This window comes from Jatropha curcas, chromosome 2 (genome assembly GCF_041381405.1).
Source record: "Jatropha curcas cultivar XTBG-Jc1 chromosome 2, XTBG_Jcur_1.0, whole genome shotgun sequence".
Taxonomy (NCBI): Eukaryota; Viridiplantae; Streptophyta; class Magnoliopsida; order Malpighiales; family Euphorbiaceae; genus Jatropha; species Jatropha curcas.
The window spans coordinates 25,913,058-25,980,606 of record NC_143152.1 but is presented as its reverse complement, the minus strand read 5'-3'; the positions used below and the strand labels follow the sequence as shown (position 1 = coordinate 25,980,606).

Genomic DNA, 67,549 nt, shown 5'->3' with positions numbered 1-67,549 from the left:
CACTTGACCAAATCTAAGCACAAGGGTGTTAATTTAGGTATAAGAGATCGACAACAACTAAGGACTAAGGTATTGACATTATTGACATTATATGGTTAACCTGAATCGATATAGGAAAACATATAAATTGATAAAACAAAAATGGATATTTGATAGACTTTGCAAAAAAAAAAAAAAAAAAAGAATCATTAATTAATCTTTTCTATAATTAAATTCATTTGAAATAAAAAAGACGACTTGTATTAATTTTAATCTACATAAAACAATTACATAATATTTAAATTTATTAAGATATACTAATATAAAAATATGTACACAATATCTACATGTGCTAAAAAAGATTAACTAATAGAAAAAAGAGTTTAAGTAAAGAAAATTGCAATAGGGAGAAACTGAAATAAAGTAAACAAGAAGGGGGCCCTCAATATTTGAGCGTATATACGATCCATGGCAAGCTAAAAATTTAAACTATGGATGCAAATAAAAAGGTGTCCAAATCCAATATGTGGTCCGTACAAAATTCTATGGGCTGTCATTAGTTCAGAATTTGATTTGGGCCAAAACCCAAAAAGCAAATGCAAATAATAAATTGTCTGCGCAATCTTAGGGGAAGCCTATGGTCCACGCAAATGCTCTTAGGGTTCTACATTCGTGGGTTGGGCTAACTGTTTATGAAATTTGTATTAACCAATTTATTAATTTATTAATTTTGTATATATCGTTTATTGATCAATTTAATATTTACCAAATTTATTATTTATCGATTGAATTTTATCATTTATTAACTAATTTACCACATATGGATTGGTTTTTCTTAAAAAAATAAAAAATAAAAGAATGTCATTTTGAATAAACCGATAAATTGAAAACCTCGAAATGAGTACTTTACCCGTTTATCTATCAATCTATCGAATCATTTTCACCGAAAAACCTTAGTACCGCTTGATAAATCATATATCATTGAAATTTATCCACACTTAAATACTCTCTGGTCCCACTTACTTTCACGTAGATTAAAATAATATAATTAATATAATCAAATAATTATTTTTCAGTTCCATAATAACAAAATAGGTCTATTTTTCTTTTTACACAAATTAAGAGGATATAGTTAATACAGTTGAATCATTATTTTTCATTAAAATTGACGTAATTTCAATTTTTGATTGTTCCATTTTATGGTTACTTCTCAGAATAAAAAATATATGAATTATCTTTTTCTAATTTTATTCTTTTATCTCTTTGCATCTCCATTAAATAAGCATTAAACTATTTAAAGAATTTATTTCTGGATAGACTAAATAGATATTAATTTTTTTAAAATTGATAAAGTATAATTTAGTCAAATTTCAGTTTTTTTTTTTTTTAGAATTGAGATAGTTTAATAATTTTTTTAATTCTTATGCAATTTAAAATTATATCAATTTTAATAGATAGAAAGAAGTGTTTAGTTTTTCTAATATATCTTTATATTAAATAAGAAAGAATTCCAAAATTATAAAATTGGCTAATATAGGTGACAATAATAATTATTTTGTTCATTTTTTTTAGAAATACTTTATTTGTTTTAAAAATTGAATAATGATAATAATAGTATATTGCTTGATAGATAACATCTTAAATAGAGATAGAAACAGAAAATTATAAAGATTACTCTATGTTAAAAAGAGAAATAAGACAATAACTTGGGATAAGTAAAAAAGAAAAATGAACCTATTTTTATGGAACGAGGGAATACTTTCCCTTTTTTTTTTTTTTTTTTTGGAATGAAAATACTTTATATTTTCTTAAGATATTATAATATTAAATATTATGGATCGATCCATATTTAAAGTTATGTAATTGGCTATATATAGGTGCAAAAATAATTATTTAATTTATTTTAAAATTTGATTATTGCTTATAATATTATATTTCTTAGTAGAGAAGCATATTAAACAGGATAGAATAAAACCTCATAAAAGTTACTGAAACAACCCGAATTTTTATTTTCAAAATATTTTCCAATTAAATTTAATGAACCGACAGCCTGTAAATTTATTTAAATATTTTAATGCGAATACTGTGAGAAACCGATTGAAAAAGCCGAAAACCAATTGAAAACCAAAGATTTGGGCCGAATTGAACCGGTTCGACCCAAACCATCTAGAAAAATCTCTTGTTTTTTTTATTCTCCAACGCAAACCTCACCCCCTCACACCCTCACCAGCGCTGCACCTCCACTCCACCGACACAGCCACCGCGCCACCTCCTCCTCTCTTCTTCTTCTTCTTCTTCTTCTCTTTTCTTCTTCTTTTCTTTCTTTTCCCTTCACTGCGTCTGCGTCCTTGGCGAGACAGGGCAGCAGAGTTGCGCCCACCTCCAGCCCGATCGGACCTCCTCGCGCGCCACCTCGCTGCAGCTCGACGCCGCAGTCTCTCCGCCAGCTCCTCTGTCAGATCGCGCCGCTACACTGGTTCTCTTCTGCCTTCGATCGAGCAAGGGCAGCACCACCACGAGCTCCACCTCCATCGCGCCTCCTCTCTCGCTCTCTCTGCCACCGCCAGTCGCCGCCGCTTCACGCAGCTCCTGCGCGCGACTCCGGTTAGTGCTGCTACCAGTTTTGGTCGATCCAGTGAATGCTCTTTCATTTCGTTCCATTGAGATTGGTTGAAGCCCAGTCGATTTGGTTTCGTCACCGATCAAGCAAACTCCGGCAATAATATTTTGTTTGGGTATGAATTTATTTTATTAATTGTGGTTAATTAATTTAATTTTAGTAATCTTGGTTAGTTAATTTAATTTTAGTAATATTAGTTAATTAAATTAATTTTATTATTTGAAGTTAATTAATTTAGTTAATTTAATTTATTAATTGTGAGTAGTTAATTGATTTATAATATTAGTATTGATTTAATTAAGGAACCTTGATAATGATATATTAATAGAATTTAAGTGTGGATTAAGGTAGTTTAGATATAATGTTATTGTAAATTATAATTTTGATTGTGCGGTGATGCTGAGATTGAAGGAGGGTGAGAAATTTGATTTGATTGATTGCCCGATGGATGGGCTGTGTGGTTTGATAAATTGTTGATATTTTAACAGGTGGATAGTCCAATTGTTAGGGGAGATGCTGCCGAAATTTCGGTAGAAATTAGATTATTTTTAGGACTTTAATAGATAGTACGAATAAAATTATTATCGTTAGTAAGATTATATTATCAATCATATTATTCTTATTAATAATATTATTATTATTAATATTAGTATTCTTATTAGTATTATTATAAAATATTACTTAACCTTTTATTTAAAGTTGATAAATTAGAATAAATATATAAATTAGAAAACCATATATATATAACTGGAAACCAAAACTAATAAACGAATGTGAAATATAATTTTTTTTGAATTAGAATTCTTACTTAGAATTTTCTTGTTTATTTTAGAGGATTATAAAAATTCAAAAATGCGAGGACAAAGGCTGGAAGCATGTGGCTAGAAAGGCAGTCCTTTTAGAGGACAATAAAGAACTGTGAGTAGTGTTAGATAACTAGTATCATCCGCCTGCATTCATGCATTCACGGCTAAATGTTATCATGCATTATTTTGTTGAATTGCCATATCGTGCTGCACTATTTGTTGATATTAAAAATTGCTTGATTATCTGTGATGTGATATTGTTGTGCCTTGTTTGTGTGGAATTGGGATGAAGTGGGTCACCATGGGTTTGTGAGACTGTTACTGTTATATGGATCCTGATTCTGATTTCTGTTAGCCGGGTAAATGGGAGATCGGCGCCCCCGTGTGCACCTACTGTTCTGATCTGTATGATATGGAAAACCACAGGTTGGCTTCTTTATTGGGCGCACCTGATAATCTAGATTTGATCGCAGCCCGCAGGGTGGCCTCCTGTTGTGAGCGCCTGATGATCTAGATTTGATGGAGACGACCGGGTTGCCTCCTGTTGATAAAAAAAAAAAAAAAAAAAAAAAAAAAAAAGAGAGAGACTGGAAAAATAATGAGAGGACTGGTTGTGTGAGGATTAAACCGGTCGGCCAGAATGGGGGATTGGCTCCCTGGTGCACATGTGAGAGGATGGGCCATGTGGGAGGACGGCTCATCGGGTTTCGGTGACTCCACTGACTAATTTCCACGTGATGTGATTATATGAAGGTGATAATATTTGTGATTGCTGTTGTATTGCCATTTGTGTGCCAAACTGCATGATCACATAATTTAACGGGTGACCACATAAAATTATTTTAGCATTTTTATGATTGTGTGGGGTGAGAGAGTTATCTAATTCTACTCACTGAGTTTAATACTCACCCCCCTCCAACCCTCCCCAGGTAATAGATGGAAAGAAGAATCGTGGAGTCTAATTGAATGAACGAGATATGGATCGATAAGAGTAATAATCATTGTATTAAATATGTAAATGCAAAGAATAGTGAATTATGGAGTAGAGTTCCGCAATTGTATTCCAACTGAGTTGTAAATGAATAAATAAAGTATAGACATTTATTATTTGGATATATTTGTGAAATAAATTATTGGTCCTGAATCCACAATTACGAATAGCATATGAGTTTTAAATAATTTAGGCTTACTACGGGCTTCGGGGGCCTTAAGCCCATCCAGGTCCTAGTGCCGGTCCGGCCCACGAAAATGGGTCGTGACAAAGTTGGTATCAGAGCATTAAGTTGGGCCTTAGGAATCAATTGCGGAACATAGGAAATTGAATATAAAACTCCTACGTTGGGATCGGCCGTAACCAACAAAGGAGAGACACTAAATAGGAGACGGTCTTAATGCAGGTGGACGCACTGTGCACTAAGACAGTTACAGAATCATAAATAAAATAAATAATAAGAATAAATAAATAAATGAATAAATAAATGGGGAAGGATAATTATATCTATAAATAATGATATTTTAGAAGTTAGTTAAAGCTTTGAGACACAGAAGAAATTAGAAGGAAGTGCGGTGGCCTGATCAACCAGTGTACTCTTTCTAATGGAAATTGTGTCCTTAGCTTAAAAATTTAAATTTTCTCCTATGGAATAACATTTAGATAAGAGGATAAGTGATATGTGTTTAATAGGTTGAAGTAAATAATAAAAGCATACTAGTGTTATTTATTGTATGTTGACTGTGGAGTACATGCTTGAAATTGCATAGATTTGTATATATGTGTATGTACAGCAGGGGTATATTGAGAATGGGTTGCTAGTCTTAATTGATAAAAGAGTTAAATGATTCGGAGTCAAGGACATTAGGATCTATTTAATGAGGGTATTGATTTTGGCATATTTGTTTGATGAAGTTTACATGATATGGTTGGTGGAATTTATTAGAACTATGGAGATAAATCATTTTTCTGGATGGGATATATATTTTGATCAGTACATTTACATGAATGATATTTATAAGGTTTAAATGATAAATGATTTGGTGTGATTTGCAATAATAATTGATGATGAGTGTTTTTCGTAAGAAATAATGTTGGTGGAATTATATCAAGTGCTTGTTAATTACGAGAAATAATTACTGTTTATTGGAGTAAAGAGTATTGTGGTAATAATCAACTATTTCTTTCAAGTGTATGACTATGGGGAATGATATAAATTATTGTGGTTATAAGAAAGGTAAATTGTGATTCTTAGTAAGAAATGAATTGCTTTAATCTTTATGTACCTAGTAACGGATATTGTGTGGATTGTGGCACCTTATGGGTTAATAGGACATGATTATGAATTAAATTCAACGAGATTTAGTCTTTTGATATTTAAAATAATGGTTGCATTCTAGACGTTATGTAAGTTATAAATAAGGACTATTGTTTAATGAGAGATTCTATGATCCGAGAAGAAGTAAATGACTCATAAAAAGAAATTAAGATGATTATGTTATATAAATAGTGGGCCATGACAGTTATGTGCATTGATGAATGATATAGGACATTAAAGGATAATCGTCCAACTATGGACTTGATGTTACACCAATGAATTAGATAAATAAGACTGGATCTAGTTCTATTATTGTATGGATATTAAGAAAAGAATTAACTACAAAAATGTGAGGAGTATAGATGAATAGGATTTAAATGAGGATAATTGGTATTTAGAATTTTGACAAATTAGGAATAACTACTATTAAAGTGATAAAAAAAAAAAGTGAAATACTATTAAGGGTAGAATGATGGAACATGTATATTATTGAAGGTAGGAAAATGGCTTTGAGGTTTAAAATAATTATCACTGTCGGTGATAATTCTAATAGAATATTAAACAAATAATTGATAATGTTATGACCAAACTTTTGAGTTGAGTTAATCGGGTCTTGCGAGGTGAGTTTAGAGAATTTAGTGGTTCATAAATAGTAAATTTAGAATCTAAAAAGAGATAATGTAGGAAGCTATTGAATGTTTGGTGATAAACGAATAGATAAATAATTCAAGGATTGTAATTCCGATGACGAAAGAACTTGGTACTTATATTCAGAAAGAAAGATAGACTTTCTACTTGAGAGCAAGAGATAAGAAAATTCTGACTTCTGTAATTTGATAGCATCTAGTTGGAAATAGTTTTATGAGTTATATTAATTGAACCCATATGTTGAGCTCATAGATATATTATGTACAAGTGATAAGTGTTAGAAATAACTGGGAATAAGAGTTGAAAAAGGATATGGGACTTAACTTGAGATGACAACGAATGTGAATAAATTTAATTTCTAGCCGTAAAGCAATTAAAATAAGGAAATTCTATTAATTAGTGCAACTTTTGCAAGTTACTTGTTTTATTGGATAAAGAAGGAAAAATTATATTTTATGTCCTTAGTAGAACGTAAAGGTAATTAGAGTATTTTCATTTATTAGTAAGCTAGCTGGGTTTTAATTTACTATTTGTTTGGGATATTGAAAATTTGTGTAAGAGCAAACAAGTAGATTTGGAATAATTTTAGCAAATTTAGTGAAAAGAATACACGCAAGTATTTAAAGATTGAAAATATAGAGTATAGGATTAGTGGATGTGCTAACAAGACGATCTAAGAGTATATATTAACTATACTTGACGACTAACTTAAGTGTGTTAATCTGGTGATTTATTAATTTAAAATTTGCTCCTGGAATTATTGAGATATCAATTAGGATGAGAGTGATTAATATATGATTTGGAGTCAATGTAAAGCTATTCTGAATTTCTTAGCAATTGGTGGAAATTATGATTGAATGAATAAAATTGTGTTATAAATGGCAATTTGTGATATAACTTGTGGTTTAAAGGAATACTTAATTAGTTAGGTCAATTCGAGGACTGGTACATTCTAACTCAGATGTTGAGGAATTCAATGAGGTATTAACTTTGTTTGGAGTAAGAATATAGAGAGAACATAATTGAGGTTGAGGATATTCCTAGATCGTGTTAGGTATAAATTTTATAGATGATAGACATTAAGATAGACTTGGAGAGAAGGAATAACCCAATGATATTATTGTCTGAATATTCATAGGCATTCATGGGATTAAGAGTAAATATAAAATAAAGGACATAGTCTAGTCAGGAGTTGAATTATGGGTTTAACATTCTTAATCATTTACTTAGCTAGAGCAAAAGACACTACTTGTTTAGGATTCTTGATTTCTAGATAAGTAAATTTCGGTCTAAAAGGTTGATTAAAGACAAAAGAAATAGGTAAATTGGTTTGGAGAATTTTTCATCACGATTCAGCTTGTAAAAAAAATAAAATGTAGGCTGGATTTCTTTATGGAATTGAGTATAATTGAATGGCGTTTGCAAATTTTCGAAAATGAATTAAGAATTATCTGGCATGACAATAGTTAACTTGGCTAGTTGCATAAGTTCTTGTCATAATTAGTTAAGAAATAGTATGGTATGACAAATTGGAAAGAGGAACAGAGAAGTTAAAACTAAATTAGGGACTTGACTATGAGTTTAAATTTTCTCTATATAGTTGATGTACTATTTGTTTTTATGAGGATTCTCATTAGTAGGATTTGAAAGGAGATTATATATCTTTCGTTGGAAAATGGTTAAGGTGATAAATATGTGATGAGATTGGGATAGAAGTCAGGATCTCCTATCAGTTGATAGCAATTAGCTAGAGAAATGTCATGATTTTGTTTGAAATAAGCTTGTAGTAGTGGTAAGAATTTGTTCTCTTTAATTAGAAATGATCAAATAGTACTTAATGGCAGAATTTGATAATAATCGAAAACCTCCTTGAATTAGCAGCAACCATCTTATCTAATTTTAAATTTCTTCCATGATTATTGGAATAATGATATTAATGTTTGGAACCGATGGAAAATGGATGAGTCAGCTTGTAGGTTTTGAATTTTGAAATAAGGATTCTAAATTGGGATAGTAGTAAATTTGAATATGTGGATTCTTGTATCAGAAGATTTAATACTTGGTTTGTGTATTATTGTCTTATTGAGTGATGATCATTGCCTATAATAGCCAGTGAGAGCTAAATGAGGCAATACATCAATGTGGGTTACATGATATATAACTAATGAGATTAATAATTCTTACTTGAGCAGAGGTTATAAGGGACTTAAATTCTTACGTGTAAAGGTGAATATTAATGTCGAATCTGTGCCTTGGGTTATGAATATTTGACTTGAGTTGATGAATTGTGGATATAGTACAACTCAAATTTAAATTAATTTTGGTGATAAGGAAAATATCTAAACTTTGGGGATGAGTTCAGCTCATAATCATCCTACCCTCTCTATAAATTAGATTTTCTTCCCGTGCCTGTTTATTGGGTTGTCTTAATTAATAAATCTAATAAAAATTAGTTTCACCACTCTGACTAATGAACTCAAAATATTTACCTCATCGTCTTGATTCACCCTTCTAGCTGCTCAGACGAACAAGTATCCTCCTAAATGTGAATGCAATAACTTTTAGCAGTTGCAGCATTATGTGAGAAGCACAACTATCATTGTCGTAAACAACTATTGCATCCTAGTTTCTTGTTACTTTCAAAATTCGAGGACGAATTTTTTTTATAAGGGGGGAAGACTGAAACAACCCGAATTTTTATTTTCAAAATATTTTCCAATTAAATTTAATGAACCGACAGCCTGTAAATTTATTTAAATATTTTAATGCGAATACTGTGAGAAACCGATTGAAAAAGCCGAAAACCAATTGAAAACCAAAGATTTGGGCCGAATTGAACCGGTTCGACCCAAACCATCTAGAAAAATCTCTTGTTTTTTTTATTCTCCAACGCAAACCTCACCCCCTCACACCCTCACCAGCGCTGCACCTCCACTCCACCGACACAGCCACCGCGCCACCTCCTCCTCTCTTCTTCTTCTTCTTCTTCTTCTTCTCTTTTCTTCTTCTTTTCTTTCTTTTCCCTTCACTGCGTCTGCGTCCTTGGCGAGACAGGGCAGCAGAGTTGCGCCCACCTCCAGCCCGATCGGACCTCCTCGCGCGCCACCTCGCTGCAGCTCGACGCCGCAGTCTCTCCGCCAGCTCCTCTGTCAGATCGCGCCGCTACACTGGTTCTCTTCTGCCTTCGATCGAGCAAGGGCAGCACCACCACGAGCTCCACCTCCATCGCGCCTCCTCTCTCGCTCTCTCTGCCACCGCCAGTCGCCGCCGCTTCACGCAGCTCCTGCGCGCGACTCCGGTTAGTGCTGCTACCAGTTTTGGTCGATCCAGTGAATGCTCTTTCATTTCGTTCCATTGAGATTGGTTGAAGCCCAGTCGATTTGGTTTCGTCACCGATCAAGCAAACTCCGGCAATAATATTTTGTTTGGGTATGAATTTATTTTATTAATTGTGGTTAATTAATTTAATTTTAGTAATCTTGGTTAGTTAATTTAATTTTAGTAATATTAGTTAATTAAATTAATTTTATTATTTGAAGTTAATTAATTTAGTTAATTTAATTTATTAATTGTGAGTAGTTAATTGATTTATAATATTAGTATTGATTTAATTAAGGAACCTTGATAATGATATATTAATAGAATTTAAGTGTGGATTAAGGTAGTTTAGATATAATGTTATTGTAAATTATAATTTTGATTGTGCGGTGATGCTGAGATTGAAGGAGGGTGAGAAATTTGATTTGATTGATTGCCCGATGGATGGGCTGTGTGGTTTGATAAATTGTTGATATTTTAACAGGTGGATAGTCCAATTGTTAGGGGAGATGCTGCCGAAATTTCGGTAGAAATTAGATTATTTTTAGGACTTTAATAGATAGTACGAATAAAATTATTATCGTTAGTAAGATTATATTATCAATCATATTATTCTTATTAATAATATTATTATTATTAATATTAGTATTCTTATTAGTATTATTATAAAATATTACTTAACCTTTTATTTAAAGTTGATAAATTAGAATAAATATATAAATTAGAAAACCATATATATATAACTGGAAACCAAAACTAATAAACGAATGTGAAATATAATTTTTTTTGAATTAGAATTCTTACTTAGAATTTTCTTGTTTATTTTAGAGGATTATAAAAATTCAAAAATGCGAGGACAAAGGCTGGAAGCATGTGGCTAGAAAGGCAGTCCTTTTAGAGGACAATAAAGAACTGTGAGTAGTGTTAGATAACTAGTATCATCCGCCTGCATTCATGCATTCACGGCTAAATGTTATCATGCATTATTTTGTTGAATTGCCATATCGTGCTGCACTATTTGTTGATATTAAAAATTGCTTGATTATCTGTGATGTGATATTGTTGTGCCTTGTTTGTGTGGAATTGGGATGAAGTGGGTCACCATGGGTTTGTGAGACTGTTACTGTTATATGGATCCTGATTCTGATTTCTGTTAGCCGGGTAAATGGGAGATCGGCGCCCCCGTGTGCACCTACTGTTCTGATCTGTATGATATGGAAAACCACAGGTTGGCTTCTTTATTGGGCGCACCTGATAATCTAGATTTGATCGCAGCCCGCAGGGTGGCCTCCTGTTGTGAGCGCCTGATGATCTAGATTTGATGGAGACGACCGGGTTGCCTCCTGTTGATAAAAAAAAAAAAAAAAAAAAAAAAAAAAAAAAGAGAGAGACTGGAAAAATAATGAGAGGACTGGTTGTGTGAGGATTAAACCGGTCGGCCAGAATGGGGGATTGGCTCCCTGGTGCACATGTGAGAGGATGGGCCATGTGGGAGGACGGCTCATCGGGTTTCGGTGACTCCACTGACTAATTTCCACGTGATGTGATTATATGAAGGTGATAATATTTGTGATTGCTGTTGTATTGCCATTTGTGTGCCAAACTGCATGATCACATAATTTAACGGGTGACCACATAAAATTATTTTAGCATTTTTATGATTGTGTGGGGTGAGAGAGTTATCTAATTCTACTCACTGAGTTTAATACTCACCCCCCTCCAACCCTCCCCAGGTAATAGATGGAAAGAAGAATCGTGGAGTCTAATTGAATGAACGAGATATGGATCGATAAGAGTAATAATCATTGTATTAAATATGTAAATGCAAAGAATAGTGAATTATGGAGTAGAGTTCCGCAATTGTATTCCAACTGAGTTGTAAATGAATAAATAAAGTATAGACATTTATTATTTGGATATATTTGTGAAATAAATTATTGGTCCTGAATCCACAATTACGAATAGCATATGAGTTTTAAATAATTTAGGCTTACTACGGGCTTCGGGGGTCTTAAGCCCATCCAGGTCCTAGTGCCGGTCCGGCCCACGAAAATGGGTCGTGACAGTTACAATTATCTAAAAAGGAAAAATAAAATAAAACTGTAATTCAGGAGAAATAAAAAAGAAAAAAAAGAATGTGAGCTCATCATAATTTATCAGAAGCAATGATTTTTTGCCTTGTATGCACAGGCTTGCTTCCTATACGGAAAATGATAGGATTGTTTTAATATATGCAAGACATCATTATAGTGTCAAATATGCTAATGACAGTAATTATTCATACAAAATGCAGCTTTGACATTCATTTTATTAGATAACACTTCCATTAATCATTATTGAAATTGAAAATTAATTTTGATACTCTCTATAATCTACATAATTGCAACATTATACATTATATACCTTATCTCCGGCAAATACAATCTACATAATTTTTATGAAATTTATTGATTTGTAAAAATTTAGTTTAATACATTTTAACAAAATTAATAAAGTGAAAAAAAAGGGCATATTTGATTTAACTCTAGTAATTGATAGAGATTAACTAATAAATACTGATGTTTGTAAATTTTAGTAATGACTGTAGTTAAAATATAAAATGACTATTGATATAATCGTTTTATATATTACGATTTATAATATATTTTTAAATTTTTATGGTAAACATAGTACTTTTATTGTGATAGAATCCAATAATATCTTCACATTATTTTTTTGGAAAAATTAATATTTATTTTTATTTAGTAATAAAGTGATATTATATTATGCATCATATTAAGTTTATTTCTTCTGTCGGATTACAGACAAAATGCTGTGAATTTATAATTAGATTGATGATGGGTTTAAATTATTTCAATACAACTGCTATCTTAAAAGGCAATTAAGGTTAATAAAGTTTAGACTAGGCAACAAAGTGGCTCATGCTCTTGCTCAACAAGCTCTCTCTATTGATATTGAGGAGCTTATCTAGATAGAGGAAGTACCCTCCTCTATTTCTTCTCTTATTTTGAACCATTTGATCCTCAGTTAATTGAAAGTTATCGGTTTATTAAAAAAAAAAAAAAATTAAATTCATGATAAATATAAATTATTTACATACATATGTGGAAAATATTCTAATCAAATGTATAGTACAACTTATTTTTCATTTGGTTTTATTAATTTTTTTTTCAAATATAACTCATTAATAATAATATGAACAATTACAAATATTCATATAGATCAGACATATAACTTTACTACCAGTAGCTAATAGAATTCGCTGATCTTTTAACGAAACAAAAGAATTTATATCATTTTGAATAATGAAACTAAAACTAAAAAAAAAAAATATAATATTAGATATTTCCGCTTGGAGTTGATCTTAACAAAAGATATAAATATTATTAGCAACAACTAAAAATAATAAGTTCTCGGACCTTCTATACCTTGATTGTTTTTTCAAGAATTTGCAATATATGATGAACACATATGAGTTTCTACCACTATGCATCAATAGCATGAATGGAAGAATATAGCGTATAATCAGATTCCATTGATCGAAGATTCACACGTGCAAATCACAATCTAAATTTTTCAACCAAATAAAGTCAAATATCATATTTTGATTTAGTAATAATCCTGATAAAGAATGGATAACCCTTATAAATAAGTGACAAACAAACTCTAAATATGGAGACAAAGCAACAACAACAAAAACAAATAAAAAAGACAGATCTGTTATAAGAAAAATAGATCTAAGTTCATTAAAGCAAACAGAAGATGAAAAAAAAGAAGGTAACCAAAATAAGAGTAGACAGTGGTAGCCTCAAGCTAAAATTAGGATTAAAAGACTAGAAATAAAATAGAGCAACTAGGTTTTTAGAATCTCCAGTTTTTCACTTGGTTTTAGTAATTAAGTATTGAATAATCTGAAAGAACAATTTTTAAAAATTTAAAACTATTTAACAGTCTATTGACTTATTAGTATAAGATTTTAAGTTAAAATTTTAATTTTATTATTCTAATTAAGTGAAGTTTAACTTAATTGAGATCTTTAAATGATAAATGTATAAATAAGTATTTTAGAATAATTTAAAAACAAATACCTACTAAAATTGTTATCAAATACCACTTTCAATAAGATATTGAATTGGATATAGTGTGAAGTAATCAAAAATACGTTACATTCTCTTATATTGCAATCAAATTTTTACATATAGGAAACACAGAATGATATGGTGAAATTCAAATTTAAAAAATAATGGTTTGAAAATTTACTTCCTACTTTCTATTTACTTCTTTCACGACTTTGGTCACACTACCTTATGATACATATTTCCACAGCATTTATAACCAGCAAGATGGATTCCCTGCCCATGAAGGAGCTTGGAAATTAGCTCTATTAATTTTGCTTGCATGGTTAATGGTTTTCAATTCAAAATCAAATAATTGGAATGGAGCCAATGTAGGGAAAAAGAAGAAAACAAAAAGATAAAAGATGTAGTAAAAAAGAAATAAATATATAGCGTAGCTTTTACTTAGACACACACAGAGCTTGGAGATGAAGTTTGTTCTTCTTCTTCTTTCTTTTCCAATTCCCTCTAATGGGTTTTCAAATTAGCAGTCAACATCAAACCAAACGACTCACTTGGGTGCCGTTGGAAGGATCCTTTCTTTACTCATTACATACAAAGTAAAAACATTGTTTCAGTTGGAGCAACCGACCGGCAAAATTATCAAAACCAGATTTATGTAATGTTTGAAAAAAAGAAAGAAAGAAAAGAATTATAAAAAGACTTGCAAGGAAAGCTAAGATCTAGCAGTAAGGATTGTCTTTGTAATTGTACAGATTGTAAGAAGAGAGAGTGTGTGTTAGTGTTATTATAGAAGATCTCAACTGCAACTCTCTAATGTCGTTTTCACTGTCATTGTTAGTGTTAGTTATAAGAAATGCTTTACTTTGCTTGTTGGATTTATCTTCTTCTGATATGCTTTTGCTAGTCCTTTTCATTATTTTGCTTTCTTTCTTTCTTTCTTTCTTTCTACTTACATGACGAGCCATTTGATTAGCTACTGACCCATCATTATTATTTTTTCAAAGAGCTGATAATTATTAATTGTTTATAAAGAAGATATGTCTTAAAAGGCTTAAACGACCGAACAAGTATCTCGGTTATTAATAACAGATTCTTTGTATAAATGTTATAACATATTTACAAATATGCCCTTAGTACATTTATCAGTCAATCAATAAATGATTCATTTGATCATTAATTTAACTTTGATTTGCTGGATCCCTTCTCCAGAGGCTAGGTGTTTGTTAGAGGCTGATGCTGTGGGTGGCATTTGGCCTCGCATTGTTTCTTAATAGGTTTATCCCCTCCTTCTCATTAAAAAAAAATAATAATAATAAAAAAAATTGTATAATTCTTAATCCTGGAGAGATTAATTCCTGTAAGTTAGAGCTCATCCGTCGGTTGCCGCCAAAGACAAAAAAAGGCCAAGCTGCCTTCTATTATCTCTTTATCAATTCAACTGTGGTAGAAAAGGCCACACCAAGATTTCGTTATGAATGTTAGGACATGTATACACAATATGACAGAAAGAAAGGAGGCCAAGAAGGCTCTATAGCTCTAAAAAAAATTTCTAAATTGGATTAGTGAATTTTTGAGCATTTGCCTTCTAATTTTTAAAAATTTTTTTATCACCTAAATTTGAATTCTAGCTCTACCATGCGAGTGCAAACAAAAAATAATTAAAAATAAAGAAAAAGAAAGTTACAGTTGTTAATTTATGCTTAGAAACCAAAGCATGCATTTTCTCTAAAATAAATACATTTGAATCTCACAAGACATGAAATGAAAGTGTTTGATGCTTGCAATTCACTTTTACTTTATGCAAAGGTAACTTTGCAAACAACGGGAAACATAGTGGAGCGGGAGATTAATAATTTAGGGGGAGACCTGCAACTGCAACTCCTAAACTGTTCCTAGTTTGGGAGAGAAGAATTTGTAAAACATAATCACATTATTAATAAAAGATAATAATAGAGTGAATTACTGTTTATTGTTTTAGTTATAATTAAATACATTTTAGATAATTTTAAGCTTTCTTTTAGTCAGTATATTGGTAAAAATTCATATATATTTCGTGAGGTTTGTCTCTCCTAATTTTATTATTTTTATTTTATTTAATGATATAAATCGATGGAATTGTCATTTTCTTTTTTAAAAAAACAAAAATGGTGCACGAGCATATGATGATAAAAATATAAAATTTAATACAGTTATGGACCAGATCCGTGGCATACACGACTCCCATCGTTTTACTTTACAATATTTTTGAAATAAACCTTAGTTTTTGAACATTTGTTTAAGCAAAACAAAGTAGTGCCAACCCAAGAAAGCCTTTTTTTTTTATTTTTTTTATTTTTTTATGGTCTCTGCTTAAAATTAACTAAAATGGAGATTGGAAAATACAATAGAAGCATCAAAGTAGAGCCTTTAGCTGTCACTTTCATGTCATGTGTTAGAGCAAGTTTCAGTAATCATAACTAAGCTTCACTCTTTCACAATGCATGATATAAAAAATATGGAGTCCCTTCACAAAATAATATCCAAAAAAGAAAGAATTTTTTTGGTTTGTTGCCCCTTTTACCCCACACAAGTAGACATGGTTGAGACCTTATGGATAGAGCTTCCTACCAACAGCAACAACCACTTAGTGAACCAACTCAACAACAAGAACTACCGCAACATTACCGCCTTAAGCTTTGTTTGCCATTAGAGAAACTTAGGATTAAAAACCCCAACTACCTTACCGCATTTTCTCTATTTGGTTTTTGGGTATCAAAATCTCTGCGTAACTTGTACAATAAAGCTCGGTTCTCTAATGGGTCTGGCTTGAAAAGGCTACAGTTTACTGGCATGATAGTGAACAACACTGTTTTCTTTTGTGATTCAATTGAGTTTCTTGACGAAGAAGAAGAAGAAAAGCAGGCAGTAATGGAGGGTTTCAGTGAGAAGAATGATGAAGGTATTAGTGAAATGCATACATTCGGGGATTTGATTGAAGAGAAGGGTAGAGAGAGCAGTTCAAGTTCTGATTTTTTGACATCTGAAACGACAGGGCTTGAAGAGCAGAGCCATAGTAGCTCTGAAGAGGAGGATTCATCTTCTCCTCCTTCAATGGGTTGGCCTGTAAAGAAAGAAGAAGAAGTACCGGATTGTACAAGTACTAACGGTGCTACTGATGAAGCAGAGAAGATAAATTTAGATGATAAGAAGTTAGAGAAACAACGGTCTTCAATTTCAGGTATTAATTATTTCTCTCTTTTGCACTTCTGTTTCCTTCTTCAAGTTGATGCTAATGTGTTCGATGAAATGTCCCTGATTTTGTGGGGTACTAGAGATTGAGATGATGAAGGAAAGGTTTTCAAAGTTGTTGCTTGGAGAGGATATGTCGGGTTGTGGGAATGGAGTTTGCACTGCATTGGCTATTTCAAATGCCATTACTAATCTATGTGGTATGTTCGTTATCAGTTTGCTTTAGTTTTGTTGCTTGATTTGCCAAGGCATCGGTTTTAATTCTGATAGTTTTTGTTTTATGTTATATGTAGCTACAATGTTTGGCCAACTATGGAGGTTAGAGCCTCTACCTCATGAAAAGAAAGCAATGTGGAGAAGAGAGATGGAATGGCTTCTTTGCGTAAGCGATCACATTGTAGAATTGACACCCTCTTGGCAGACATTTCCAGATGGAAGCAAGCTTGAGGTAAAATGGTTTCAAAATTGAAAAAATTTGAAGACAATCCAATATGCAAATAAATTGGTCCTTTGATTTCATTTTCAAAATTTTATTTCCAAATTATTATTGTTGGATCTTGGCCGCTTAAGTGAAAAGGAAGTAAAACATCTCTAGAAAAGGTGAAAATAAGAAAGCATTGAAGTAATCTAAGATTGCTCAATTAATAGCTGTAATAGATCCATTTTCTTTCTCCATTAATAATGGTGAATTTGAAACTTGAAATTGCAATACTGAAAATGGAGCCTGTTCATTTCCACAAATGTTCAAAAAGTAAATATTCCTCATTACACACGAATGAATAGTAATGTCTAAAATATTTCTGGAAGCAAAAGTTAAAGCAAAATTTTCTACACTTTTGGGCTTAAATATATGAATGATTTCTTGAATGTGTTTTTGTTGGCTTTTTTATGTTTTTATCCAGGTCATGACTTCCAGACCACGGTCAGATCTCTACATAAATCTCCCAGCTCTGCGCAAATTAGATAACATGCTTCTTGTAAGTTTTGCCGACACTGCTTAAGTCCAAAAAATGTTAATATTACCATAAAAGCAGTTCTTAAGGCAACAATTTTTTGCAGGAGATATTGGATAGCTTCGATAATACGGAATTCTGGTATGTTGACCAAGGAATCCTAGCCCCAGATGCTGATGGGTCATCATCTTTTAGAAGAACCTTTCAGCGGCAAGAAGAAAAGTGGTGGCTACCAGTGCCTCGGGTCCCTCCTTGTGGCCTCCATGAAAATTCAAGAAAACAATTACAGCATAAACGCGATTGCACAAACCAAATATTAAAAGCTGCAATGGCTATCAACAGCATTGCTTTAGCTGATATGCAAGTCCCTGAATCATTCTTGGATGCACTTCCAAAGGTATGAATCATACCCTTGTCGTGTAAATGTCATTATGATTTAAAAAAGAAAAGGCATTATTGTTAAATTCTTGCTATTTTTTCCCATCTTGGTTTCAGAATGCGAAGGCCAGCTTAGGAGACCTCATTTATCGTTACATTTCATCAGATCAATTTTCTCCCGAATGTCTTCTTGATTGCCTTGATTTATCTTCTGAACACCAAGCCATAGAACTTGCCAACAGAGTGGAGGCCTCAATCTATGTGTGGCGCAGAAGAACTAACTCTAGACCCACAAATAACACGAATCGTTCAAGTTCAAAGTCATCATGGGAATTGGTGAAGGAGCTAATGATTGATGCAGAGAAGAGGGAATTGCTTGCTGATCGAGCAGAGAGCCTTCTGCTTTGCTTGAGGCAGCGGTATCCTGGTCTTCCGCAGACAACTCTAGATATGAGCAAAATCCAGTACAACAAGGTTAGTTCACATATCTTTCTCTTGTCAAAATCTTTTTTCTTGTTATGAATGAATTTGAATTTCATACTCAATCATCAAGTTCTGTCATTTAGGATGTTGGAAAGTCCATTTTGGAGAGCTACTCAAGAGTTTTGGAGAGCTTGGCATTCAATATTGTAGCAAGAATTGATGATCTGCTCTATGTGGATGATTTGACCAAGCATTCAGATCAATTCTCATCGATATCTAAAGTTAGTTTGATTGCTCATAAAAGTGTTTCAATTCCATATTCAGTTCCAGTCCCAAGCACGCCATATAAAACAGCTTATACTACGCCAAGCTATTCTCCAAGTCATCTAGCTAGCCCTGCAAAAGGAGACATATCGCCCTTAATGACTAGCAGCAGAATTCAACAGCAGCACAGGCCGGGCATCAAAAAGGTTTTAACAGATTATCTCAGTATTGATACTAAAGGCAAGGATTTTAGTAATGCAACTGAAGGAACAGATTACACAATTCGAAAAGCATCAACATCGCCAATTGGAATTGAATCTTTCGAGTGTATAAAAGAAGCAGTGAGTTCAATTGCCTTACCATTAGAAGATTTAGTTGAAGAGGAATGAATTCTTAGAGTGTATATTGTGAAAATTATATATGTGGTATGGTCAGTTAGGCTTGCTGGCTGTCTGTTATTGTGTATTGTTTTTAAAATAGGAATTAGGAAGAGGTTTCTGTATGTTCTGATGAGATATGTGCAATGATTATGAGTTGATTGACTCATTGTTCATAGACCTCCGCATCCCCAAGATGTATTAGGCCTTGTTTTTAATATATAATAATATACTACAATTTTTACATTTCATCGCTTCTTACTGTCCAGCAGGGCCTCTTAAATGTATCAACCTTAGTATTTTAAAAAGTTGGGGCATTCCGAGAATTGAACTCGGGACCTCTCGCACCCTAAGCGAGAATCATGCCACTAGACCAAATGCCCGTGTTTGCATTGTTGTTGCCAATATATCATTATGTTACATCTCCGTGACACTGCATGTTGCCATTCCTCGTAGAAAAACCTGTTTCTGCAAGTTTAAAATCTCAATTCAACAAAATCACATTTGGTTTAGAATGCAATTAGCTAGTGTTGTAGTATAGTTAAACACAATCACTGTTTAGTTTTAAATTAAAGTGGAATCGGTCAAAATTGAAGTCAAACATAGTTAACTGCAAATGAAATCATATATTTAAATATTCGATTTTGATTCTTTATTTTCTAAACTTTAAATTCATGGATTCAATTTCAAATTTATAGTTCTGATTTAAAATCTGCAATTTTGGTTTATAACCATAAAGAAATTGTAAAATAAAAAACTACTAAAGAATTTTTTTTCTCACTTTATTTTTTGTTTTGTTTAATTCTTTTAGATAAATTTTAAAAGTTTTACCGTATTCATTTCGTGTTTTCAATCTACGACCAATTGTTTTTTTTACTATTAGTTATACATGCTACAAAATAAAAAAATATAGAAAAATCTGAACAAAAATTGAGAAAATAAAAATAATTTGATTCTAATATTCACCTTGTTTAAAAATAAAATTAGTGTTTTTAAAATCGAAAATGCCAGTCCCAGACCATGGTTAAAGTATTAGAGTATTCCAGCAAATTCTGCCCGTCATACGAGCGGGCGCATCCAATCTTTGGCAAACCTAAAATAGATTTTACATCTGCTTCTTATTATCAAGTCGTAGTATAGTGGTAAGTATTCCCTCCTGTCACGCGGGTGACCCGGGTTCGATCCCCGGCAACGGCGTTGAACTCTTTTTTTTTTCTACAACTAAATCTCTAGGCTCCTATTTTGTTTTTGAAAGCTTCTAGGCTCCTATTGAATCACTACAGGTCTCCCATAAAATGAAAGTTGGTTACACGCGTCCACGCATAAACTGACAGTTTACTGGAAGCAGCCCTGTGTTCACTTAAATGATAACGTGGATTAATTTGGATGATGCTGGTTTTGGAAAGTGAATACACCTATTTCCCATTTTGGAAAGTGAATACACCTATTTCCCAAATCAAATTCTTTAGTATATCTCTCTTTTTATAGTGCTACCTCTACTATTGTTAGTGGGATTTAGTTTAAGGCACCTGAAGAGCTTTTCTTGCAGTATAAAAGCTATCAACAGACAGATGATTTTTGCATCCAAAATTAGCGGAGACGATAGAAATGGAGGCTTCAGTTAAGTTCTTGTGCCTTCTAGGGTTTGTTGTGATTGTGGGTATTGTTGGAGGGGTTAACGGGGCTGGGGAATGTGGATCTTCAGTTGAAAATGAATTAGGTAACTTAAGGAGCTGTGGAGACGCAATTCACGATCAGGATGCTCCTGTTTCTGAGAGTTGCTGCCTTGAGGCTAAGAAAATAGTGCAAGATACAAGCTGTCTTTGTGCTATTGTACTTTCAAACACCGCTAAGGCTGCTGGGATGATCCCTGAAGTTGCCATTACCATTCCCAAGAGATGCAACATTGCTGACCGTCCTGTCGGTCACCAGTGTGGAGGTGAAGTTCGCCAAAAAAAATGCAGTTTACCGGTTCTCCTGATTCAACCATTTTTATTATATTATTATTATTATTACTAATTCAACTATTTTATATTATCATTATTATTACTACGAGAAAATAGTTATTTTATCAGTTTCCAGTTGTATCAGCTAATAAAAGTATTTGGATTTTGCAGATTATACACTTCCATGAAGTTATAACAAGCATTCTGAACATGAAGTACTGGGAAGATAGCAGCCAACCACTTGTTCAATAGCAACTTGGTTGCCCTACGTACTAGTCTTACTCTTCTGAATAAAAAAACTAGCACTTAGCTAGCTCTGGTTGTACGTGTATCCTGAATAATATGTTCAGAATTTCAAATATTTATTTTCTATCTCTTCACAACACTGACACGCTAACAGAAAACTGCCTTGGAATTATTGAAAACCCTGGAATTAATTGAACATGCGTTGGCAAAATTCAAATGGTAGAATATCAGTATCAGATTCTGCATTACTAAAGAATGTGGCTGAAGGGTTTTTGTCCTCAGCTCAGATATCTTCTTTTTTAACGGCCAAACCTGAACCTTTAACGAACGTTTGAAAGGTAAAACCATGGATAAGGACGGCAGAAAATCTGTGGGTCATATTTTCTGATAGAGAATAAGCAAATACATTTCCTTTTTAGACTTCTCAAGATAAGAAATAGACAGGACGGTTGAAAGAGAAAACAGAACGGACACATAGCAAGATTATTGTCAAATTGGTTGGACCACAGCCCAACCAAAGGCTGTTTTGACCAGTGGCTCTAACATTGAGTAGACTTTAAGTAAAGAGGGAAACTTGAGCTTTCAGTTAAATTCAATACAAGGGACCATAATGTTGTTTGACCATTTCTAGAACATCATCGTCTTCATAGCTTCCAGAGACATTTTTGGTCTCTTTACAGCAAAACAAGCCCTGAACACTATGTTAGTTCGTTATTAGATCACCATGACAGAAGAAGTCTCGGACGACTTGAAATACTCGTCGAAGTTAAAAAGGTAATGTAAATACAGGGTTAGAGCAAAACTGATCTCAACCAAGTACATGTTAATATACAAAAAACAAGGTTTACCATCCTTTACAATAAAATAAAACGAGGAAAAAGAGAAGGGGAAGGGAGAGATTATTTGTATATGCTAATTTTAATATAAAAATACATATATTTTTAGCTGGAGGAAACAACATTAACCAGCCATGTCTGCTGCTAACATCTGACTGCTACTTCCCATATGACAAAAGGTAAATTAAAGTGCTGTCCTATGTTGTATGTACCTGCGAATCGCAGATTGTCGATTTTAGCAAACATATATAAAACCAACTAGAAAGAAACAGGCAACAGATTAATCAGTCTATTTACTGCTTACTGATTCAAACAGAAAATTTCAAATACCACTTTTTTATATCAGTTTATAGTCACTAGCAACTGGGTGATTTATTATTAGAATTTAGAACCAGAGAATTACAGCAATGTTTGATTTGTTGCAATGGAAAAAGACGTAATCTCAATATAAAACCCAACTCATTTCAGAAAGTACAAAACTTTTACCTGTAAAAATCTATTAAATATATGATAGATGATCTCAACTTTAAATTATATTATTTCTATAAATAAAATTAAGCCAACCATAGAGGTAAGAGTATAATGATACATAAGAACTGGAGCAAAACTCTACCTTAGATATACATATAAAGGAAAAGAGGAAGTGTTAGTTGTTATGAAAAATATCTATCCCCGGTAGGTTTCTTTTAGAAATAAATACCTAGCTGTGTATATGTTATGGCAGGTAACGTCTTAGTAATAGAGAGACCCTGCATAATAAAAATTTCGATTATCAAAGATGTCAATAGAGTAAAAGTAATTTCCATAACATAGCCACATGCAAATCACAGCATCATACCCTGCCACCAGTTTCCTCTTGAAGCACTCCCGGAGTCATCTTCAGTCCCGTCTTTCTTGAACTGATGAGAAAATGGAACTTAATAGCAAATTCCTCAATTTAAATTTTATGAGCCAACCCAATATGCAAAGAAAATGCTCAGCAACCCAATATGCAACAGAGCAAATTTATACGCACCATTGAGGTCATGTTAGAGCTCTGGCTATTCTGGGGATGATGATATATGTCTTGACCGCCATAATAGATTGATGAACTGAGATGACATGGTTGTACTCTTTGTTCCTGATAAATGGAATTTGTATCTCTACTTGGCATGTTATGACTTTCACCCTCATTGCTTTTAGAAGTTTCATCTGAAGATACAAAAATAAAATAAAATGTCCATTCATCTCTAAAAGATAATCCAATATCAACACAGATGATATATAATGCCAGTCATCTCTGAAGCATAATTATCAAAGATAAATATCTCTAAAAGATGATTATAGATAATTATCTGTAAAGATAAATGTCTCTAAGTGATCATTCGTGTTGGATAAGCACTCTTTGCATATAGTCTCTCTCACTAGGTGCGTCCAACTCATGGATGTGTGTAGACACGGATATGGCATGGCAAACTGGCTAGTCTGAGTAACATAGAAATTGCAGCAAAGATTAAAGAAAATCATAATATATGAAAAATATAGTCAGGAGCGAAGGGCTTGACATGGTAAGCTCCGAGAACCGTGTCAAGTTCTAAAGAAAATCTCCCCTTCAAAACAAAGTGATAAAAGAGATAAACCATCACATGAGCTAGTTGATACAAGGAAAGTTTCTTCAATTTGTTCTCTATGTAAAGTAAACTAATCAGAGTAAACTACTAACTAAAACAGAGTGACATGCAGCACAAGATCCCATATTAGTAAACTCTTAGGTGAATCTAATAACAAAACTTAGTATATAGTAGCATTTTGTAACCTATTGCAGATCAAAATGGATAAAACAGATATATATAGCCGACCCAAAAAGTTTGCAATGAGGTTTTGTTAGGTGGAGGTGAATATACTCCATCAGCATACTCTTTGCACTAAAGTCTAACAATCAATATTGTTCTACAATGCGTTCTCTAGCACATTACTTCAAGAAAACACTCTTTAGACTTGAATAATTAAAATCACCCATATCTTAAAATTTTAGGAGAAGACACAATAATAAAAAGAGAATTAAAACAAAACAAAACAAAATTGTACTCGGAATGTAATCTTATATTTAACCTTGAGCTCCAGATTTGGTGTTAGAAGCTTCTTTTGCAGAATCCTGCTTCTTACCAATCACTTCAGATCGAAGTGACCCTCTCTCCAACACCTGAATCAAAATCAAAATGACAATTTTCAAAAAATAAGTACACAGACTTGGAAAATCAATACCAATCAAAAAATAAACATAAAATCAAGAAATAGAATCTTGATTGCCTTAGACTCTTAAAAAGGAAAAGTGATTTTCATAGAATCAATAGAGAAAGAAAAAAAAAAAAAAATATATATATATATATATATAAACTTTTCCTTACAATTGAGAGTCAAGAAATGCAGAAAACCCCAGCAAAATCAAATGAATGTCAAAAATTTTGAAAAACAATAATACCTTAGAAGGAGGAGCGAATATAGAGCCGAAAATCCCAGAAGAAGAAACAGAATCCTTAGAGCCAAAAAGTTCAGAAGTGAATGAAGAAGATGAACCCGGTTGCTTCTTTCCCTCCATTTCTTACTCTTTATTTCTTAAACCTCTCTGTTTATCACTCACACTTGCAAAAATTGAAAATAAATAAACAAAATATTTGTTTATGTTCGTGTATGTATATACACTGAAACGCCACCGTCAAAGGATAAAAAAGAAAAGACGGTGCTAAGTCGTCAAACAAACAAACAGAGGAAAGAAAGGGGAAAAGAAAACAGAATACAACAGAAAAAAGTGAGGGAGAGACACGTGAGGATCGACCGTTTGGTGTTTGTAGAGAGAAACGAAACCGTCACCCACCAATTTATAAGGCAAAAGAGAACTTGTAATCAATCACCTTCCTGTTCTCATTTATTATAATTATTTTTTATTTAAATAAATAAAAGGAAATATAAATTTTCTGTTTGTCGACGAAGATCTTCTCTCTCTAATCCTTTTTTCCAGTTCTGTTTCTCCTTTCTCGTCCTGGCTCATGTCGACAAAATGGCAGATTTGTGCCACCTGTAACAATCAGAAGCATAGGTAGGGCCTACAAGTGACACCCAACATTTTACTGCCACGAAGACACCTAGTGGATAATAACAACTCTTACATTTTAAACTCTTTCTTCTGTTTTGTTATTTTGGTTTTTTTCCTTTTACTACTGCTTAGAATACAAGAGAAGAGAGAAAGAGAAGGGTCTGTGACTGGGTGTGTGAGCTGTTTCATGTGACCTTATCTTTTTATCTTGTCGGGCCAAAGGGGTGGGTTTCTCTGCCGGTCAGGATTTGGTACTTTGAAATTTATATAAACACTCTCAGGCTCTGCCCAGTTCCATGAACCTGAATCCACTCTCTTAGAGGACATTTTTACCTTGTATTGTATCATCAATAAAATTAGATCATTGTATAGAAAAGTATAGCATAATCAATTATCTATCTCAAAGATTATTTATTAAAAACTCAATCATTCAAAAATACTATGACACTTTGGATTCACAAATCATTAATTCGAGATACTATTGTTTCAGATTTTATTTTTTGAACAATAGTAAATGGTATTTTTTGATAGGCAGTGATTTCTTTTTATCTTTTTTTATCGTTCTTCTTTAATTTATTCATTTTTTTTATTAATTTCCAAAAGTTGTGATAGTTTAGAATAAAACTTTGAATTAGTCTTTCATATCTATAATAGTTGATAATGTTTGGATGTTTTTGATATTCTCTTAGTGTGTTGTGTGTTTTGATTTATTAATTTTTCTCATTTTATGGAGTTGTTCCTCATTATTGAAGAATTTTATAAGGATCTTTTATTTCTTTAGTGGTTTTAAAATACAAGATGAATTGTTGATCGTTTGTGGTTGGAGATTTTAAATCTTTAAATTTAAATGAATTTCTTTCACGCTGTGTTCTTCAATTAAAGTTAACATATTAAATTCTTATGCAAATATCCATTGTAATAAGTTTTTGAAAAAAAATTTCGGGACAATATTGTAAAAAATTGCTTTTGTTATCCTATTAAAAGATGCATCAATCTTTACCGAAGATTAGCATCTTTGGCCAAGATTATCTCCAACCAAAAAATTTCATTTTTATAAATTTGTATTTTTTATTCATATGAAAATATTATGATATAATCAATTATATTCATTATTAATGAATTCTCTAAATTTTTAAAAAAATTAATTGAAAACCATTGTAAAATTTTACCTAAACTTGGATGAAGTTTGAGTCAATTAGACATTATCTTGGTACTAGAATTTACTACCTCTGCCTTCATATCTTTAACCATTGTATTTTTTTTTTTTTTTTTGTTGATATTTAATTTGATAGTTATGCTTTATATCTGTGTGTCCTTGTAATAATATGAGATATCTATAATGTAGAAAAAGAAAGGTGTGGGCATTATTTATAGTGTGTAATTTTTATTTTTTCATTTTGCCCTAATTAAAAGAAATGAAACTTTTACATATATTTAAGCATTTTACCTATTAAATACTTAATAAGTATAATTTTATAAATTAAAATATTTAATGAATTAAAATAAAAATTATATAAATACCATGAAACTTCGTAAAGAATAGGGAGGTGAATTTATATATTTTTTCATAAATAAATAAATAATATATGGCTACAGGTTATGCTGTTACAAGAAAGTGATTAGTGTTTTGGATAAGGAAGCGAACGATAGGTTTATCCGTTTATTTAAAAACAATTGAGTAGTTAATTACCTAAATCGAAATCTAAGCCAATCCGGTGATAGCAACAGATAAGGAAGGACTAAGAATAGGGCAGGGGATTTTTTGAGGGTCCACAAGAAAGACAGGTGGCTAAGTGACAAAAAACGAAAGAGGGTCCACGTGGAATGTGCAGTCGTTGGTTAAGCCACTGTGGGTCGCCGCGAGATGTACAAGTGTCCAATTTTAAGCCACAGGGTTGTCGCCGTCCTATAAATTCTAATCTCTCGGTGTCATTTCATTTTTCATCAATCAACCCATTCCGGAACCGTGTAACGTTGGATTCGGTAAAAGTTCGGTTTGATTCAAATTCATTTCTAAGTGAACCAAAGCCCAAGTGCATAAATCTATGGTAGATAATTTAAATTTCTTTTATTGATACAGAAAATAATTTAGCCATTAAATTTAAATTATTCAAATATAAACCGTCAGAAGTAAAATTGATCAAATGACTAGTTAGGTTATCAAAAATGAAGTACAGTATTTATTATTTTTATAACTATGGATAATTCATATAAGTTCATATATATTTTATATTGTTTTAATTACTTTTAAAATTTATAAATTAACAAAATAGTTCCATTCCTAGTAGATATCATTTTGACATTGTACTGTAGCTTTCTTGAGAGTCAATTTATTTTTTTAATTTTCTTTGATTTGGGTGGTGAGTAAAATTGCAAACCTAAATAGACAGAAGAGTATATAAAGAAAGAGATAACAACAAAAGGACCCCTCTCCTTTCTATAATCACCATTCGCAGCCGCACCAATAAAAACACAAGCATAAAGGAGATCGTTATGACAAGCAACACAACATAAATCAAGAAGAGGAGAGCCAATTGACCACTTGGGCTACCAATCGATCCAAACAGGTAAACTCCTACCTAATTATTAAATTCTAACGTATTACTTTTGTGTTTCTAGCGTTCCTAATGCAGGAAAAGCTAAAAAACAAGTTTTGAATTATCTCGGACGTACTCCAGCAAAGATGTGCAGGCAAATCCAGCTGAATGCTAACGGAATCACCCGTTGTCGGAATAATCTTCTGTAATCACATGCCGGAATTCAATTCCCGTAACAACAATAGTTGATTTATTTTTAAATTATATTTTCTTTATTTAGTGCGTGTGAATTTAATATCTGTGGATATGTGGGAACCTATATTAGTATAATTTTAGACCTATTCGTATAATTAGAAAATGTAAAATTTTAATTTTTCGTCATTAAAATTTTTCTTTAATTTTTTCTCTATATACATTTTCTTTTCTTTGCTGTCCCTAAAACTTTAACAATAAAAAATTGACTTAAAACATAAGAATATTATATTAGTTTATTTAACATTGGCTAGAAACAGAGGATTCTTTGTAAGAAATAAATAATAAAAAGAGTGAATTTTCTTTTCAATTGAATTATGAAAGAATGGGCCTCCTATTGAAAGCCCAAAAATTCTTTAAGGGCCTATGTAATTAGAGCAGTCCCTCCTTTGCAATTTTGACATTGTTATAGGAAATGAGAAATTTTTTTGATGGTTCCAAGGATGGAAAACTCTTGCCTGTTCCACAAACCACAGGTTTGTAAATATATTTTGTATTTCATATAAAAAACAGTTATTTATTCTCATAATTTTAATTTTAATAAAATATAATAATAATTATATCAAATTCTACACAAGAACAAGATGTCGGATGGACATGGCTTTTACTGTCTCAATCTCCATTTTCCTCCCTCTGATATTGGCGGTCCTTGAAAATTGCAGAACAAAACAAGATTGCGAAGTACCTGGATGGTGATTGACTCATTTTATTTTAGAGCTTGAAAATGAAACCAAATTCTCGATTCTATTGGGATTTTAATAGAATTAAGAATTTCTTCTCATGTTCAGATTATTTATAGTTACCATTTATTTAAATTTATCATAGATAAGCTAGAATATGACCTTAACATTTGCAATACTTAAGTAATTGTTTAAGATGGTTTGGGACCTGATGAAAGAGTGTTATTGCTAATTATATAATAATCCATTTTAAAAAATAAAATATCGGAAGGTTAGCCATCATCATCCATAATTTTCTTTATAAAATTAAGGTTGGGAACTCAAACGAGCTTTTGATTTTTCTAACTTAATTAAGATTAAGGAAAAAACAACTGGGTCACCCTTTAGAAGAAGTGTTAGGTCAAATAGTGACCAAATTGCTAAAAAAAATGATGAAGACATGCAGAATTGGTACTCTGGTCCTGTTCTAGAAGGATTGTCTCTTACAAAAATGGCTGGCAGAGCTTGCTCTATTCCTCTTCATCACAAAATAGTCAACAGAACAACCCCTTCTTTCTCTTAATTCAATTAAGGGAAAATTATTATTTCGTCACTGAGGTTTTATATAATTATTTAAGTAGTCCTCGACATTTATACATATATTTATAACATTCCTGAGGTTTGCCACAGTCATATTAATTGGTCCTTCCGTAAAAAAAAAAAAATACATTTTTTCTATTAATTTTGAGAAGAAAAGACGAAATTATCCTTTGGAAAAATAATTATTTCGTCCCTGAGGTTTACCATAATTATTAAGTAGTTCCCTACATTTATACAAATATTTATAACGTCCTTGAGGTTTACTTCCGTCATATTAATTGTTCATTCCATAAAAAAAAATACACTTTTTCCGTTAATTTTGAGTGGAAAAGATGAAATTATCCTTTATAAGTTTTCATTGACATTATTATTAATCCATTTCCTCTAAAATACCTAAAACTCACATTTTCATCATCTTTCTAAACCCAACATGGTCTTCATTACCACTACCGTGTCAATAAAAACTATCATCTCCATAACCAGATCACCATCAAAACTAAAACCTAACATCCAAACTCAATCAAGCCATCGTCGCCCTTTATCCATTTATCTCTCTCTCCTTGATTAGAGGATTTAGGTTAGTTTGGTCATTCTATTAAAAATTAACAGCAAAAAATGTGTTTTCGACGGAAGGACCAAGTAATATGACGGAAGTAACCTCAGGAACGTTATAAATATTTTCCCTTTTAGTTTTATTGGTTATCTGGTTATGGAGATGATACTTGACAGAGACACGGTAGTGGCAATGAAGACCGCGTTAGGTTGAGAAAGATGGTGAAAATTTGAGTTTTAGATATTTTAGAGGAAAGAGATTGACGATAATGTCAATGAAAACTTATAAAGGATAATTTCGTATTTTCTGCTCAAAATTAACGGAAAAAATATATATTTTTTTTATGGAAGGACCAATTAATATGACAGAAGTAAACCTCAAAGACGTTATAAATATTTATATAAATATCGGAAATTACTTAATAATTATGATAAACCTTAGAGACAAAATAATTATTTTTCCAAAAGATAATTTCATCTTTTCCTTTTAAAATTAACGGAAAAAATATATTTTTTTGACGGTAGGACCAATTAATATGACGGTGGCAAACCTCAAGCACGTTATAAATACATATATAAATATCAAAAACTACTTAAATAATTACGTAAAACCTCAGGGACGAAATAATAATTTTCCCTTCAATTAATTAATAACCCATTACTTTTAATTTTCCCTTCAATTAATTAATAACCCATTACTTTTCCTCCCTTAACCCATTACTTTTCCTCCCTCCCGCAGAAAAGAAAAGACTCTGTCTTCTACATCTAACCAATTCACAACTACATATTTTAGATCAAGATTTTCATTCATGAGACCCTTTTCCACTCTGTTTTATCAAAGGCACAACCTAAAAATTGATCTAATGAAGTAGTTTTACAAATAAACCTTTGCTTATGGATTCTCTGACTCTTGGACTTTTTATATTAGTTTTAACCAGTTCGAATTACAAAAGGGCAAAACTGTTACTTGATTCAGTATCTTATGTACAAGAATTAACGAAACTAAAGAAAAAGAAAACAATTAAACTAAATATGTTTTTCTATCCAAATTTCCAAGGAAGGCATTGGAGCTTATTGCAAGAACCCGTTTTCCATGTACTTGAGCATTCGCCTTTGCTGCCATCACAACACTTGCAAACAATTCCCAGGGTTGCAAAAATCTTTGAATGGCCTGAAAATTTGTTTAAACATATTCATAAGCTTACAAACAAAAAAGAAAAGAAACTAGAAATTGTTTAAGAAATCAAGAACCGTAGAGTAGACTACTTACTTTGTTCAGATAGGAAAGAGAGTGTTCTTGCTTCTGTAAATCTAGGGTTTCGGGATAAAGAAATTGTCAGTAGAAGCAGAAAGAAAAGCAGAGAAGACTTAGAGAGACCCATGTTTCTTGTTTCTCCAATTATTACCAGGGATCGAGAAATTTATAGTAATATAAATATATTTGGCAAATAAAGGGAAGGACCAAGCCAAGTGGTTGGATTTTTGGACGTACTGGAAAGAAATATATAATATATATGTATATATTATAATGTTGAGATCTTTTTTAAAAAAAAATATAAAGATAATCTAGAACGGTTGGCTTTTTCGGCTTCTAGAACCGACATAAGGGTAGGGCCACACGTTTCCAAGTTATGCACGTTTCTATGGGGGAAAGAAAGAATTGGGTGGAAACTTCCCATACCAATTCATGAACTGAAAAGGAAAGATAGATGCCAATCAATTCATGTAATTTGGCATCTATTGGTGCTTTTTTTTTTTTTTTTTTACTATACGACTAATAGTTGCATACTCTCACTCTTTTTTATTAGTAGTATTTTTTTTTTTTAACATTTAGTATTTGTTTTTATACTTATATGTAAACCATACAACTTCCGCTGTTTAGCAAAATTTTATTAAAATAAAAAATATTTTTAGCACAATTTGTATTATGAATTAGAGTGAAAAAAATTTTAATGCCTTTAATTTTTTTTTCTTTCTGCAATTTAGATATTGCATGATTAATTATAAATATTTGATTTCAAATATAATTTGTGCTATTTAACAAAACGCATCAAAAACATGTACGTCACCATTTATTTTATTAAATATAAAAGAGGACATTAAATCAAATTACATATCCAATTGTCGAGGACTAAAAATACTTGCTCTATTGTCATCTAATAATCTTTTACTTGCAAATGAAGGATAACCTAATTTGTAGAAACCATTAGGAAAACATAAGAGCCTCATTAGAAAGAGTCGTCTGCCACGTAGTTAACTTCACGATCAACCATTATAAATCTATACAGCTACAAACTCAATAAATTCAAAACATGTTAGTTAGAAAAATTATAATTTTGTCATTGTAGTTTACCAAAAATTATTATTTTGTCTCTGTATTTTGAAAAATATACTATTTTATTTTTATACTTTTCTCACATTATAAATTATTGTTTTTCTATTAAAAAAAATCATATTTTGCTATTAAGTGTGTTGTAAAAAAATACAGAAATATCTCTAATTGGCTCATACCTCTCTACCCATACACCGCCTTGTCTCTCAAAAATATTTTCCATGAAAACTTGAGCTATCATTAATTTCATAATAAAGATTAAATGGATCATAGCCATTTATACTTAATTAAGCTGGATAATCTATGATAGGGGTTATTTTTATAGTATTTTTAATATAATTTTTATTAGAATTTTTAATATTTTTAATATGCATAAAGATATTGTGGGATGTACCTATTAAAGTTGAAGTCCTATTTAGATGTCGGAGAGTCCTAGTTAGGAAGAAATACAAAACGTAAACAATATCCTATCTTTAAAAAATTTCTTACTCAATAGAGATTCACTTGTCTAAACAAAATATAAAGATATTTCACACAATTTATATAAAGAGAGACTATCTATTCATAGGGGATCCATTGTCTATTCGATCCATTGTATATCCTATCTCAGATTCTATTGTTCTCTACATAGTTTTCTCTCTCTATAAGACTTCAAGTACTCAAGTTAGTGTCAAGATTAAGGATGTAATTGTAATTGAAAAAGTATTTCTATTATTTTTAAATATAGTATCTTATTAATAATAAAAATAAAACTTCAAATGTCATTTGAATATTAAATTATATTCATATTTAGTAAGTCACATATTTACAGATTTAGAACCATGATATTTGAAACATGAAATTAAATTAATTAAGAAGTTATTATTTTTTATTAAATGAAAGATAATGTAACTATATTATCAATCCATAAAATTACAAGAATTTAGAATTTTTTTGTCATTAACGTACAGATAGTATGTAAACAAAATACGTAATTAAATAACAAATAATATTTTATTAATTGAACTTTTATGTCATATTAAAAATGGAATGAAATTACAAAAACTCTTAAAATTTTCTCGAATTTCTATGTATTAGGCCCACAACCATAAGGATATGATATATATATTTTTTAATTCTTAGAGGATTTATGGATCGAAATAAAATTGCGAGTTATACAATAAAGATAATCCTCCCCTTAACTCACTAAATTAGTAAAAATAATTGTAATTGAGAAGACTCGAACTCGAGACGTTTCACTCCTCACACAAGTGAAAACAACAAATCTAATGCATTTTACTTATTTTCGAGTTTTAAAGTCATTTGCATAAATTGACCTTTCGTTCATTAGGTCTTTTGGATAGAAATAGACTTATTGCAATGTATTTTCACATTAAACTTCTGGATGGTAATGAACTAACCATAAATTGACAAACTAATCGTTCTTTTTCCAAGTCTACAAGTGTTAAACCGATGAATGTCAACTTTTTTTTTATTAGCAAAATAGATTATTATTCAATTATAATATTCAGAAAAAAAATTTAATTTATCCAAATACTAACCTGAACCAATAGACCTCTCATTTAAACCCAACTTAATCTGGAAAAACTAAGTAAAAAAACCTGATAAATACATCATAAACACCAAACTAAAAATACATTACAATATCCAAAAAATAATCAACTGTAAATAATAAAGTGAAACCTCATAATTTCCAAGTCTATTATTATATTTCTTCAATTGAAAAATGATCAATCACAACTTGTTGTATGATTTATATATAAAATAAATAATCTGGAATGATAATAAAAATTAAACTTTTCCACATCTTTATAAATTAACTTTTATTATTATTATTTGTAAAATTTCGTCAGTCTTGCTCTATTTTGAAAAATATTCCAAATAAGCAATAAAAAGATATAAAAAGAAAAGCGTGAGCGGCGGAATTCGAACCTGCGCGGGCAGAGCCCACATGATTTCTAGTCATGCCCGATAACCACTCCGGCACGCCCACTGCTCATTAGTCGTTCCTCATTAAATAATAGGAGAAATATCTTTGGATTTAATCTGCGATTTTAAATTAGTTGTTTTGGTTTCATTAAATTTTGTGGAAGTATCGGTCAAATTTTGTTAGAATTAGCTAACATTATTCAATAACTCAACTGGGTCAACCATTAAATATTTTAATAGCGAAGGAATTCTAAGACAAAAAGAAACATAGAAGAAAACGAAGTTTACGTACTGGTGAATATATTTGTTAAAGAAAGCTTATATATTTCTTTCTCAACGTCTAGAATGCCGAATAATACCAGAGTTGCCATTTCATATGTTCTAGAATGCCCAACGGAAGGGAGGCTGGTCAAGATGACTCAGGACAGGAGCCAGCCATCCATCCATTTCCCTCACCCGCTCTTTAGAAAAAACCTCTCTCTGCTTAGTTACATTACATGAAATTGATTATACTTGAAACGAACTCGTCAATTTAATAGAATTTTGTTAATAAATTATTAAAATTAATTAAATAATGATTAGTCAGCAAAGAGAAGTTACTATTCACTGTAACAGTAGCCTTTGCAATTCGAATGAAGCCCCTAAAAAAAATTATCTTTATAATTACTTATCGTTTGTTGTGTATTTATGGGCCTTTATGGCTTGAAAAAATTGGGCCCATAACGCATTAAGTTTTCCTTTTTTTTCTTTTTTTTTGTACATTTTTACAATTTTTTATCATAATATTTTTTTTTCCATCTCAAATCCATGTATCTTAAAACTCTCAACAAAAATTTCTTAACGAGGAATTATATTATAATGTCTATAAATTAATAGCATTAGTGATATATTAATTAAAAAAAATTTTAATTAGTCGATAAATTAATAATTTATTAAATTATATAGTATATGTATAATTCAATGAACATATATTTAATTAACTAAAAATTTATTGTATCTTACCATTTTAATCGATCGAATGTGAATTAATAGTAAATATACATTAATTAATTAAAAAAAACGATAAATTAGCTTTTTTTTTTTTTTTTTTTTTTTTAATTTTGAAAATGAAATGCTAAATTAACTTATGTACCTCTCAATTTGTTGTTTTGAATATGGACAAAACTACAATAAAGAATTCAAAATTTTTTTTTTGATAAAGAATCTCTTTTTCACCGTTAAATTTGAAATATTTAAATATAAATTGTTAAAGTAGGTTACAAATAAGCTATTTAATGTAATTTTTTTAATTTGAATATAAAATACTCTTTCCTACATAATTATAAAAAATAAAAAAAATAATTATCTAATATTAAATTTCTTAATCCAAGATAATGAATTTATTCACATGAAACTATGTTGTATATACACAACATTTTATTATCTTTCTATGAACCTTCAAAAATTAAGAAAGTCAAATTACATAATTTAGATTCAAATTTTTTCTCCAATTTTATCTAATAATAAACAAAACTAATTTTTCTAACGTATATAGTCAAATTTTATGTTATATATTTTAACACAAGTGGTAATGTCACATCTATTTAATTTAAAAATATATGTTAGTACTCAAAAAAAAAAAAAAAAAATCATTACTATTAAAAGATTTATAAGGATCTAATTTTTGTTGCTAAATTGATTTTTACAATTATTGCACAGAAAATTTTATATATTATATATACTATTATATTTTTTTTACTAACTTGAAATCTTATTCTTATGCTAAATTCTTTTTATAATTTTCATAAATAAAATATTACGTATTTACAAAAAATATTACTTTATGTATTAATAAAATTTATAATTATATTACACTTTGAATTTCATAAATATTAATAGTAGCAGGTCACAATCATAAAAATATATTTCTGTATCAATACAAATTCTTTGATTCTCTCCCTAGTAAAAGCCTTTGTATATATATTCAAATTTTACTTGTACAGTTGCAAATAAAAGTATCTGTCAAAAAGTATACATTCATAATAAATTTGCTTGTATAGAGTTTTAAGTACGTTACGATTTTCGAGCAGCTATAAAATATCAATAATTCAAATAATCTGAGTAAACTTGACCAGCAAAATCTACCAACATGCTAAAATTCCTAATATTTAGCAATATACACTGCTTTTGTGATCCATAACCATAATTAATTTACAGAAAAGTTCAGCAGAATTTGACAGCTTCCTCTAGTTATGCACGTTTTCCACAAAAGACAGCAGTAATGTCAAGTTTCCAGAAACACATTAAATTAAATGAAACCTGAATCACCCCCAAAATGCTCAAGATCTGGATGATTGCCCCTTCCAGGCCTTCTTGGGTTTCTGCAACACATATAAAACCACAGAAATGTCAAATGCTCAGTTTTCACAGTATCACCATGATGAATATAAGCATAAGTCTGTCATTAACAGGTGTTTGCGGACTGGTCAAATCTAGCACGCTGCATCCAAAAGTTTGCTCACATGCATTTATGCAAAAGGAAATATTCAATATCCATGCAAATGCTGATGAATACTATGTAGACGTTGTTAAACCAATTGCAAGTTCATAACTTTATATGACAGATTCCAGAAAACAAATATAAAAGTGGAATTAAAATAGAGAACCATTCACTTAGAAATGCATCAAATGAACTGGCCAGCATCTCCATTCTGACAGCTCAACTAAACCTTTGAATTCTCAAGTAGTCAGGAGTCAGCTCTGGTATCTTGTATATTATGCAATGCAAATAATCTCACCTCCATAATACAATGAATTTATGGAAGAACAAAGACACAAAAGAACCCACCATTTCCTACTAACGACACTGTAAAAGATGGGATAACTGAATATAGAGTACCAGTTCCCACCATGCACAGCCAATTATAAAAAGACGACAGCATTTACAACTGTAATTTAACATCACGTTTTGCAAAGGAAAATTTCTAAGAGGCAGTTGAAACAGTAAGATATCCACTGAGCGTGCAAGCTATAGTGAGCTCAAGCTAATTCAAGCACGGCCTATACTAGAGAATGGTATTTCAGATCATTCTGTTGAAAACCAGGTCAAAATGACCAGTCAGTGGAGGTCCTAATTGGACCATAATGGAATACCACATTCTAGATCTTACTGCACAATCAATAACTACTAGGAAAATTCAGCACACATGCAGAGGGGAAAAGAAAAGATATTCTAATTTTATTATCTTCTTGCCTATGGTAAAGAGAGGGGGAAAGACATTCTAAATTAACTTATAGACGGTATTCAGTTTTAAGAGTGGAAAATTGATATACCTAACAAATCGATTGGGCTCAAAACCGGGAACACCAGGTGGACCATATGGATCGAAACGAGCACCTGGAGGAACACCCCTGCTTCAATAAATTTCTTCATGATTAATTCCATTATGCAAACAATAGTATAGCGCGTAACACACACACACACACAGAGAGAGAGAGAGAGAGAGAGAGAGCTCACGGTTGTCTGCCAGGAAAATTTGGCTCTCCACCAAACCACCGAGGATCATTTGGTCCTGCTTGCAATCAAAAACTCAGTAATGAAAAAAAATTGTGCACGCCTTCTCATTTTATGTTCTTTACTTAATAATTCTTTTCCCGGAATCAGGAAAATATGAGGATTTACTCAAATTTAGAAGTACAAACCTAGAAGCATGCTTCCACCTCCGAAGTCATCCCTGAAACAGAACAAAAAAAAAAAAAAAAAATTAAGCAAATTGAATATTGGAATAATCTGACACAGTAGCAATTTATCAGTAAGAGATGATTTGCAATATCTGTACCTAGTTGGATACATTCCAGCACCAGGGCCAGGAAAAAGATCACTACCGCCAATTGGGTTAACAGGAGGAAGTATAACTCTACAAACAGAGCAAGGAAATAACTCAATGGACAGAATCAGGCAGATTATGTCATATGAGAGAGAGAAAGAAAGGAAATTGTAACACAAAAATAAACATTCTTCAAACAACAAAGGAAGTTCCTGATAGGACTGTTGAGAAAAGCCCAAGGCCCTACAAGGTTTATTCTAGAAGAAACAAAGAACAAAGAGGGCTGGACACATCAGCAGATTCTGTTAGGGGGAAATCATATATATAGCTAGTGATTGGAATGAGAGGGTATCGAAAAAGATATAGAGTTTGATATTTGGCAGGGGGTCTCTCTCTGTATCAGGCTGATCCTGGGGGTTGCTTGCAACCTTTCTTTTTACTTTATTTTCCCTTTCTGTTATTATCTTTCTTATTCCTCAATCAAGACCTGCTTGTAAATCTCAAATCTCATTTAATGGAAGTTCCAATCTCTAATATCATCTAACCTCCATTTCTTCTTCTCTCTTCTTCTTTAATTTTTCTCTGCTGCGTTCTTAACTCTAACAAATTGGTCCGACCTGCCGGATTCAAACCAGCGACCTGTCAAAAGCTAAAGAACCATAGAACCCAAAAACAAAAATTTTTTTAGGTATAGTCTTGAATACAATTAACCTACTAAACTTCATAGTCATGAATACAAATGAAAAAACTATCTCATCTTAATTGCAAAATTTCACAAAACAGTCTGCAGATCACCATCAAATGGTGACAGTTATTTAAGGCATGCCTCAGGTGAGCCTTACTCAAGGCACAAGGCTTTGCACCTTAATTGTTGCACTGTCACAGAGCAAGAAAGGTGCACTTTTTGTCCATTTAAGATGTATAACCGCACTAAGATTATAGGTGCACTAAAATCACAAATCCAACCGGAAGTTTTGTTATAATGTCATAGGCAATGCACTACTTCCAAGGCACTGGAGACAAAATTTAAGAATTGTTTGATTTTATTCATTATTATACCAATGAAATTCAACATATTCCTTGTAAATTTTTCTATTTGAAATATTTAGTATCTTCTTATTTAATCAACTTAAAAGATTATTATTATTATTATTATTATTATTATTATTATATTCAAAGTTTTTTATTTCAATCCAGAATCTATTTGTTTCTTACTTATTTAGGAGCCATAGTCCGTCTTGACCAAGAAAAATAGTCCACAAAATCTATTTTATCTAGTTATTCTGAGGCTCTTCTTGGGCTTTTCAATGATGAAATATGAGATTATGTTTTTAGTATTTTGCAAGACAAATTAGCCTTGAGTTCCCCTCCCCCTCACCCCAACCAAAACAAAAAAATCACCCTATCCTGACCTGCCCCCTTTGCTTCTCTTTTTTCAAAAGCTGCCTGCTAAAGTGTCAGCACTCTAACAGCCACCAAATTCTTCTCTCGCGGCAAATTGTGTTTCTTATTCAATGAGTTCCAGCTATTCAAAACTAGCAAAATAGGAGTAGAACAGAAAAAATATCGACTATATTACATTATGGCCGGATGTAAATCTGCCACATAACATGAAGGACATCGCCATTCATAACCAACTAAAAGCTCAACAATAAACATACCCTGAGGGATGAAGTTGGGGGCCTTTTGGTTGAGTAAAACGAACACCAGGCTCATTTACGTTATGCCTTGATCCATCTTTTGTTTCTAAACTGCAAGATATAGAAGATAAGGGGGAAAAAAAACGCATAAAGAGCACATTGACAATGAAAATAGTAATCGAAATTGCAGAATTTGCACCAAACCATTTGAATTGAGCATGTGCAGTGGAAATAAAAAAAAAAAAAAAATCATAGAGGAATCTTGCTATTTGCAAATCAAATATCATGATTCAATTCAACTTTATGATTCTAAAATTTGAAAATGAACCAGATGCTTTTTTTTTGTCTTCCAATTATTTCCACTTTCTTCTAAAATCACACTTATTATCTCTTTTTCTTTAATTCCTAATTATTTCTTTCCCTATTTTCAACTACCTCCTACCCCTTTTTTTTCCAAATACTTTTTACGTATTCTTTTCTTTATCTTTCTTCTTCTTCTTCTCTACAAAGTAGAAGACCAAATCACACTCTTCATCTCTGTCCTCCAATTTGTTTTCTTTACATGCAACTGTGTAATTTCTAAATGAATTTGAGAAATTGCACCATATATCCTACAATTTCATTCAATTCTAGAACCATGATTTCATCAATTTGGCCCAAAATGGTACTGAATAATGATGGATAGAAGCCAAAATACTATACTTATACAAAAGATGAAAAGGCAATATATTACATGGTATGTTTCTACACTTTTCCCTGTAATTAAAACCTAAAGCTCAAACTGAATTCGCATCTCATCATCAACGATCATAGGGATTCTCCCAACAAAGATAACTAGCAAAGGTTCCACTGGTAACAGAATTCTTCCGTAATGTGCAACACATAAACAACTTATCACTAATTTCATAGTTTAACATAATAAAACAAAGTTGTGAATTCACATGTGGATGCTTGGAAAAACAAAAAATCGTTTGAACTGAAATATCTTCCAATCCCCTTTTCCTTCCTTCATCATCACCTACCGAACAAAGTGCTAAGAAAACAATCGCACCGCTCGTATGAATTCCTCAAAATTGGTAACCGACAGAATGAAACACAATTACCTTGACTGATTGCTTGATGAACTTGGTTTTGAAGAAGAACCATCCAATTTAGACAAAAGCTCTGCATCGAGGTTCTTAACAAGCTTGTCTAGATTCTTGAATTGGGTTGAATAATTTGATCCTCCATTGTGCCCAACAAACTCTTTGATACTGCAAAAATAACCAAACACCAGCACAATTTAGACGTTTGAATGGAGAAATCCAACAATGCTAAAAACAAGTAAATAATTAAAAAAAACAAAAAAAAAAAAAGAAACCTACTCGATTTCGAGATGGAGAGGCTCTGATGACGGCGCATCAGCCAAAGCATCAACAAACAACTTATCATTCATCACCAAACACTTCACTAAAACCTTCTTTCCACCCTTCTCGGGGTTTGAATATACGAATGCATATTCATTGTCGGAGTCATTCCAGTGTTCAATTCCTACCTCGTCTACACGAAACACGAGAGGATTTAATTTTCTTTCGTTGATGGGAAGAAAAGAAAAAATCGAAGTTAAAATTCGCAGAGAATTTCAAAATAGCAAGGGAATACCAGTAGAGGAAGATGAAAAGGCAGCATCGGAGAAAGCAGGGGGACCAGTGGCGGTGAGCGCGTAACCAGCGGCGAGAAAAGACGAATGAACGACGAAAGCTATCTTATCAGCGTCGTTTTTAAACGATGGCCTTGCAGCCCTTATCACTGCCATTACAGATTTCTCATCAGCCATTTTCGATCTCTGTTGATTTGCTTCGATCGTTTTTAGTAACGTTGTAGAGTGAAAAAGTAAGCAGTCAGCTTTGTCTATGAATCGAAGACGGTCGAGACATCGGTTTTGGCTTCGTCAGCAAGCAAGGTTAATTGTTCGGTTATTCCAGAGAGGTAGACTTCTGGATTCCTCGCGTCGGTTAATGGTCAGAAATAGAACTCAAGGGCCAAATGGATTGTGGATATATGTGGAATCCTTTTTAGGCCCATCTGAATAATTTTCCTTCGGTCCTTAAAGCATGTTTTATATTTTTCTTTTTTCCTTGAAAGAATCAAAATAAAATTACGATCAATAATTCTTGACTTTATTAAAATTGAAATTGAAACTGAAACTGTGTCTCTACAATTTGATTTCAGTTTCTTTTTTTTTTTTTTTCAAATTTAAAGCCATCAGTTTTAATTTTTTAAATCATTTTGATTTAAAATAGTAAAATGAATTGTGAAATCAAAGAATGGAAAAAAAAATTCAGTTAAGTTTTGTTATAACTTTTTAAATAAAACTTAAGAATTGTGTTTAAACCATTTTAATTTATTTTAATACTCTTGGAATTTATTATTAATTTTTTATTCATATGCTACAATATTAAAAAATTAAATGAAAAATTAATTTTGGTATATTTATAAACCAAAACTGAATGCAAGCTAGCAATTCTAATACGTTTTTTTGGTTAACAAGAGATATTATAATACTTTTTTGGCGATCGCTTTTAAAATATTTTTAGTATTTTAATTCTCGTCAAAATATTAAATTGATAATAACTTTTGAAGTAATATTTAATAGGATTATAACTTATTTTTTTCAATAATACAATTCGGTAACTTAAGATTTGTAGCACTCTTAATTAGATATTAAGAGAGTAATTTATAAAATGTTACTTCTTCTAATATTTAGCATTCTTTTAGTGTTTGACACTAATTAATTATTTTTTAAATTATTTTATATTTAGTAGATAATCAAACAATTAATTTAGAGCACAATTGTGTCACAAACTTTCCATAATATGAATTTAGGGTTCAATAATAATGAAAGTATTTAACCAACGTCTTTTAGAGTTCATAATATTTGATTTAATAGCTTGTGAGACTAATAGAATATATGATTTTTTATATATAATTTTACATATACTTTGTTATATAAAACATCTAAATAAAATAATATTTTATAAGGCTCCGTTTGTTTCGGTAAATTAACTAGCAGGAAAATATTTTTCACAATTTTCCGTTGTTTGGAGCGTTCAGAAAAATACGTCAACGAAAAATATTTTTCTGGTCAAAGAAAAATTAAGTCATTTTTTAAGGAAAATAACTTATATTTTTAAGAGAGTTAAACATTTTCCGGATATTGACAAATCTTATAAATCCATAATGTTTTTAATTTATTAATTATCATTGTTATTACCACCAGTAACCATTTACTACCGCCGCCACCACCAGCTACCACCACTGGCCACGGGTGACTTTCATAATTTAGATTTTGTTTTTTTACATTCTTCTTATATTTAATAATAAAATTTTTAAATTATAAAATTTCTATTATAATTAATATTTTTTATGATCTTATGAGACAAAAACTTTAATATTTTAAACTAATTTTTAATATTACAACCAAATAATGGAAAATAAATAATTTTTTCAGCAAGTTATTTTCTTGCAAGTTATTTTATGAAAACAAACGGAGTATAAATGTATATTTAATCTGGAGCTCATTTGAAAATTTTCCAATACCATTCCTATATTATAATGCGAATTATTAAAATATTTTATATTATGAATTGCCATCGTCATAACTGAATATTATACTTTAATTAACCAGTAGAAAATTTTCATTTCATTTTTTTTTAAATTAAATTTGAAAACATAACAATCTTCTACCAATCTAATAATTTTCTTTACAGTTTTAAACACAAATATATACGTATATTTAAAATGGTACAAATTACTTATTATACAGTAGTGATCTCTTGTTTGTGTCTTCCAGTAGCTCTAATGTAACAGAAAACTGCTACCAAGAAGGAGGTGGCAAGACCCCCAAGGATCAAACCACCACCGGCAACTGACTTATCCACTGCGTGGTGACGCTTTTTCACCACATGAATCTCTTGCCCTTTTAAGTCTATAACATTCTCTTCATTTTGAGGCTCAGATGCAGCTTTTGGGTCCAAAGAATTGCTTTCTTTTGTAGAATTATAATAGTGCACCTTCCCCTTCCCTTGTGGCTCAGTGGATGGGCTAGGGGTAGGGCTATGACTCGGTGCAACCAAGGACTGAACCATTTGGTGCTTTCCAAGTTTCCTGGGACTAGGAACTGGTGGGTCAGACTGGAGCATGGGATTAAACCCATTAGCCATAGCTAGACCCACAAAACCATTTGACAGCAAAATAAAGAAAACAAGAAGAATTGGAGCCATTGATTATGATGAGAGTGAGTTTGAGGCAGTGGTGAAGATGAAGTGGAGGCTTTTGGGTATTATATATACACAGGAGTCTTGCATTAACTGAAAGGAAGATCCCACAAGCGTGTGGCTTTGATGGAAATTTCGTTTTGTTGGATTCCATGGATACATAATACTTATACAGATCAATTTATTGAATTTGGTAATTGTGGTCTGTTGAGTAGGGGGAACACACAGAGATACACGTGGAAGCATTACAATATTAGAAAATACAGCTAATAGTTCAATTAGGGGAACAATATCCCTGTTATGTTTATATGTAGAGTTGTAAATTGTAACATATTAGGTCTATTTTGCATTATTAATTGATTGTTGATTTGTAGAAATATAATTAACTAATTTAGGTAGGCTCTACTTCCCATAAATCAGAATCTGGTAATTAAGAAAGTTTCTTAATCAAACACTAAGAGGGAAAAAAATCATTCTCTAGATTAAAGCCATTGGGAGGTGTAGCCTCCCCAAGCAAGTGAAAATCACTGGTTACTAGCTTCCCCAAGCAAGACGATGCTACCCTAATCTGATTTCATTGTTCTTCTAATTAATGTGAAAAGTGATTTCAACTAGGGTGAGCAGTATTCGGTTTGGATTGAATAGATGAATCGACTTATTTCGATTTGATTCGGTCAACATTTTTAAGAGTTTGGTTACCGTTCAGATTGAATAGTGATAACCAAACGGTTTTTTGTTTGGTCACTTGTATAGCTAACCGAATTGATATTATGCTCAAAATAAATGATTCGCTTTGGAACAATCAAAAATCCAAATTGATTTGGTTCATTTCAGTACCGAACTGATTTTCATGCTCTAAGATTCTTTTTGGTCATTATGAAATCTAATCGGTTAGACCGAACTGAACGAATTCAGTTTTTCTAGTTTAGTTAAACCAAATGCTGACCTCTACTTTCAACCATAAGATTTTTTATTATTATTAATTTGATAAATCAAGGAGAATATTCATTTTACTGCGTTGTCCATAATGCTACTTATAATCATTAACACTTTTAGTGATATCTTGTTCAGGTAATTTAACCAATTAGAGAAATGAGGTGTTTTTGTCAAAATAATTGAACTTGTGCAAGAATCAACATCTCTGAATCATGCAATGTCTGGTGCATGTCTTCTTTTGGAGGGGAGAGTTGTTGTAAGATTGCCATATGATTTGATTGAACATATATCTTTTATGAACCAAGGATTGGAAACAACTAAGAAAAACAATTCATATTGTATCAAATAGGTTCCTTTTCGTGCGACCTCAATCTTTTCATTTCTAATGTTTATGTTGTAAAATAAAATCTAAATAAAGATGGTTGGAAGAACAAGAAGGTATATTGACTTGAATTACAAGAAAAATGGGTCTTCTGCTAACAAACAAAGGTATATTTCACTAGAGGTAGTGTACCCTAATGCATAAGACATGCCTTGTAGAATTTAGGCATAAATGTCCATCATACTCATACATGCATTTGAAATCTAAAATCTAAGATAAATATTGAATTATTATTAATAAAACATTATGTTTAACGAATTAATAAAATATAAATCATATAATTAAAGAATTTTCATTTTCAAAGTGAAGCTATCAACATAGCATATTTTAATTATAGAAACTTGAAATTTAAGCTCACTTTAAGTGCTTAAACTCAATATATAAAATAAAATTCTTAAATTGTTAGTACTTATAGAACCATCATTATGTTTAACGAGATTACTCAGTAGATAAGAATGATAGTTCTTCTTTTCATCTGACATGAGTTTGAGAAACATTTTAGAAATATATTTATAGATATACATAAGAGTTAGAGCCTACCCTTAATTAAAAGGGCATAGAGCCACTATATATCACCAATATTTAAGAAGGGGAACATGATGCCCTTTGCAGAGGGAGCATAAGGAAGGTTTAGGACAACTTGGAGCATAGAGAGACAGAAGCAGAGTGCATATATATAATGTATTGTTTATGATTTAAGAAGGTGGATGTCAGATCACTGTCCCTGCATGAATATTATTGCATTAGGAACGTAGTTAGATGATTCTTAATTTAATTTAAACAACAAGTTGTTGATTGTCAAACCCAGCAGGCTAACATGTTGGTGCCATTTGCACGTGCAGAGTTCTTTCTGGAAAGTGACTGCTCCGCCTTCTTAGCTATTGGGTATAATATTTAAAAAACTTCTTGTTAATGCAGTATTTATAGATCTAATTTTTATATGTATATGATTTATCTTTTACAAATGGAAGAAAGTACATAAGCTTAGCTTGTCTTGTTGCAGTCAAAACAATAGCTTACAACTCATCTTTGGCTGATGGACTGATTTTTATGTAGTTATTTTGAAGTTAGCTTCTTTTTAAACCTTCATTGGGAGTTAAATATTGTTAATTACTATAACTAATGAAAAAATTATGTCATTTGAAAAAGATAATAACTCCTACTTTATAATTTTGAAACTTCACTAATGAAAAAATTCAATTTGTTTTAAATTTCTCCAAGAAGCAGTCAAGACTTTTACCCATAGAAAATATATCAAATAGCCTGGCTTCAAGAAAATAATTCTTTTTAACAAAATGAATCCTATAATTGGAATTGACCAAATTGATCAAAACCAATTGAATTTAACAAAAATGGAATTGATTTTGATTTTTTTTAGGAAGAATTAGGATTTAAGTCTATTTTTTTTATGTACTAGGACTTCTGCCTTAATTTTAATAATTAAGGAATTCTTATAACATTTTGAATGAAAAAACTTTATTTCTTAAAAAAAAAAAAATTTAATCCTTCTATGATGATAAAACAAATGTGTTTCTCACTGAAAAGCAAAATTTTATTCAAATAATGTATTCTAAAAAACAAATTTATTCAAATAATGATAATGAGACAGGCAACCTATGAATAAAAATAATAAATGAATTGTATTATGTTGTGTGATTCACAAAAGTAAAAAATTTAAATAGTAAAAAAGCATGCACCAGCCGGGAATCGAACCCGGGTCTGTACCGTGGCAGGGTACTATTCTACCACTAGACCACTGGTGCCGGATGCATCCACTTGTTTTCTAAATTTACTTGTCCACAATGACTCGATGCACTTCGACTCCTGTTATCTTCTCGGCGCTTAAGTCGCGGAGACACTCCTCCACTCATTGTTTCGCCTTTGGCCGGAATTTCTTGACCTGTAAACTCGATATTGAGTTTCAATGTCTCTCTCAATCCCAACTCACCTCTCCTTCTCTAAAACCCTATCAATTCAAAACCCACTTTTCCTCCCTAAATTCTCCCAACTCTCTCTAAACACTTCACCCATCCCTCGCAAAACAACCATAATCCGCATGGGCGGCGGGCCCAGGACGTACCCCGGTGGAGTATCCAGGTGGCAATGGAAGCGGATGCAGGCAAAGAAAGCTAAACAGCTTTTAAAAGCTCGGCTCTGCCGGGAGAGGCAAATTTACGAAATGCGAAAGAGAGCAGAACTACAGGCGGCGGTTGGGGAGCTTGAGCGACCGTGGGAGGTTGTTGAGAAAGCACCGAATTTGTTCTCTGTAGGGGCAGATGAACAAGTGAAGGTCCTGGCTGACCGGTTTCAAAGACCCGGCGGATTTGATTTGTGGTCCGATAGGGATGGGCCTCGCCTGTTCGCTACCCCAGATTGCCTCCCCTCTGCTAGGTTTTTTCCTAAAGGTGTTGTTCATAGCGTAAGGCCTTATGGTAAGATTGTAAGGAATGGAGAAGAGGGTTCTGCTTTAGACAGTGAAAATGAAAATGGATATGGTAGGAATTTGACAAGAAAACGGCTCAAACCTAGGACGCATGAAGATGTGGACTTTTTAGAAACTGAACCTAGTTCAGAGTCAGAAATCGGATATACAAATAATTCTGCGAGAAAATGGAGCATGGATATGGAGACTAGAAAGAAAAATGAGAATGTGGATTTATTGTCTGTAGAAGATGGTTCAGATGCAGAGAGTGGAAAATGGGGCTTGGAGAAGAAGACTAGAAGGAGAAATGGTGGTGAATTCAGGAAGCAGGGCAATAGAAGTAGGTTTAGGAGTGGTGTAGGTTCAATGGATTCAGGGAGAAATGGTGATGAATTCAGGAAGCAGGGCAATAGAAGTAGGTTTAGGAATGGTGTAGGTTCAATGGATTCAGGGAAAGTTGGTTTAGATAGAAAGCAAAGAGGAAGTGATCATTCTAAGATAAATAGCAGTAAGATTCTCAAGAGTGGTGTAGATTCTATTGGTTCAGGGCAAGTTCGTATAAATCGAAAGCGAAGAGGAAGTGACTATTATAAGACTAATAGGAGTAAGTTGGATAGTAGGATTAATCGGAGCGAGAATTTACGAAATTCTAGATATTCGAAGTCTGAAGTTTTTGACATGAGTTTACAACAGGATGGAAGTTATGGGTTTCAAACCAAAAACAGTTGATTTGGCTCTACTTCTTGGGTTCTAGAGGTGTTTGAGTCCTTCTAGCTTTAAGCATGTTTAGATAGAAAGCAAAGAGGATATGACTATACTAAGATTAATCGGAGTAAGATGGATAGTAGATTAATCGGAGTGACAGTCTGTGAAATTCTTGATATTCGAAGTCTGAAGTTTTTGACATGAGTTTACAACAGGATGAAACTTATGGCTTCCAAACCAAAAACTGTTGATTTGGTTCTAGTTCTTGGGTTCTAGAGGTGTTTCAGTCATTCTAGCTTTAAGCATGTTGAGAAATTGGACAGCTGGAATTAGTAGTATTTCTAGCTACTGTTGTGTCAAATTCTAAAATGAGAATCAACGAAGTTTCAGTAGTTCTGTTAATAGATTTCTGCCACTTCATGTGAGAGCAAATTGTGATGATTAGTGAGGATATTGGAGTTGCTACTTGATGTGAATCAGATGTCAACTAATGGAAGATGATCAGGTAATGGTTGTCACTTTCCTCAAGAATAAACAGTTGTAAATCTATATGTATTATGTGCTGTGTTCAGTTTAATGAAGCTGTATATTGAGTTTCCAAATGCTTCACTTTATATTTAGCATGATTTTAGTGTTTGTGACTTGTATGATTGATTTCTGCTTCTCTGCTGCAAATAGATTGATGTACTTGAAAAATTCATAAGCTGATCTGAGGCAGGTTGCTTCGTTACAGTTCATGAGGATCAAGATTGAAAATAATAAAATGTTGTTTTCTTGCTACGAACTAATGAACAATTTGCCAGATTTTGCATGGCTAAAACAAAAAATTACTGGCATTGCTAAAACTTATCCAAATCCTCCCTTCTTCCTTCCACCTCCCCCTCATGTGCACTTGGGAATTAAAAAAAATGAAAAAGAAAAGGAGTATTTTTATGCCAAGTATGGGCACTATTTGGTTTGGACTTTGGTAGGAACCGAAAACGACTGACCTGTACGTCCAGGGTCCTTTTGCTGATTTTTACTGATATAGAGTGAATAAGTTAGATCCTCGAGAGGAGACTAATGGTTGAGAGGGCAGATAAGTGGATGTAATCCTAATCTAATATTTACATTAATCAGTTATTGTTTATGTTGTGCTTATGTGGGGATTAAGGAGAATCATTAACAATTTTGTATTGAATATTATAAGGGAATGAAAATAATTTATCAGCTAACACTAAAATGTTCAAAACTGAGTCAGGCCAAATTGGCTTCTGTTTGGGAAGTTCCCATCCCTTGTTGCATGGACTTCAGATCGACTATCAACTAGTATAATGCATCTGGGATTACTTTTAAGTAGCCAGCGGTGAATAATCTCTACACTGTACTCAGATAGAAATGTTTAAAAAGTGGAAGTTGCAGTGCATGGATGTTTAGATTTGTTTTTTTTTTTTATGGTTTTTGATTTCGAAGTGCCTGAGATATAAGCAAATTGATTTAATGTGTGTTGAAGTATCTGAATATATTTTGCATTTCATATCAGGTCTTTTGATAACACACAACAATCTAGGATAGATAGCCTCAACAAATCTTTAGACATTTTCTATTAGGAAGAAAGGGTGATGTAGCATCATAGACACAGAAGGTCCTTGTGGCTTGCACCAGTTAGTGTAGAATTCCTTTTAGCGTTATGGACCAGTGACTCATTTTCTCTTTGATTGTTGATGCATATTATTAAGCCTATAATTTGGCAAGCCAATGCTTTAAATGTTTGTGATTGGGTTGTGTTTGAGTAATCTGCAGCAGATAACCTGTAAATTGTATTCAAATGGAAATGTTTAAATAGTGAAAGTTGATAGACAATGTAAGTTTAGATTTTTTTTTTATATGCTTTGTATCTTTTAAATGTCTACTTATGAACATATTGATTTATTATGCTGTTGAAATTATTGAACTTTTGGTGTATTTTGTATCAGCTGTTTCTTTCCAATGACATTCGGCAATCTAACATAGATGACTATAAATCTTTAAATAGTTTGTATTAGGAACATTGATGTATAACATCATAGAGAATCGTTGGGGTTGCACTGACTACTGAAGAAATCATTGAAGCATTATGGACTATCAACTCTTTGCCTCTGTGATTGTTGATGCATCAAAGCTTAAAAGCATATTTTGAAGTTTTAGAGAATTTATAAATTTTGACTGCTAGTACCTAAGGTTTAGTAAACAAATATGGTACATGGTTGAGACCTATTACCTGGGTAAAGGCTGGAAACCATTGTGGTTTAGTGATGAAACTTGAATTTGATATCTTGATTAACTGACCCTGCTACTTAGGGGTGGCTGGTTCAATGATCTAGCAGTCACAGTCCTAGAAAATTAGGAACTGGGATCAGAATTCGTCCTCCTGATTTTAGTCTAGTTTTGGTTCTAGTGAGGCTCAGTATTGGTGCCTTTTTTTTTTTTTCTTGCTGGAACCCTAAACTGGAACCAACCTGGTCCCTTTGGTTTGGGTTTGAAGCAGGAACTTTCAGGCTGATTCTGGTCCAGTTACAAACCAGTCTGATTTCTGGTCCAAGCTGGATTGGTGGCTAGCTGATAGCATTCCAGATCCAGGCCCAAGGCCCTTTAAAGTTTATTCTAGAAGGGGCAACAAAGAGAATAGAAGAATATTGATTGGGAATCAAGAAAGATTACCACGTCAGCTGAATTAGTTTTGTATCTTGCCTTTTTAAAGGTAGCAGACAGGAAAGGGGAGTGTATCTTTTGAGCATTCTGTTATTTTTGGGCAGTATATCTGCACGGGCTAAGCCTGGGGGTTGCTTGCAGCCATCTTTGTCTTTTTCCTTCTTTGATTGTAATTCTGTTTTCCCTTGATTTCCAAGAATATTCACCAGCAGCTGTATTGACAGATTTGGCTTAATACAAATTTTCCTCATTCCTCATTCACTCTAGATTTTCTTTAACTTTTATTGAGAATATTGTTTGCATCGTTCTTTTACTCTAACACTAGCTGTGCTGGTAAAATATTGCATGTTGAAATTAGGTGTTGATTTTATTAAGTAGCAGGGTGTCTTGGATATGTATATATGTGAGTGTGTATCTGTAAGGCGGTGGATGCTGAATAAATATCAACTTTTGTTTGTAACTAGGTCATGTTTTTGGGTCTTCTTAAACATATTAATTACAAAGAAAAGGAAATATATATTTAAGTGAAGTACTATTTAGTCCTGAGGTTATATTCAAATAAATTAGTCAGAGGCCCTTATTTTCAGAACTTAATTAGGTACTTCCTCTGTATTATCTCCACTACTTAATCCTTCTTGTATTAGAAAATCACTTGTTTTTTAGATGGAAAGGTTGCCAATAGCATGCAAAATTAGAGAAAAGTCCAATCGGTCAAAGACTTATTGAAATTTCTTTTTTTCCATTGAACATAATTTGCAAGTGAGAACCTTCAAGAACCTTTTTTCCCATTCTGTTTGGATTAATCGTGGTATTATTCTTTAGTCTTTCCTACAGAAATAATCATTTAATTGGTTACGCATGGCCAATATCGTCCTATGCTTGTGACATGCCAATTATAACACAATTGTGTGAAGTAATGCCTCTAAAACGTCAGATAAAGGAACTCTCTCATTTATCTACATTAGGCTGCATATTTGAGAATGGATTCTAGTATCTTTGCTTTCTGTTGGATGCATGCCTGCTGTTATAGTCCAAAGACCAGGTGTCTGCCTTTTATTGTCAAGCCTTAGGTCTCTTCTGCTTTACATCAGTATGTTGGCAGGACCTGCAAATATCAAAATTGATCTATTGCAAAACATGTTGGTATAAGGTTGTTGCAATTGACCTAAAACTGCACCATGTTGTCCTCTAAAAATTATCTGGTCGCTTTCTTGGCCTGATTATTTGGACTGCCAGAAAAGAAGAAACATAAAGAAAAAGCACCGGAAACTATGAGAAAGTTTAGATTGATTGTAGGTTCAGACAGATATACATTGTCTTAAAATTATCGCAAATCATACATTCTTGACCAACCTTATCTAGTTTTTAGGGTTTGTTGGCAATGGCTGGTAAACAATGCCTCGGTGCAATTGTTTTGTTTATGTTGTTTCTTATGTTCAGATGACTATTACTTGTATGCTTGTTCCTTTTCTGTCTGTGTCTGTCTCTCACATTCATGCATGCACGCACACATGGTCATGCTGAATGAGCATTAAATTCTGGATTGTTTTTTCACCTTTGAGATGCCTCATGCATGCATTATCCTGGACTCTGTATCTTTAATATATATCCATTGATTGGTCCTACTGCCAGGATCATCCCCAATACGATAGTGCGGTATATCTCCACGCAAAACCTTATCTCTTGGGGATGTTAGTTTTTTCTGCACTTGAAGATGGGCCAATAATCTTGTTTAAAGCACAAGATAATCTCATTTGATTCATCTCCACATCGAGTTTCCAAGTACTTGTTTTGTTAAGCTAAGGGAATTAATCATAACTTGGTTCCTGTGAGATTACAGTGCACTTTGATTTTGTTGACAATCATCTGAGTCAACACTTTTTCTTCCACAACTTTTCCTTCTAGGGCATTAGTGGTATAGTGGCTGTTGCACTGATCTTCCACAACCGTTCATACCCATGTTAGTGGATTCCTTTTTCTGTTCTGTTTTTAAATGTTGTTGCAACTCATCAAAATTTTGACTTTACAGGGAGATGATATGAGCTTTATCACGCGGATATTCATCTTTTTTGGTGCATAGATAAGACATTTACTTGTGTCAAGTGAGAGGTGGTGACATGTTCTTTTGCTTGATGTTGAGTTGAAATCTGGGTGCTTTTCCTTCACAAAAATGTATGCAAACGTTCTTGTGGTTTTAATTAGTACACGAGTTAGTCAGCTTAAATAATGGTAAGCTAAACTTTCTTGTTTTGTTCAGGAGTTGCTGTTTCTGTACTACATACGAGAAAACAGTAAGTTCCATTGTCATTATGTGTCTTGCATGCAGATCATTTAGAGTGAGTTTGGCAATAAACTAACCAGTTTATGGAATAACACCCTTTTTATCTGTTTGAAACAAAACAGTTTGAAACTGTTGTTAGTTTTGAATTTTTATGATTAGATCATGTCCAATTTGCTCCAATTCTAGTATAATGCTTTCTTCAACTACAAATCAAATAGTTTTTGCTTGGAATGATAAGGGGAGAGATTATGGTCTCAACTAGTTGTGCTCCCATCAAGACGTATGCTGCTACTAATGCTACCTTTTCTTTCCTATTTATTTTCACTAGCAGGTCTATGTATTGCGTCTAATTGGTGGATGCAAAATATGGGAATTAGATGGAGACAAGTTGGACATGTGCTGAATAAAATATAAATCCAGAGGATTAGATTGTCTATATGAATCAATTTGTTTCTAATGGCAGTGTAACAATATTAAAAAAAAAAAAAAAAAAAAAAAAATTTTCACCATAAAAGTTATTGAAATTGCATAAAAGGAAATCCCATTTTGTGCCCTATACTTTTCTAGTTTTTATAAAATTAAAAAAATTTAGGGACATTAACATGTGTTTTACCTCATACTTATCTAACAAGCATCACTTCAATGGGGGCAACAGTTGGTATCTTTACAGAGGATATAGTGGGTGTGAAGGGACAGTTTCCAGCTTAAGCACAAAAGTTAATCTGCCTGACTCAGCAACCAAAAATGATTTTGGTTCTATCAACCTTTTTAGAGCAATCATGGCCCAGATTAGCGACAGAAATTAAAGATTTAGCAGCAAAAAGATAAGCACAACCCAACCTCTCTCTCTCGCTTTCTAAACTTTTCTCTGAAGTGAAAGCTTTAAAGTAGATGCATACTCAAATTTGATTAATTTTGAATTTAGTTTTTTAATTTATAAAAAATTCTTAATTTTTCAATTTAATTAATGACTAATAGACAATGAAATTAGTATTATTTAGTAATTATTTTTTTGTCTGAGTAATAAGCATTAATAGTGATTTTGTGTGTGGAAAAATTATTTTTTTCCAATGTATGGTTATTATATATGATTATTTTTACAAAATATCAAATAAACTATCATTATTCAGTCATGTGTGATTTAGTTGGATTTTTCACTTATGTAAAAAGTAAAAGGCCTCGAGTTGAAGTTCTTTCGACCATAAGTATTTTTTATTAATTTGGTAAGTCTAAAGGAGGGCTGTAATAATAGTTTTTTTTTTTTTTTTTTCAAAATAAACAAATTATTTCTTGAAAATTGAGCTGAGAAAATAAGTAAAACATACTAGAGTTTTTAAAAAATGGGCTGACATAATAATATATATATATTTTTAAATAAACAATTTATTTCTTGAAAATTAAGCTGAGAAAGTAAGTAAAAATTACTATTTGTAGTTTTTTCTTTAGCAATTCGTTCTTTTTTAAAATAAATATTACAACAACTAAACTTTAATTCAAAGCTAATTGAGGTAGATATATAAATCTTTATTTCCATTTGGCTCTATTTTAAAATGCAAATAATAAAATAAATAATTTAAAATGGGAATTCTTTCTTCTAAATTTGAAAAACAAAAGCTAAAAATAAAAAACAAAAATAAATAAATTTTCAACGGATCATACTCAAATTGAGCTCGAGTATTTTTGAATCATTTTGGAGCCTAATACATGATATGAATTATCAACAAACGTTCAATTTAATTATGTCCCTCAAGATGTATGAGTTTTTTTAATTCATTAAAAGATATAATAGACTGAAATGACACCGAGAGCTACAAAATAAAGGTAGTTTTTCCCTTAACTCATTAAATAGGTAAAAACTCTTCGTGTGAATGAAAAAACTACTAGATTAGACCTTGTTAACAAGAAATTATATAAGTTGATGAGAGAGAGTACTTCTTATTTGACATATGAATATAGCAATAAGAAGGGATGAGCATCATGCTATGTAAATATCTTAAAAGCCAACCAAATTGATGCTTTTTAGTTCTCTCAATTCTTTTTGGTCATGTTTTAATTTTTTTGGAAAAAGATTAATTATTTCAATTTTATTTTATTTTAATTATAAAAAATATATATTTATGGATATAATATACATAAGAGTAGTGACAAAACCATGTTGAACAGAATTGTCCCTCTTCTCTTAAAAAACACGCACAAAAAAAAGTAGAAATTACTTTGCAAATCTTGCGGTGTAGATTCAGAATTTGCACTTTTCTTTATTATTCTCTTTACCTTCAACCTCTTTTGATTTAGATATTTAAAGATTTGTCCCCTAAAATTGCTATGTTCGCCTATGTATTAGAGCACATTTAACATTTTTAATTTTTTTTTTTTTAATTTCATATTTAGAAGTGTGAGTTTTCTTCAACACCATGTTGGTTCGACTTTCTTCCATTTTTCGACTTCCTTTAAATTTTAAACTGAATAGACTTTTATTTTTATAAGGTAATGGCATTTTGTTATGGTTTAATTATTTTAACTAATTTACTTCACTTTTCAAAAAAAAAAAAAAAAAAAAAAAAAAAAAAAAAAACTGAATAAACAAATTAGTAACTTTGATGTTTGAATTGTTAATTGGAGAGGAAACCAAAATTCAGCAACACTATTTTTCCCCCTACTATCCAAAATCCCTCTCCCTAATGTTGAAAATGATAAATGAATTCTATTAGTTCCAGTTTATTTGATTGAGATGAATATACTAAGAACAGAATAGCATAAAGTTGGATTGTATTAGATTAGATTTCACAAAGATATGCCTCATTATTCATAGACACACCTCTCTACTTGAATAGACAGCAGCCAAACCTGTCCATGGTTCGATACAAAAAATATTACACAAATAGTAATCCAATTTTGCTAATTTTATTTCTTTAGTTACAATTTTTTTTTAGTTATTAAAAAAGGATATTCGAATTTAGATCTATAGTCAAATTATATATGCACTTACCATCAGATTATAATTTCTAGAATGATTCTATTTTGAAATGGAGGAATTATTTAATAATAAATCGATAATAAATTTACGCTTGTGATTAATTTGATTATAGGTAGATCAACCACGTTGGTATTATACATGATTTATAAGTGTGGAAAAAAAAAAATTCCATTTATGATCGGATTCTAAGACTAAGAGCCTAGAATTTAGAGGCAAGTTAATTATGATTAGAAAAATTGCAGTGCTCCACCATGAAAAGTTGCGCACTCTCCATCAAACCATAGCCACCAGACACCCTATGTGTCGAAGTTGCAATAAATTGAATCTACACCACAAAATATTAATTGCTTACATTTGCTAATCAGCTTAATTATAGAGTTGAATTGTTTGTGTTAATCTTTAAGTCTGGAGCACTACATTAGATTATTTTATTAAACTTCTTAATGTATACAATATTATATATATACATGATGAAAGACCAAAGCTACTAACATCATTAGCAATAGGTTTTTTCTTTCTTTTTTTAATCTAGCTATTTGTGGAATTGGAAGGCAAACAATATATACATATTATAAACCTGTTTTATTTATAGTATATTTTATTTATTTTGCAATCAATTCTTTTGTTGACGCCAATTCAAAAATGGGTCCAACAATTAAATGTGTATTAGTTTGTGTAAACAAGCATACGGCAATCGGTGATTTCTCTTTTAACACTTAAAACCTAAAAACTCTCTTTTTTTTATTCCACGAGCGATCATCGTTGGTGAGCTCTCCCAGTAATCACTCATTTCCCTGTTTGGTTTTTGTTTTTTTTTTTTTCAAATAATTTTTAAATCTGTAAACAGATCTAAGTTATTGTCGCCTAAATATTGAGATTTATTGTTGCTCATATCTTGAGATTTTGTTCTCAGATTTAGTTCTGAGTTATTGTTATCACCAGTATGGTGATTTTGTTTAGCATTCTGCCAATTTGATAAGATACTTTAAATCAAGATTGTCTTTTTTTATTTTTTGTATAAGTGGTTTATTAGTAAACTTTCTATATAAAAATATAAAAACATATCGATCTGTATCCCATATCTGTATACAGTTTTTAAATAATGAAATTTTTAGTTTGATTTCTTCTCAAAAAAAAATTCTATCTCATTATTAATAATTAAATTTCAAATATTTTTTCTTTAAACTTCTACAAATCCTTGAAATTTATAGTATATAATGAAAGTCAAATAATGAACCAAATAGTTTAAATTAGGAGTCTTCGTGTTTCTGTTCGATACCGTTTGGTTTAAAGATTTATTTAAATTGAATTTATAATGGTTGTTTGTAAAAAATTCAAATCGAATCAAATGATTAAAAATATTAAAATCAACTGAATCTATGAATGCGATTTGGTTCAGTTGATGCTGTATGTATATATCGTTTTCAGCTTTTTTTTTTTTTTTTTTTTTTTTTTTTTTTTTTTTTTTTTTTTTTTTTTTTTTTTTACGGCCTCAGGAAATAAAATTAAAACATATATTTCTTTATTCTTCAATCTTACAATAATTTTTGCATTTTAATTCTTTCTTAAGTCATTAATTAAATTAAAATAATTTTTAGCCTGGAATTTAAATGTTGATATTATTAGTCATATTCTTTCTCCATTTATTACTAAAAAAATTATTAAAACCATAGATTAACCCATTTATAATTTTTACATAATATGTAACTAATGTTGCTGATAAAAAAAAATAAAACTTTCATATTCTATAAAATAATTATACCATGATTTATCTAATTAATATAAACTATATATAGTTTAATTGCCGCCAAATATATAACAATAGATGCAAAGGAAATTATCATTCACAAATTTCATTGAATTATTTATCATTAATTCATTGATTTATCATTTAAGATTCTTTGTGTATTTTTAGGCAAAGAAAAGAAGTTAAAAAGGCACTTACTCATACAAACATGACTGTTTGGGAACAAATAATCGCTTGTGAATGGATATAACTGTTTGTGAAAATAAAATAAAATAAATATTGTTTTTCAAACCATCATTGAATTATATTACTACTTCCGTCTCAAAAAGATAATCATCTTTTCTTTTTGATTTATCTCAAAATATAGTCTATTTTTCTTTTTTTTTTTTTTTGCATTATAGTGAATTCTTAAATTGTCTATTATACTCTTATTAAATTTTATTTTATTTTCAATAACCCTCGTTAAATTATACTTATTGCTCTAATATAATAATTACTCATGTGTTATTTAAGATGAACATAATAAAAAAGCTGTATGAATAAAATTATTCTTTTAACCATAATAATAATAATAATTTCTTAATCTATGTTAAAATAGAAAGTGGACTATGTTTTTATGACGTAAAGAGTTTTTAATATAAATATAAATTGCACACCAAATCATAGCATAGTAATAAATGTATATACGGCATGATAATATATTCAGATTCGAATCTATTCCCCAATGCTCAAAAAAAATATATAAATATAAATTTTAGAAATTCACCTTCCCTCAATTTCTTTCTCTAACTCTCAACCTAATATTCAACCTATTATAATAATCCCCATTTAGGTTGTAATGTTATGCTCGCAATTATTTCGTGCATAAAGTAAAGCATCTTTCGTTTAAACTCGTCATTAGTACAAGCTTTTCTAAATTCTCACGCTAGATTCTCATTGGCTAGAACCTGAAACACATTATATAAACACATGATTCTTGTGTTACCTTCTCAATTTATGCACATTCACAAAGTCAGTTTATCTTCTATTGAAGCAACCTAGTTTTACGTAAGCTTTTTCTAACCAGTCAACTAGACAACTGTATGGTAGACAGCCTTTTGAATTCCATAACCACTTTCTATATTCATATAAACGAATTCAATTACGTATTCAACGTCGTGCTAAACGTGCTAATGTAATCTAATTGATCTTTTTATTTATATGAGGAGAGAAGATAATACAAGTGTTATTTTAGCTCATCGAAATTGTAGCACCACTCAACAAAATTTCAATAATACTAAAGTTGGATTTGGATTCCAACGTGTTTTCTAGTATTTAATTCATCATTTGAAATGTATAAACTTTTGTAATTCTAAAAATAAAATCATTTTAGTTGAGTTATTTGATTTCTAGCAACTGGAAGCCACGTGCTAACTTATATAATATTAAAGTATAAATTATTATTTAGATTGAATGGTTAACTTATATTATACTTTATATATACAGTAAATATTTTTTTAGTTTATGTCAATGTGCTGATTTATACAGTTTTTATTATACGTTAGTTGTTTTCATTTTCTTTTTGAAAGAAAACCAAATTGATTTATAAAAATCATCATATAGCCTCTATTATACATTTTATAATTAATTTACATGTTTTATTAATAACTTTTGTTGTAATCTCTTGTAGTAAATAATTATACATTAAAAATAGAATAAGAAAGCATTTTAATAAATCAAATTAAATATTTATAAATAAAAATAAATTTTTATTTTTATTTTTTAGCCAATCAAGATCATAAAATTATTTTTAAAAATTATTAATAAAATTATACTCTTTAATAGAAATAGGATTTAAATTATATAAGATATCAATATAACTAATTAAATTTGAGATATTTAAAATAATAATTTTTTATCTTAGTTTTAATTGGTTAAAACTAAGATTATTTTAGAATATCTTAAATTTCACAAGGACAATATCGGCAATTTCATTATTCCTCTCTCATTCTCACTTTTATATATAGTATAGATATAGATATAGACTAAATATTTTGTAGACTTGCACGTTGACTATGCTTGTTATGTATTATTTTTGTATCTACATAATATTAAAACATAAGTTTTGTTTAGATTAAAATAAATGCAAATGGTTAATTTATCTTATATTTTGTCGTACAAACTACTTACAATGCTACTACTTATATACTTAATTTTATTTTTATATAATGAAGTGATCTAAAAAGAATGTTCAACCCAATCCCTAGACCTAATCATTTGATCCCTACTTTGGTCCCTAAAATAAATGTAGATTTTTAAAATCCTAATAGGTGTCCAAAAAAACAAAAATCAAGAAATCAGTTAATCTCTAACCCCCCGCCCTCAACCCCAAATTAATATCTATGTACAACTATAATGAAAAATAATAAGAAATTATTTGTTACTGCTAGGTAAAAGAAAAAAATTGAAAAAATGATTTGAATTGATAATGAAAATTATTTTGACTATAGTCCCTAATTTATAAATGAAAAAATGATTTGAATTGATAAGAAATATATGCACAAATACACGAGTTCTTGAAACTCTAAAAAGTAATCCAAATAGTTCTAGTTTTTTTCTAATTTTCTAAACTCTATTTTCTTTTAATTCAAACAAATTTATGATATAAGAGAAAAAATATCAAAAAAAATTAAAAATGCTCAATCATCAATAAGTTATCTATTTATTGCAAAGAAAATAGAAATCTCTTACTAAATTAAGATGACAAGTAGTTATAAATTATTCAGTAACGAAAAAGAAAATAAAAAATTATTATTATGAATAAAATTCTTGAAAACTCACTTAATAAAAAAAACGTTGCAATGTATATAAATATATAAATAAAATATTATATATATATTAAATTAAAATTTTAAATTGTGTATCATCCCATTTAATTATGTAAATTCTATTTGAAAATTTACTTTTTAAAAAATATATCCGATCAAATAATAAAGAAAAGATTATTAATAAAAATAATATACTTTATTCTTTTTTTTTATCTCTCTCCTAAATAAAATATTAAATATATATACTATATTAAAATTTATTTTTAGAAAATATATCCAATCACATCGTAGAAATATAAAAAAATGTTAATAAAGAATATATTTTCTTTCTTTTTTTATCTATCTCCTAAATAAAATATTTAAATTATAATCAAATTAGAATTAAATATTTAATAAAAAAATATTAAAAGAAATTTCAAATTCATATATATTTATTAAAAAATAAATTTAGTAAAAATAAAACTTAAAATTTTGAAATGCTTAATTATTTACGTGTTTATTTAAAAAATAAATTTTTTTTTGATTTATTAAGAGGCCTGATTGGCCTAAATAATACGGACACACAATAATGAATAATGCTCCTCTAGAGTCTAGATTTATCAAATTGATAAAAATACTTGCGATTGAGATGAGAGAACTCAAACTCGAGACCTCTCACTCTTTATATAAGTGAAAAGACAATTAGACCACATATGATTGGCTTAAAAAATAATTGCTATAAATATATCCAATCAACTAATAAAATGTAATTTTCTAATTGATTGTGACTAAATTTATTTTAGAATCTCTTAAATTTTATAAGGGTGTTATCGAAAATCCATTATCTCCTATATTTCCACATTTACATATAGTATAAATATATACAACATAATTGTAAATAACAAAAATTTAATTGAATTTATTGCATAGTTATAAAGTAAGTTATTTCAAGAAGTATGATTTCCAGCAATATCATAATATCGATTTTTATATTTATAGTAAATACAATTGAAATCTATTAAATAATTTATTATTTGTATTGATACATTTAGAGTAGATCAATGGATTTGGCGGATTAACCTTCACCAGATTCAAGAATTTGGGGCCGTAAAATGTGGAGCGACAAGGAGAAGAGAGAGAAGGAAGAGGGGGGGGGGGGGGGGTTGTCGGGGACAGACGGCGGGAGTAAAATATGAGCCGTAAAAAATTAGAATGATTTTTATCAACGTATATTTCCGATGGTCGAAAAATAAATTTATTTTTACAATTATAAAAGTTTAGGTATTTTAAGTGACAAATTAAAGTCTAAAAATCATAAAATTATGTATACCTATCTTCTAAATTTAGTTAGAGTTATAAAATGAATGGGGTCTAATTCTATCCCCAGTAGTTAGCTCAAGAAAAAGAGAATTAGACAACTCTTATATTTTCAATAAAGAACTCATCTCAAACTAATATGAGATAACTTTTTAGTATTGGTTGGTTCAAACCCAAGTAAATCAACATAGCATATTTTTTAATTTATGGATTCCAACGTTTTATCCAATTTACCTCATTTTATTTATAATATAGTATTAGAGCAGGTTGGCCCAGTTCAATTATTTCTCGGTTCACCGGTGTTGGATTGCGTTTCAGTTCAAACTCTTGTTTGGATGTCCAATCCCAATGAGGCCTATTCAAATTCAAGGGCAAAAAGTTCAGTTCAATTTTAGGGAAAGAATTTCAAGTGTTAAGTGTCAACCGATGTCCAGTCCTGATTACATTTGAGGGGGTCTAATAAGAATCTCACATCAATCAAATATCAAATCTATAAAGGACATATAAGAATGGTAAGTTAATTAGCTAATTGATTAGCACTAACCTCTTAACATTGTTCAGGCAAACTTCAATCAATAACTTAGATTAGTTTAATTCTCAAAGTACCAATCACCCTATGAAAGCCAGCATATCGATACTTAGTGGAGTTGAAAGAAAAAAAATAACTTGAATTAAAAAATTAAAGTCAAATATTATGACATTGTTAGCACTTCAAATTAAAATGTTTATCACGTAATAATTTTGTAACCTTTATTTATATACAACTTTATATTCTCAATTGTACTAAAATAGTAATTTAAAATTTTTAATTTAAAATTTACACGGAATATAATTAATAAACAAATATTTTTCTAAAAAAATCATTTAAAATTTTCAGCATTATATTATTCAATGCTTTAAATTTAATTAATAATTTTTAGTTTTTCCAAATGACATACAATTAGGACGCTGAGTTTCTAAAGAGAGTATATGTGACATCCAAGGTGAATTCCACATTGGCTAATGTACATAGGATGGACAAGCTGCAGACTAGCAAGAGGTCTTTGAGGGTGATAAATCGTCGCTCTCATAAACAAAATCGTGCGGACTGAACCTAAAACGGATAATATCTTACTAAGGTTACATAATCATTGTTGTTGTTTAATATGTATATATTATCACATGTCTATTTGGTTTATAGTAGGGAAGCTAGTTTAATGGTGATATGCAAAGGATAATGGCCCATTAACCAATGTAATACTAATTTATTAAGCATTACCATAAGATGCTTCTATTGTTGGCATTATACTTATCATGGCATTGACAATTAGGATTGTGATTAGCACAAATTTGGAGACAGCTTGTTCATCTTTTCTCATTTATGCTCCAACTAAACCACTTTGATAATAAGAAAGCATATAAAACCTAATTGAAATGCACTAATCTAAAAAATTCCACAATGTGATGAATTGATTGTAATATGCAGTTTAACAGTGGAAATGTTCGATTCATTTTGAATAATTTAAGAAAGTGGTGTTCAGCAACAACTTTTCAGTAGTTTTTAGCGTTTTGACCTGCTATTTTTTATAGTGTTCAGTAACGTAGCGTTTGAACTAACTTTTAAAATTTAAGATAGTGTTTTATAAAAAGTTAACCTATTTAACGTTTAACTTTTAACAGTTTATGAAAAATTACTCAAACAACTAATAGTTAAATGTTACTAAAATATCTAACAAAATAACTAATTTTGCCGAACAGACCAAACACTCTTTAAATAATTTCTTTTCACCATATTCTTTGGCCTATATACATTTGGTTCTTTGAATTTTAAAATAAATAAATTCATCAAATTTTATAAAATTCCTTTACAAATATTGCTACTAATGGAAATCTGATTGTATTTTTTTTCTTATTAATTGCATGAAACTATTATATTTGAATCAAATTCTATTAAATTTAATAAAATTTGCAAATACTCTAGTTTAACAAGTTTATGATTTGACTTGATTTAAGTTGATTAAAATTTGATTCACCTTACAAATGAATTCTAACATATCTAAAATGTTGGCTTGCTTAGTAAACTGTGCTTGTTTCTCATTGTGTTAAAATTAGACTTTAACAAAATAGGAATAGGAAAATAAATGGAGTAAGAATAGGAATTGCTTTGTGGGCATTCAATGGAATCAGAATTACTATTCTATGTTGCATATTAGTTGAACATATTTTATATTCTCATTCCTACCTATTATATTTTTTATTATTATTATTTTTATTCCATTCCATCTTTTAAATGTAGTCTAAGAAGTAACTTCTAAACCTATAGGTGGGATGTGAAGAAAAAAGTGGATTGTTGAACTCTACTAAGAAAGAAGTCTAGTTTTGATTTACAGATAAACTATCCCAAATAATATTCTCCTAAAAAAATTTTTCACAAAAAAAAAAAAGGTATCATAGCAAATGAAAAATTTCATTTGCCAACCAAATGTCATGGTTGGTCTTTTCATTAATGTGAGGAGTAGAATGTCTCGAGTTTGAATCTTTTCGATTAGAAGAGTTTTTACCAATTTGGTGAGTTAAAGAGAGGACTAATTCATGTTGTATAGCTCATCATATTCCTTGTCTATGGCATCATAATTAATAATAAAAAAGATATATAGAATTTTATTTATGAACTTCTCATGTATGCATTAACTATGTAATTAGAAATGGGGTAATTAACTATTTAGTCTTTGAGTTTTGATTAAAATTATTATTACATCCTACTATTTGGTAAAACTTTTGATTCAGCTTTAAAATTTAGCATTATTAGAGACTATTTAGTTCTTCTATCTAAAAAATAGTTTTTTTTTTCCTTTAAATACGCTATAATATTTGACTATTTGGTCCTTCACATTTAATATAATATTATTGTCTCCGGCACCGAATTTGGCATCTGTCATCGGGTCTCACGGGACTGGGCGGAGGGTGTTACATATTTAGTCCTCATATTTATATTAGATTATTATTTAGTCTCTCATTTAATTGTAAAATTAATAATTTTTGAATGGAGGGATTTAACTAGATAAAATTTCATGGATGAACAATAATTTTACCAAACAACAGGAATGTGATAATGATTTTGATCAAAATTAGGGCGTTTAGTTCAGCTCATCCAAGCAACTGATAGTTGTTTCATCAACAATTGTTAGTTGATAGGAATCTCAATTATCTTAAATTTTAGAGTTTTCTCATATCAGCTAGCAATTGATATTTATATTATTTTTGACTTAATTAACTTTATAAAAATAATTACAAGGAATATTATTTTTTAAAATTATAATTATTTTAATCAATCAAGTGTGGCCTGATTGATCTTCTCACTTATGTGAGAAGAGAGAAATTTCAAGTTCGAGTCCTTTCGACCACAGTTGTTTTCACCAATTTGATGATCCAATGGGAGGGCTACCCCTGTTGTGTAGTCCGCAATGTTATTTCTGCCATCAAGGCCTCCGACGAATTAAAAAAAAATATAATTATTGTTTCAAATTATAATTTATAATTATTTGTTTACTTCGTATTTTTACAAAAAGATAGAAAAGTATTACAGAAGTATTGCAAAACATTGGCAATTGAAGCTATCTATATATATAATAGCCTAAAGCAAAAAATATTTTGTAAATGCTGACTTGGTATCCTCCAATTTCAGAATTTCTCTTTTTCTTTTTTTTTTTATAAATTTTCTTAACTTTTAATTTTTTTTAATAAAAAACATAATTATTTATCAATTAAAAATAATATAATTTGCATTGTTATCACTAATAATATTTTTGAAAAAAAAAATTAAATTCTAAATCTCTTTAATTAATCTAATCTCTTTATTACGGTATCATCTACAAAAATTTTAAAAAAGCTGACTTGATTACACTATTTATATAACAATGCACCTTTAACTATTCTCCTTTTCAAACCACTCACAGTTTGATTCAACAACTTTTTTTTTTTTTCTTCGTCTATATTGTTTCTTTTTATTTTAATATATTTATTTGTATTCCTATTAAATTTTGCTATTTTTTGTTTTTCAGATTATGAACTAAAAATAATCTTTTCTTCATCAAAGGTAACATTAGCTCTTTCATATATATTTTTTCTTTTTTTTTTCTCTTTCTTTTTTTTTTTTAAGATTAACTTTTTTTTTACTGTATAATTTTTTTCCTTCTTCTTCTACTGCTTCATTTATCTCTCTTTCTATTCTTATTGGCTCACTATTTTTTTTCCATTGATACCATTGCTAAACAAGAAAGGTTGAAAAAAATTCGAAGTTTAAATCTGATCAGGTATCACTTCTGTATCGTTCTTTTATATATTTTTTCTTTATTTTTTGTACTTTTTTGTATTGGTTCTCTTAATTTTATTTGGACTATAAAGATATTCATACTCTTAAATGAATTTTTCAAATGATTTTGTTGATTTAATTGAATTTTTATATTATTTTGAATCTCAATGTTTGTATAATTTCTTGGAATGATAGTCATCAAGCCGAGATGTGTGATGCAAAAGTCAGGATAAATCTTATTGCAACTTGATAGAAAGTGAAGGATAAATCTTAATGTACTGCGAGAGTTATAATTAAAAAAAAAAAAAAAAACTGTATAAAAAACTTTGAATAAAAAAATTTTCATGTAGTGCGAGAGTTAAAGATTAGCTAAAATTGAATTAATAAATTAGTGAAAAATTAGGGCCTTGGAAATTTTTTCAATTCTTTAAATAAAATATATTTAGATAAATAATTAAGCCTTCTGAATCTTAGTCTCAATAAATTTGAATTGATTTGTTAATTTTGTTGGAGAAGTACATGCAAAATCTTCTTTGGTTAAAGAAACTTTCTTATATTTTACTCTGCTTCTATTGTTGGGAATTCAATCATTAATTACTCCTTTTTTTTTAGTTAATATTATCTCAATTTGTTATGATGTTTCATGTGAATTGCAGCGTAACATCCCATCGAAATACACATTTTGAAGGATTTTACTTATCCTCTTCAACTGAAACAACAAGTGTAATGACTAATCTAATCGACCTTTGTAATAGCAACCATTTTTGAGTAAGTAAAATCAAATTAAGATATTGCTTCTTTGATTAATTGGTAATTGGATGAGAAATTTAAAAAAAGAACTATAGATAAAGACTTAAAATGATGAATCTTGACAGCGTTTTTCGCAAGCGTACGAAATCGCAACAAGTAATATAGAGTAAGAGAGTATCGTATCCACAGGGATTGTATATCAATTACTAAAATTATGTTAACCTATTATTATTTAGACGATA

At 30.6% G+C, this 67,549-nt stretch overlaps 6 protein-coding genes, 1 long non-coding RNA gene and 3 other non-coding genes across 13 annotated transcripts; 4 read left to right on the top strand and 6 right to left on the bottom strand.

The window, feature by feature from the left end:
• The first annotated feature begins 1,972 nt into the window (after positions 1-1,972).
• Positions 1,973-11,599, top strand: LOC149498482 (uncharacterized). The gene is made up of 5 exons (XR_016319808.1): positions 1,973-2,714; positions 3,432-3,517; positions 4,335-9,791; positions 10,509-10,594; positions 11,414-11,599. It is a non-coding gene; the product is annotated as an uncharacterized LOC149498482 (long non-coding RNA).
• Positions 11,600-16,183: 4,584 nt separating this feature from the next.
• Positions 16,184-19,628, top strand: LOC149498481 (rop guanine nucleotide exchange factor 7-like). The gene is made up of 7 exons (XM_089718617.1): positions 16,184-16,976; positions 17,071-17,187; positions 17,281-17,435; positions 17,890-17,964; positions 18,047-18,337; positions 18,436-18,792; positions 18,885-19,628. The coding sequence occupies exons 1-7, from the start codon at positions 16,349-16,351 to the stop codon at positions 19,392-19,394; spliced, it is 2,133 nt and encodes a 710-aa protein (XP_089574743.1). The 5' UTR covers positions 16,184-16,348; the 3' UTR covers positions 19,395-19,628.
• Positions 19,629-19,693: 65 nt separating this feature from the next.
• On the bottom strand, positions 19,694-19,765 carry TRNAP-AGG (transfer RNA proline (anticodon AGG)). Its single transcript has one exon. It is a non-coding gene; the product is annotated as a tRNA-Pro (tRNA).
• Positions 19,766-20,918: 1,153 nt separating this feature from the next.
• LOC149498479 (uncharacterized) lies at positions 20,919-21,693 on the top strand. The gene is made up of 2 exons (XM_089718343.1): positions 20,919-21,321; positions 21,500-21,693. The coding sequence occupies exons 1-2, from the start codon at positions 20,991-20,993 to the stop codon at positions 21,514-21,516; spliced, it is 348 nt and encodes a 115-aa protein (XP_089574469.1). The 5' UTR covers positions 20,919-20,990; the 3' UTR covers positions 21,517-21,693.
• Positions 21,694-22,377: 684 nt separating this feature from the next.
• Positions 22,378-25,526, bottom strand: SIS (E3 ubiquitin-protein ligase RLIM-like protein). Of its 4 annotated transcripts, none has more exons than XR_016319719.1 (6): positions 24,872-25,526; positions 24,502-24,592; positions 23,426-23,601; positions 23,249-23,326; positions 23,024-23,159; positions 22,378-22,622 (listed from the first exon to the last, which is right to left on the bottom strand). XR_016319719.1 is itself a non-coding variant. In XM_089718341.1 (6 exons), the coding sequence occupies exons 1-6, from the start codon at positions 24,986-24,988 to the stop codon at positions 22,555-22,557; spliced, it is 579 nt and encodes a 192-aa protein (XP_089574467.1). In that variant the 5' UTR covers positions 24,989-25,511; the 3' UTR covers positions 22,378-22,554. The 4 variants fall into 4 exon arrangements, 2 of the variants coding, with proteins under 2 accessions (XP_089574467.1, XP_089574468.1); XR_016319720.1 differs by having other exon boundaries at positions 23,249-23,309; positions 24,872-25,420; XM_089718341.1 differs by having other exon boundaries at positions 23,111-23,159; positions 24,872-25,511.
• An 8,800-nt stretch (positions 25,527-34,326) lies between these two features.
• On the bottom strand, positions 34,327-34,408 carry TRNAS-AGA (transfer RNA serine (anticodon AGA)). Its single transcript has one exon. It is a non-coding gene; the product is annotated as a tRNA-Ser (tRNA).
• A 1,931-nt stretch (positions 34,409-36,339) lies between these two features.
• Positions 36,340-41,802, bottom strand: LOC149498476 (proteasome inhibitor-like protein). The gene is made up of 9 exons (XM_089718463.1): positions 41,432-41,802; positions 41,155-41,329; positions 40,894-41,043; positions 39,812-39,901; positions 38,163-38,240; positions 38,026-38,057; positions 37,841-37,895; positions 37,657-37,734; positions 36,340-36,704 (listed from the first exon to the last, which is right to left on the bottom strand). Exons 1-9 carry the CDS (start codon positions 41,604-41,606, stop codon positions 36,632-36,634), a joined length of 906 nt encoding a protein of 301 aa, XP_089574589.1. The 5' UTR covers positions 41,607-41,802; the 3' UTR covers positions 36,340-36,631.
• A 1,785-nt stretch (positions 41,803-43,587) lies between these two features.
• LOC149498475 (uncharacterized) lies at positions 43,588-44,066 on the bottom strand. The gene has a single exon (XM_089718555.1). It carries the CDS (start codon positions 44,050-44,052, stop codon positions 43,588-43,590), a length of 465 nt encoding a protein of 154 aa, XP_089574681.1. The 5' UTR covers positions 44,053-44,066.
• A 2,990-nt stretch (positions 44,067-47,056) lies between these two features.
• TRNAG-GCC (transfer RNA glycine (anticodon GCC)) lies at positions 47,057-47,127 on the bottom strand. Its single transcript has one exon. It is a non-coding gene; the product is annotated as a tRNA-Gly (tRNA).
• Positions 47,128-47,196: 69 nt separating this feature from the next.
• Positions 47,197-54,406, top strand: EMB1513 (copper ion transmembrane transporter). Its single transcript, XM_089718094.1, is given in 3 exon segments — positions 47,197-48,996; positions 53,191-53,333; positions 53,419-54,406. A coding segment is annotated over 1 exon segment (1,272 nt). The 5' UTR covers positions 47,197-47,288; the 3' UTR covers positions 48,561-48,996; positions 53,191-53,333; positions 53,419-54,406.
• Positions 54,407-67,549: the final 13,143 nt, after the last annotated feature.

Excerpts from the sequence above, each read along its gene's own strand:
- LOC149498481 (XM_089718617.1), top strand. The coding sequence starts at position 16,349 with ATGGATAGAGCTTCCTACCAACAGCAACAACCACTTAGTGAACCAACT. Across the intron at positions 17,436-17,889 it reads CAGATGGAAGCAAGCTTGAG|GTCATGACTTCCAGACCACG; the intron begins GTAAAATGGTTT and ends GTTTTTATCCAG. Across the intron at positions 18,793-18,884 it reads GCAAAATCCAGTACAACAAG|GATGTTGGAAAGTCCATTTT; the intron begins GTTAGTTCACAT and ends TCTGTCATTTAG.
- LOC149498479 (XM_089718343.1), top strand. The coding sequence starts at position 20,991 with ATGGAGGCTTCAGTTAAGTTCTTGTGCCTTCTAGGGTTTGTTGTGATT.
- SIS (XM_089718341.1), bottom strand. The coding sequence starts at position 24,988 with ATGGAGGGAAAGAAGCAACCGGGTTCATCTTCTTCATTCACTTCTGAA. Across the intron at positions 23,160-23,248 it reads AAGAGGAAACTGGTGGCAGG|GGTCTCTCTATTACTAAGAC; the intron begins GTATGATGCTGT and ends TTTATTATGCAG. Across the intron at positions 22,623-23,110 it reads CATAACATATACACAGCTAG|GTACATACAACATAGGACAG; the intron begins GTATTTATTTCT and ends TGCGATTCGCAG.
- LOC149498476 (XM_089718463.1), bottom strand. The coding sequence starts at position 41,606 with ATGGCTGATGAGAAATCTGTAATGGCAGTGATAAGGGCTGCAAGGCCA. Across the intron at positions 39,902-40,893 it reads TCATCAAGCAATCAGTCAAG|TTTAGAAACAAAAGATGGAT; the intron begins GTAATTGTGTTT and ends TATATCTTGCAG. Across the intron at positions 37,896-38,025 it reads AGGTGGAAGCATGCTTCTAG|GACCAAATGATCCTCGGTGG; the intron begins GTTTGTACTTCT and ends GATTGCAAGCAG.
- LOC149498475 (XM_089718555.1), bottom strand. The coding sequence starts at position 44,052 with ATGGCTCCAATTCTTCTTGTTTTCTTTATTTTGCTGTCAAATGGTTTT.